Below are 72,089 nucleotides of genomic sequence, written 5' to 3'. Positions count from 1 at the left end.
TTGTTGCTAAAAGATAATTTTTGTGACTAAAAGGTTAAATGTTCATTTTTTCCTTCCATGTTGCTTCTGCTGCTGTGAAGCACCTGAAGGGTTAATAAACTTCTTGAATGTGGTTTTGAGTACCTTGAGGGGTGCAGTTTTTAGAATGGTGTCACGTTTGGGTATTTTCAGCCATATAGACCCCTCAAACTGACTTCAAATGTGAGGTGGTCCCTAAAAAAAATGGTTTTGTAAATTTCGTTGTAAAAATGACAAATCGCTGGTCAAATTTTAACCCTTATAACTTCCTAACAAAAAAAATTTTGTTTCCAAAATTGTGCTGATGTAAAGTAAACATGTGGGAAATGTTATTTATTAACTATTTTGTGTCACATATCTATCTGGTTTAACAGAATAAAAATTCAAAATGTGAAAATTGCGAACTTTTCAAAATTTTCGCCAAATGTCCGTTTTTATCACAAATAAACGCAGAATTTATTGACCTAAATTTACCACTAACATGAAGCCCAATATGTCACGAAAAAACAATCTCAGAACCGCTAGGATCCGTTGAAGCGTTCCTGAGTTATTACCTCATAAAGGGACACTGGTCAGAATTGCAAAAAACGGCAAGGTCTTTAAGGTCAAAATAGGCTGGGTCATGAAGGGGTTAAAAACTTAACCAAAGTAACTTTATTTGTTGCTGTCAAACAACTTACACGGTGAGCTATAACTTCAGTATGATTTCGATATCCCTTTACAGGTTGGTGAGACCGCAAGGAAAATCAGGCACAATGTTACACACTCTGTTTTCTGTGGCACCAAATCAGAGAGATGCCACACACGCAGGACTGTCACTCAAGCACAAATGTCAATATTAATCTCCCTTTTTTTTTTTTTCAGGGAGAATTTAGAAACAAAATAAAATAAAATGATTTTTTCAGGAAGAATTTAGAAACCAAATAAAATAAAATGATTTCTTCAGGGAGAATTTAGAAACCAAATAAAAAATAGCCTTTCTATGGCCCAGTGCCCACTATTTGAGAGAGAGAGATGGCACACCCAGGAGTCAAGACTGACACACAAGCAGAAAGGGCAATAATAATCTCCCACTGATTTTTTTTTTTCAGGGAGACTTTAGAAACAAAATAAAATAAAATGATTTTTTCAGGAAGAATTTAGAAACCAAATAAAATACAATGATTTTTTCAGGGAGAATATAGAAACCAAATTAAAAAAAATAGGCTTTCTATGGCCCACTGAGTGAGAGATGGCACACACAGGAGTCAGGAGTGGCACACAAGCCCAGAGGAAAATATTTATCTCCCACTGATTGATTTATTGATTTTTTCAGGTAGAATTTAGAAACCAAATCAACCCAAAAAAAAATAGGCTTTCTATGGCCCACTATTTGAGAGAGAGAGATGGCACACCCAGGAGTCAAGACTGGCACACAAGCAGAAAGGGCAATATTAATCTCCCACTGTTTTTTTTTTTCAGGGAGACTTTAGAAACAAAATAAAATAAAATGATTTTTTCAGGAAGAATTTAGAAACCAAATAAAATAAAATGATTTTTTCAGGGAGAATTTAGAAACCAAATTAAAAAAATAGCCTTTCTATGGCCCAGTGCCCACTATTTGAGAGAGAGAGATGGCACACCCAGGAGTCAAAACTGGCACACAAGCAGAAAGGGCAATATTAATCTCCCACTGATTTTTTTTTTTTCAGGGAGACTTTAGAAACAAAATAAAATAAAATGATTTTTTCAGGAAGAATTTAGAAACCAAATAAAATAAAAAGTTTTTTTCAGGGAGATTTTAGAAACAAAAAAAAAAAAAATAGGCTTTCTATGGCCCACTGAGTGAGAGATGGCACACACAGGAGTCAGGAGTGGCACACAAGCCCAGAGGCCAATATTTATCTCCCACTGATTGATTTATTGATTTTTTCAGGTAGAATTTAGAACCCAAATCAACCAAAAAAATAAATAGGCTTTCTATGGCCCACTGAGTGAGAGATGGCACACACAGGAGTCAGGAGTGGCACACAAGCCCAGAGGCCAATATTTATTTCCCACTGATTGATTTATTGATTTTTTCAGGTAGAATTTAGAACCCAAATCAACCAAAAAAATAAATAGGCTTTCTATGGCCCACTGAGTGAGAGATGGCACACACAGGAGTCAGGAGTGGCACACAAGCCCAGAGGCCAATATTTATCTCCCACTGATTGATTTATTGATTTTTTCAGGTAGAATTTAGAATCCAAATCAACCAAAAAAATAAATAGGCTTTCTATGGCCCACTGAGTGAGAGATGGCACACCCAGGAGTCAGGAGTGGCACACAAGCCCAGAGGCCAATATTTATCTCCCACTGATTGATTTATTGATTTTTTCAGGTAGAATTTAGAACCCAAATCAACCAAAAAAATAAATAGGGTTTCTATGGCCCACTGAGTGAGAGATGGCACACACAGGAGTCAGGAGTGGCACACAAGCCCAGAGGCCAATATTTAACTCCCACTGATTGATTTATTGATTTTTTCAGGTAGAAGTTAGAACCCAAATCAACCAAAAAAATAAATAGGCTTTCTATGGCCCACTGAGTGAGAGATGGCACACACAGGAGTCAGGAGTGGCACACAAGCCCAGAGGCCAATATTTATCTCCCACTGATTGATTTATTGATTTTTTCAGGTAGAATTTAGAACCCAAATCAAGCAAAAAAATAAATAGGCTTTCTATGGCCCACTGAGTGAGTGATGATGCACACAGGAGTCAGGAGTGGCACACAAGCCCAGAGGCCAATATTTATCTCCCACTGATTGATTTATTGATTTTTTCAGGTAGAATTTAGAACTCAAATCAACCAAAAAAATAAATAGGCTTTCTATGGCCCACTGAGTGAGAGATGGCACACACAGGGATGGCACTCTAGCAGAAATGCCAATCTTAATCTCCCACAAAAAAAAAAAAACAGGGACTGTCCTACAATTACTATCTCCCTGCAGTAATCTCAGCCAGGTATGGCAGGCAGCAATAAGGAGTGGACTGATGCACAAATTAAATAAAAAGTGTGGACAAACAAACAAGATAGCTGTGCAGAAAGGAAGGAACAAGAGGATTTGTGCTTTGAAAAAAGCAGTTGGTTTGCACAGCGGCGTACACACAGCAATGCAGCTATCAGGGAGCCTTCTAGGGCAGCCCAATGAGCTACAGCGCTGAGAAAAAAAAAAAAGAATGGTAGCCTCCACTGTCCCTGCAAACCGAAGGTTGTGTTGGACAGTGGAAATCGCTACAGCACAAGCGGTTTGGTGGATAATGGACCCTGCCTAACGCTATCCCTGCTTCTGACGAAGCGGCAGCAACCTCTCCCTAAGCTCAGATCAGCAGCAGTAAGATGGCGGTCGGTGGGAACGCCCCTTTATAGCCCCTGTGACGCCGCAGACAGCAAGCCAATCACTGCAATGCCCTTCTCTAAGATGGTGGGGACCAGGACCTATGTCATCACGCTGCCCACACTCTGCGTTCACCTTTATTGGCTGAGAAATGGCGCTTTTAGCGTCATTGAAACGCGACTTTGGCACGAAAGTCGCGTACCGCATGGCCGACCCCACACAGGGGTCGGATCGGGTTTCATGAAACCCGACTTTGTCAAAAGTCGGCGACTTTTGAAAATGAACGACCCGTTTCGCTCAACCCTAGTGCAGAGCATTCTATATGGCACAGCATTATAAGGAGCATCCATGGGGCAATAATCAACGGTGCAGAACATTATATGTGGCACAGCATTATAAGGAGCATCCATGGGGCAATAATGAACGGTGCAGAACATTATATATGGCACAGCATTATAAGGAGCATCCATGCGGCAATAATCAACGGTGCAGAACATTATATGTGGCACAGCATTATAAGGAGCATCCATGGGGCAATAATGAACGGTGCAGAACATTATATGTGGCACAGCATTATAAGGAGCATCTATGGGGCCATAATCAACGGTGCAGAGCATATATGGCACAGCTTTATAAGGAGCATCCATGGGGCAATAATGAACGGTGCAGAGCATTCTATATGGCACAGCTTTATAAGGAGCATCTATGGGGCCATAATCAATGGTGCAGAGCGTTTTATATGGGACACAGCTTTCTATGGAGCATCTATGGGGCCATAATCAACGGTGCAGAGCATTTTATATGGGGCAGCTTTATGTGGAGCATCTATGGGGCCCTAATGAATGGTGCAGAGCATTCTATATGGCACAGCTATATATGGAGCATCTATGGGGCCATAATGAACGGTGCAGAGCATTCTATATGGCACAGCTTTATAAGGAGCATCTATGGGGCCATAATCAACGGTGCAGAGCACTCTATATGGGGCACAGCTTTATATGGAGCATCTATGGGGCAACAATGAACAATATGCAGCATTATATGTGGCACAGCTTTCTATGGAGCATCTATGGGGCAACAATGAACGATATGGAGAATTATATGTGGCACAGCTTTATATGGAGCATCTTAAGGGGCAATAATGAACGGTATGGAGCATCTATTTTTATTTTTGAAATTCACTGGTAGCTGCTGCATTTCCTACCCTAGGCTTATACTCGAGTCAATAGGTTTTCCCAGTTTTTTGTGGCAAAATTAGGGGGGTCGGCTTATACTCGGTCCACTTATACTCGAGTATATACGGTATGTGGTTATCTCAAATGCCTTTAAATAATTATTTTTAGCAAATATGGATATTATATTATTATGTCACTCTATTTCTATTGTTATTAGTTATGGACCATTTAAATCTGAGAATTATTTCCCTATGAATATACAGCAGCTTGATGAGTTATATTCCCGCATATATGGCTTCAGTTATTTGGGATCCGCATGCTTTCTACTCGTATATACGTGATTATGTATTATATATTAATCCTTTGATGTAACATATGGCTATACTATACTATCATGCATACCTCGACTGAGATACGTTTGTTTGTATGCTGTATTACTGCCTGGGCACTTTATACAACTAATACTATGATTGCTGGGTACAGTTATGTCATTTATGATGTCATTTGTTTAATATGGGACCCATGTCGGTCTCCCTTATATGCGTTTGGGATCTCTTCGGATAATTTTTTTTAATTTTTTTTTTGCCTCTCTTTATCCTCTCGATATATGCAGCTCCCCTTGTCTTGAGGGCGCATGCGCCTTGCCCTCTATTTTTTGTGCGGCCGCACAAAGCGCTCATCCTGAGCGCTCTCTTTTATCCCGGATCTTCTGCGCAGGCGCCGTTCTCCCTACTTAGTAGATGCTACTGCACCTGTGTCTCTAACTTCCCTCCCTCACTTCCAGTCTGAGGGTGGTTTCACACTTGCGTTTTTGTCTGCAGCGTTTTTTGTACCAAAAAACACATGCATTTTTTTCCCTATATTTAACATTAAAAACGCATGCGTTTTTTTTGTACGCGTTTGGTCGCGTTTTGCAACGCATGCGTTTTTTTTGCTGCATGCGTTTATTTGCAGAAATGCAACATGCAGTATTTTTGAGAGGCTTTTTTTGACGCATAAAAATGCATGCGTTTTCATGCGTTTTTTTGCGTCAAAAATGCATTGGAGTCAATGGAAACGCATGCTTTTTTGTGCATGCGTTTGCATGCGTTTTTTGTTATGATCTGGTGGTTTAGGAACAACATGAGACAAGCTCTGAAGGAGGTGGTATCTGTACTGACCGCAGACCCTGAACCTAGCAGCGCAACTAGAAATAGCCGTGGGGGGTACCTGACGCTCCCTAGACCCCTCGGCACAGCCTAAGATCTAACTACCCCTAAAGATGGAAACAGGAAACCTATCTTGCCTCAGAGAAAATCCCCAAAGGAAAGATAGCCCCCCACAAATATTGACGGTGAGAGGAGGGGAAAAAACCATACACAGAAATGAAATCAGATTTTAGCATAGGAGGCCAGTCTAGCTTGATAGATAGGACAGGAAAGGATACTGTGCGGTCAGTATAAAAACTACAAAACAATCCACACAGAGTTTACAAAATCTCCACACCTGACTAAAGGTGTGGAGGGTAAATCTGCTTCCCAGAGCTTCCAGCTAACAGAAAAAATCCATAATGACAAGCAGGACAAAAATAGAATGCACAGAACAATAAGTCCACAACATGTGGACTGGAATGAGCAAAGCCAGAACTTATCTTAGCAGAACTGGTCAGGAAACCAGGAGAATCCAAGCAGAGATGTGAATCCAGCCAGAGAACATTGACAAGTGGCATAGGCTGAAGACTAGAGCCAGGTGAAATAGCAGAGCCAGGAGAGACGATTAGTGAAAGCAGCTGCTAAAGCTAAACCCAAGGAGCAGCAGTTCCACTCAAAACCACCAGAGGGAGCCCAAGGGCAAAATTCACAAAAGTGCCATTTACAACCACCGGAGGGAGCCCAAGAACGGAATTCACAACAGTTTTTAAACGCATGCGTTTCAATTTAGATAAGGTGGTCTAGACACTGATAAGCCACCCCCTAGCAGCAGGGTGATAAAAGGGACCTTGGGGGAAGTTTCAGGACACTTTTCATCAGACTCCCAAGAAGACAAGACACTGCCGGGACGCATTTTGGTGGACAAGACCCAGAGCAATGTGAGTATATCCTAGCCAATGCCTTTATTTTCAATTTTTTGGATCTACATGTCCTAATTTCTTCAATTTTTTTCTTTCAACATGCATCAGAATGTCTTCTGCGGAGTCTTCATCTGATGAGGAGTTTGAGCCACGTCAGTCGGAAGTGGAGCACGTCAGTGAGGTGAGTGTATTCACTGTCACATCGACACGCGTGACAATTTGATTTTTCTTTTTTTTTAGAGCACTTCTACTGAGGGACAGACAGGGACAGAGCAGCGGAGTCAAGATCCGGTGGGAAGACGGCAGCGGGTATGTATACAAGGCAGACTGTCCTCATTGTAATATTCTTGAATCTTCCTTTCTTTACCCTTGTATTTCTTTTAATTTTTCTTCTCGAATCCTTTTCTAAGTTGACTTTCATATTCATGCCATTTCTCATCATCTGTTAATTTTTTTTTCCAAATGTGATTGAGCAAACTTAAATGATTTTCTTTTATTTTTAGGTTTCACGACGGGACGATGACCGTATAGATAACGACCTCCTGATAACCCTTGTCCAGGAGCGAGTTCCGTTGTGGGACAGCCGGGATCCACAGCATTCAATAAACAGCACACTACACTGCTTATGGAGTGAGGTGGCACAAGTGTTGTGGGATGGCTGGGAGAATGCCCCGCCACGGGTCCGTAATGCATTTGGTAAGTATTGCACTGCAGTGTGAAACAGCAGACCTTGGCTGTGCTCTCTTGACTGTGTGTGATGAAAGAAACTTTTCGGAGTTTCTTTCATCACACACAGTTGTCTTTGCACAGCCAAAAGTCAATTTTCTGACCATTATATTTTATTTTTATTTCACAGTGGAGAAAATAAGAACACGTTGGCATTCCATGAAGGACCGCTTCAACAAGGACGTGCGCGAAGAGAATCGTGCTGCAAGTGGTTCCGGAGCAAGGCACCGACTGTACAAGTACCATCGTGTGCTGTCCTTTTTAAGACCGGTCCTTCTCATGAGAACGTAAGTATTTCTCACATGCTTTCAGCTGTATTGCATTGACATAATATGTCATTTCAAATTCCACAGGATGTACCGTCTTGTTATATTTTGGTATTAATTTTCTGTTTCCTTTTTTCACAGCACACACAGCACGACTGTTGCCCCAGGTTCTGGAGTGGTCCTTCAGCCGGCAGCCACGGACCTGTCCCAGCCATCCAGCAGCGCAGCAGCAGATGGGCCTTCCACACTCACTGGAGACCAGGGAGCTGGCACATCAGGTATTCCTGATTCGCAGGCCTCTTTCACTGCACCCTTTTTTGCGGGCTCATTCCGGCAGCGACAGAGGGCTTCAGATAGGTCACTCATGCCCGAGTTTTTGCACTTGAGCTCGGTTTTACACGAAGCAATCAAGGCTTTAGGTGACAGAATGGATGTGTCTCATAACCTCTTAAATTGCCAGATCTAGGATGTCACCAAATGCCTTGATCAAGTTAAAGCCGACCTCCAGAGGCCAGCTCATCATTTTTTTAACCAAATAGAGCAGGGCATGTTTGAACACCTTAGCCCTGATCTGCAGCTCAGTGTGATGCAGGCCTGCAATGTTGCTTTTGTGCAGGCTATGCAGCAGAGTCGCAATGTACAGCAGACAGTGGCGGCATATCCAACTGTGCCGTCACTGTCACGATTAACCTCCATTCCTACCTCTGCTGCATACCACTGCACGGCCACCTCTATTCCATCCACAGGTGTACTCCACTACAGCGCCAACACGATGACGAGTGCTGTTGGACATCCCACCGCCACCACCGTGACAACCGCTGCTATGGGTTGGACCTCCTCCACTGATACCACGATGCTGCAGGACCCTGGCTTGGCTTTTCGGCCCAGCCCCCTCCCGATGCAGCAGGACCCAGGCATGGCGTATCGGACCGACCCCCCCGATGCAGCAGGACCTAGGCATGGCTTTCTGGGCAGGACACCCCCCGATGCAGCAGGACCCAGGCATGGCGTATCGGACCGGCCCCCCTGATGCAGCAGGACCCAGGCATGGCTTTCCGGGCAGGACCCACCCCGATGCAGCAGGACCCAGGCATGGCTTTCTGGGCAGGACCCACCCCGATGCAGCAGGACCCAGGCATGGCTTTCCGGGCAGGACCCACCCCGATGCAGCAGGACCCAGGCATGGCTTTCTGGGCAGGACCCACCCCGATGCAGCAGGACCCTGGCAGGGCTTATGTTCCCCCCCCCCCACCAGCAATGCAGCAGGACTCTGGCAGGGCTTTATGTTCCCCCCTCCAGCAATGCAGCAAGACCCTGGGAGGGGTTTATGTTCCCCCCCCCAACGATGCACCAGGACCCTGGCAGCGCTTTATGTTTCCCCCCACTACGATGCAGTTAGACTCTGTCGTGGCCGAGCGATCCACAATCGAAATGGACTGTGAGATAGTAGAGCCTTACCCTGACGTGTCTCCCGCCACCACGCAACAACTTATGAGCCCACCAAGACGTCCCCTACCAGGAAAACACAAAAGAAAACTCAGAAACCCCCCCCCAAATAAAAAAACTCTTAGTATTCCTCCCCATCACCTACCGATGTGTCTGTATTGTCAGTTTTGTCTCACCCTTCCAGTGCGTCTCAAGCCTCTCATGTGTTAAGCCCCATCCCCGAACTTCCAGACCCTTCCAGTTTCATTGCCCCTTCTCCTGCCACCTCTGCCTCCTCCACGGTGAGCCAGGCTTCAGTTCTTAACATCCCCCGTTTACATCACTCTACCCCAATCCGTCGCGGTACAACCCGTCGCGGTACAAAAAAATAAGTTTTTAAATTTGTTTGTTAACTAAATAAAAAAACGTTAATTTGCCACAATTATGTTTGGTTTATTGTGTCTATCGCCGCCGTCAATACACACTAATAAACTTCGCCACACACTAATTCTTTGGGCCAAAACATATCTCCAGTAGTTTAAAATACAAGACTACTTCTATATGTGTGTCTTTAGTATACAGATATGAGGTGGCTTAAAAAATATAACAGTTATTTCCATACTCTGTTTTTGTACCTAGTGTGACAGTACAAAGAGAAAATGGTGGAAATCAAGTTCAGTACTCTACTGAACAGGTCAGGTGTCCAAAAACTCATAAGTTAAGACACTTGACCTATTGAGTTGATAACTGCTTTGTATATTCACCGTATTCTCTTCTTTATACCTAATCTATTACACAACAAATGAGGTGACAATGGTTGTCACACGCTACATATCTATGCTCACCTGGCCAGGTGTAAGAAATTGTGAATTAATGAGCATGTATATGTTTATCATGAATTCATTATTTCTGACACTTGACTTGATGGGTATAGATAGCGTGACAGTGATTGTCTAAGTCTTGACGCAATGACATCAACAAGATTACCAATAAATCAACATGGTTACCAATAAATCAACATGGTTGCCATTATTAGAAGTATGCGGCCAGTGTTTTATGTCATCATTTGTAAACCAAAATAGGGAGTGCTACAATATAAGAGGTCAATTATGATATTAAAATAATAACTATTACCTCATCATCTATCACCCACTCCTGGTTTTGGATTACAAAATAAGATATAGATACATATATCTACTGCCCGTCATTGGTCAACCTTTGTTTAGAGAGGAAAAAGATAGGAGACACGGTCAACACAACCAACACTCAAGTTTATTAATTTGAAATATTTTTATCAGTATAAAATAATTGGTAAAGATAAAGATACAACAGGACATTTACACAACATTGTCCTGCCATGACACCCGTCCAATATCGGAAACAAAATAGGCCGCAAATTGGTCCCGCATAAGACCAACGGCTGCAGTTGACCGCATCGGGTGATGCTGAAAATCAGGCAGTGGGTGTGCAACTGGTTCATCCAGTTCAATGTGGGGTCGCTCCTTAGCAATTAGGTGAACCACACAGGCTTTGACCACCTCGTCCACTGTTTCCACTTTTAGATTTATGGCTGTTGCAAGAATGCGCCATTTAGCAACCAGGATGCCAAAGGTGCACTCTACTGTTCTTCGGGCCCTCGTCAGTCTGTAGTTGAAGATCCTTCTAGTGTGGTCCAAGTCCCGACGAGAATATGGCTTCAGTAGATTTTCACACATCTGGAAGGCCTCATCCCCAACCATAACAAATGGCAGCGGTGGGCCTTGAGTGTTGGGGAGAGGCTGTGGAGGGGGAAAATTAAAATTGTTGCCATACACCCAACAGCCCATATCTGAGCTCTTGAAAGTCTGGGAATCATTGCCACGGCCAAAAGCTCCAATGTCCACGGCGATGAAGCGACATTCCGCATCCGCTATTGCCATGAGCACTACAGAAAAATATTTTTTGTAGTTGAAAAACTCCGATCCGGTTCTGGCAGGTTTGATAATGCGGATGTGCTTTCCATCCACCGCCCCTAAACAGTTGGGGAAATCACACACATTCAAAAATTTATCGGAAATTTCACACCACATGTCCACGGTGGGTACTGGTATAAACGCCTCACGGAGTACATTCCATAATGCACGACAGGTGTCCACAACGATTCCGGACAGGGTTGATATTCCAAGGCGGTATTGGAAGTGGAGGGAAGATAAACTCTCCCCTGTGGCAAGAAATCTAAAAGAAAAACACACAAAAAAAACATTAAAATCTACTCTTTTTATGGTGTGTTTAAAAATAACAAAAAGAAAAAAACACATAAAATACATGTCATAATAACCAAAATTTGGACTGTCATTTGTTTAGATTTTGAACGTTGTTGTGAATTCCGCTCTTGGGCTCCCTCCGGTGGTTGTAAGTAGCATTTTTGTGAGTTCTGCTCTTGGGCTCCCTCCTGTGGTTTTGAGTGGTATGGCTGCTTCTTGGATTTAGCTTCAGCAGCTGTTTTCACTGATCGTCTTTCTGACTCGGCTATATTAGTCTGGCCTTATCCCTCATTCAATGCCAGTTGTCAATTGTTCCTGCCTGGAGTCATTGCTCTTAGGATTTTCCTGACACTCTGACCAGTTCAGCAAAAGCTAAGTCCTTGCTTTTCTTTTTGCAGTTCACTTGTTGTGGACTTGTTGTTCAGCACTTTCTATGTTTTGTTCATTTGTCCAGCTTATCAATATGGATCTATTCAGCTAGGCTGGAAGCTCTGGGCAGCAGAGTTTGCCCTCCACACCTTTAGTTAGGTGTGGAGATTTTTGCATTCCTCTGCGGTGGACTTTTTCTAGTTTTTATTACTGACAGCACAGCGTTCTGTCCTGTACTTTTTCTATCTAGCTAGAAGTGGCCTCCTGTGCTTAATCTTGTTTCATACTACGTATGTCTTTTCCTTCTCCTCTCACAGTCATTACTTGTGGGGGGCTAATCTATCCTTTGGGGATTTTCTCTGAGGCAAGATAGTTTTCCTGCTTCTATCTTTAGGGGTAGTTAGCTCTTAGGCTGTGACGAGATGCCTAGGCAGAGTTAGGAGCATTCCACGGCTACTTCTAGCGTTGTGTCGAGCTTAGGGACTGCGGTCAGTATAGTTACCACCTGCTCAGAGCTAGTCGCATGTCGCTCCTTAATCACCAGACCATAACAGTACAACTGGCCAAAAATGAGCTGAATGCATCTCAAAAGAAGGAAAAGAAAAAGAGTTCTGAGCCATTTTTTTTTCTTTAGTTTGTTTTGTCTTTTTCCTTCCTCTTAATTTCTGGGTGATTCAGGATTTGGATGCAGGCATGGATGTTCAGGGGTTGTTTTCTGGTGTGGATCAGCTTGCTGCAAGAGTACAGAGCATTCAAGATTATGTTGTTCAGACTCCGGCCTTAGAGCCTAGAATTCCTTCTCGGGATTTGTTTTATGGGGATAGATCTAAGTTTTTGAACTTTAAAAATAACTGCAAATTGTTTTTTGCTCTGAAACCCCGTTCCTCTGGTGACCCCATTCAGCAAGTAAAAATAGTTATTTCTCTGCTGCGTGGCGACCCTCAGGACGGGGCATTCTCTCTTGAGTCAGGGGATCCGGCATTGCTCAATATAGATGCATTCTTTCAATCGCTCGGATTATTGTATGACGAACCTAACTCTGTAGAGCATGCTGACAAAACACTATTGGACCTGTGTCAGGGTCAGGAAGCGGCAGAATTATACTGCCAGAAATTTAGAAAATGGTCTGTGCTCACTAAATGGAATGAGGACGCTCTGGCAGCAATTTTCAGAAAGGGTCTTTCTGAAGCCCTTAAAGATGTTATGGTGGGGTTTCCCACGCCTGTTGGTTTGAGCGAATCTATGTCTCTGGCCATTCAGATTGATCGGCGCCTGCGCGAATGCAAAGTGGTGCACCATATGGCAGTGCCCTCTGAGCAGAGTCCTGAGGCCATGCAATGTGATAGGATTTTGACTAGAGCGGAACAGAGGGGATACAGACGTGAGAATGGGCTGTGTTTTTACTGTGGTGATTCTACTCATGCTATTTCTGATTGCCCTAAGCGTATTAAGAGGGTCGCTAGATCTGTTACCATTAGTACTGTGCAGCCTAAGTTTCTCCTGTCTGTGACCCTGATTTGCTCATTGTCATCTTTTTCTGTCATGGCATTTGTGGATTCGGGCGCTGCTCTGAACTTAATGGACTTAGAATTCGCTAGGCGCTGTGGTTTTTCTTTGCAGCCTTTGCAGAGTCCCATACCCTTGAGGGGTATTGATGCTACACCATTGGCCAAGAATAAACCTCAGTATTGGACTCAGCTGACTATGTGCATGGCTCCTGCACATCAGGAAGATTGCCGTTTTCTGGTGTTGCATAATTTACATGATGTTGTTGTACTGGGTTTTTCATGGTTACAAGTACACAATCCAGTGCTGGATTGGAGATCATTGTCTGTGACTAGTTGGGGTTGTCAAGGGGTACATAGTGATGTTCCTTTAATGTCAATTTCCTCTTTCCCCTCTTCTGATGTTCCTGAATTTTTGTCGGATTTCCAGGATGTATTTGATGAGCCCAAGTCCAGTTCCCTTCCTCCACATAGGGACTGTGATTGTGCTATTGACTTGATTCCTGGCGGTAAGTTCCCTAAGGGCCGACTTTTCAATCTGTCTGTGCCAGAGCATGCCGCCATGCGGAGCTATGTTAAGGAGTCTTTAGAGAAGGGGCATATTCGGCCGTCTTCGTCACCATTGGGAGCAGGATTCTTTTTTGTTGCCAAGAAGGACGGCTCCTTAAGACCCTGTATTGATTATCGCCTTCTTAATAAGATCACGGTCAAGTTCCAATACCCTTTACCTTTGCTCTCTGATTTGTTTGCTAGGATTAAGGGGGCTAGTTGGTTTACCAAGATTGACCTTCGAGGGGCATGCAATCTTGTTCATATAAAACAAGGTGACGAATGGAAAACTGCATTTAATACGCCTGAAGGCCATTTTGAATACCTGGTGATGTCTTTCGGGCTTTCTAATGCTCCTTCTGTATTTCAGTCCTTTATGCATGATATTGTCCGCAATTATCTTGACAAATTCTTGATTGTGTATTTGGATGATATTTTGATTTTTTCCAATGATTGGGAGTCTCATGTGAAGCAGGTCAGGATGGTATTCCAGATCCTTTGTGATAATGCTCTATTTGTGAAGGGGTCTAAGTGCCCATTTGGAGTTCAGAAGGTCTCTTTTTTGGGGTTTATTTTTTCCCCTTCGTCTATAGAAATGGATCCTGTTAAGGTCCAAGCCATTCATGACTGGATTCAACCCACATCTGTGAAGAAATTTTTGGGCTTTGCTAATTTTTATCGCCGTTTCATTGCCAACTTCTCTAGTGTGGTTAAACCCCTGACCGATTTGACGAAGAAAGGCGCTGATGTGACTAATTGGTCCTCTGAGGCTGTTGAGGCCTTTCAGGAGCTTAAACGCCGATTTACTTCTGCCCCTGTCTTGCGTCAGCCGGATGTTTCTCTTCCCTTTCAGGTTGAGGTTGACGCTTCTAAGATTGGGGCAGGGGCCGTTTTGTCACAGAGGAATTCTGATGGTTCCTTGATGAAGCCATGTGCCTTCTTTTCCCGAAAGTTTTCGCCTGCGGAACGCAATTATGATGTTGGCAATCGGGAGTTGTTGGCTATGAAGTGGGCATTTGAGGAGTGGCGACATTGGCTTGAGGGAGCCAAGCACCGCATTGTGGTCTTGACCGATCATAAGAATCTGATTTACCTTGAGTCGGCCAAGCGGCTGAACCCTAGACAGGCTCGGTGGTCCCTGTTTTTCTCCCGTTTTGATTTTGTGGTCTCATATCTTCCAGGATCTAAGAATGTTAAAGCGGATGCCCTCTCTAGGAGTTTTTTGCCGGATTCTCCTGGAGTCCTTGAGCCGGTTGGCATTCTTAGGGAAGGGGTGATTCTGTCTGCCATCTCCCCTGATTTGCGGCGGGCGCTTCGGGAGTTTCAGGCTGATAAACCTGACCGCTGTTCCTGATAGATGGACAAGTAAGGTAATTTCTGAGGTCCATTGTTCTGTGTTGGCCGGTCATCCTGGGATTTTTGGTACCAGAGATTTGGTTGCTAGGTCCTTTTGGTGGCCTTCCTTGTCGCGGGATGTGCGTTCTTTTGTGCATTCCTGTGGGACTTGTGCCCGGGCTAAGCCTTGTTGTTCCCGCACTAGTGGGTTGCTTTTGCCTTTGCCCGTCCCGGAGAGGCCTTGGACGCATATTTCCATGGATTTTATTTCGGATCTTCCTGTGTCCCAGAGGATGTCTGTTATCTGGGTGGTTTGTGACCGGTTCTCTAAAATGGTCCATTTGGTACCTTTGCCTAAATTGCCTTCCTCCTCTGATTTGGTTCCATTGTTTTTTCAACATGTGGTTCGTTTGCATGGCATTCCGGAGAATATTGTGTCTGACAGAGGCTCCCAGTTTGTTTCCAGGTTTTGGCTGGCCTTTTGTGCTAGGATGGGTATTGATTTGTCTTTTTCTTCGGCGTTCCATCCTCAGACAAATGGTCAAACTGAGCGAACTAATCAAACCTTGGAGACCTATTTCAGATGCTTTGTGTCTGCTGATCAGGATGATTGGGTGACTTTCTTGCCGTTGGCCGAGTTTGCCCTTAATTATTGGGCCAGTTCGGCTACTTTGGTTTTGCCTTTCTTTTGTAATTTTGGTTTCCATCCTCGTTTTTCTTCAGGGCAGGTTGAGCCTTCTGATTGTCCTGGTGTAGATTCTGTGATGGACAGGTTACAGCAGATTTGGACTCATGTGGTGGACAATTTGACGTTGTCCCAGGAAAAGGCTCAGCGTTTTGCTAACCGCCGTCGGTGTGTTAGTCCTCGGCTTAGTGTGGGGGATTTGGTCTGGTTGTCCTCTCGTCATGTTCCTATGAAGGTTTCTTCCCCTAAGTTCAAGCCTCGGTTTATTGGTCCTTATAAGATTTCTGAGATTATCAATCCTGTGTCTTTTCGTTTGGCCCTTCCAGCCTCTTTTGCCATCCACAATGTTTTCCATAGATCTTTGTTGCGGAGATATGTGGTGCCCGTTGTTCCATCTGTTGATCCTCCTGCCCCGGTGTTGGTTGAGGGGGAGTTGGAATATGTGGTTGAGAAAATTTTGGATTCTCGTTTTTCGAGGCGGAAGCTTCAGTATCTTGTCAAGTGGAAGGGTTATGGCCAGGAGGATAATTCTTGGGTTGTTGCCTCCGATGTTCATGCCGCCGATTTGGTTCGTGCTTTTCATTTGGCTCATCCTGATCGGCCTGGGGGCTCAGGTGAGGGTTCGGTGACCCGTCCTCAAGGGGGGGGTACTGTTGTGAATTCCGCTCTTGGGCTCCCTCCCTCCGGTGGTTGTAAGTAGCATTTTTGTGAGTTCTGCTCTTGGGCTCCCTCCTGTGGTTTTGAGTGGTATGGCTGCTTCTTGGATTTAGCTTCAGCAGCTGTTTTCACTGATCGTCTTTCTGGCTCGGCTATAGGGTTGAGCGAAACGGGTCGTTCATTTTCAAAAGTCGCCGACTTTTGGCAAAGTCGGGTTTCATGAAACCCGATCCGACCCCTGTGCGGGGTCGGCCATGCGGTACGCGACTTTCGCGCCAAAGTCGCGTTTCAATGACGCGAAAAGCGCCATTTCTCAGCCAATGAAGGTAAACGCAGAGTGTGGGCAGCGTGATGACATAGGTCCTGGTCCCCACCATCTTAGAGAAGGGCATTGCACTGATTGGCTTGCTGTCCGCGGCGTCACAGGGGCTATAAAGGGGCGTTCCCGCCGACCGCCATGTTACTGCTGCTGATCTGAGCTTAGGGAGAGGTTGCTGCCGCTTCGTCAGAAGCAGGGATAGCGTTAGGCAGGGTCCATTAACCACCAAACCGCTTGTGCTGTAGCGATTTCCACAGCCCAACACCACCTTCGGTGTGCAGGGACAGTGGAAGCTACATTTTTTTTTTTTTTCCCCTCAGCGTTGTAGCTCATTGGGCTGCCCTAGAAGGCTCCCTGATAGCTGCATTGCTGTGTGTATGCCGCTGTGCAAACCAACTGCTTTTTTCAAAGCACAAATCCTCTTGTTCCTTCCTTTCTGCACAGCTTTTTTTTTTTTTTTTTTTTTGTGGGAGATTAAGATTGGCATTTCTGCTAGAGTGCCATCCCTGTCTGTGTCATCTCTCACTCAGTGGGCCATAGAAAGCCTATTTATTTTTTTGCTTGATTTGGGTTCTAAAATCTACCTGAAAAAATCACTACATCAATCAGTGGGAGAAAAATATTGGCCTCAGGGCTTGTGTGCCACTCCTTACTCCTGTGTGTGCCATCTCTCACTCAGTGGGCCATAGAAAGCCTATTTATTTTTTTGCTTGATTTGGGTTCCAAAATCTACCTGAAAAAATCACAACATCAATCAGTGGGAGAAAAATATTGGCCTCAGGGTTTGTGTGCCACTCCTGACTCCTGTGTGTGCCATCTCTCACTCAGTGGGCCATAGAAAGCCTATTAATTTTTTTGCTTGATTTGGGTTCTAAATTCTACCTGAAAAAATCAATAAATCAATCAGTGGGAGATTAATATTGGCCTTTGGGCTTGTGTGCCAGTCCTAAGCGTGCCATCTCTCTCTCTCAGATAGTGGGCCATAGAAAGCCTATTTATTATTTTTTTTATTGGGTTTATAATTTTTCCCTGGAAAAAAAAAAAAAAAGTGGGAGATTAAAATTGGCCTCTGGGCTTGTGTGCCAGTCCTGAGCGTGCCATCTCTCTCACAAATAGTGGGCCATAGAAAGCCTATTTATTTTTTTGGTTGATTTGGGTTCTAAATTCTACCTGAAAAAATCAATAAATCAATCAGTGGGAGATTAATATTGGCCTTTGGGCTTGTGTGCCAGTCCTAAGCGTGCCATCTCTCTCTCTCAGATAGTGGGCCATAGAAAGCCTATTTATTATTTTTTTTATTGGGTTTATAAATTTTCCCTGGAAAAAAAAAAAAAGTGGGAGATTAATATTGGCCTCTGGGCTTGTGTGCCAGTCCTGAGCGTGCCATCTCTCTCACAAATAGTGGGCCATAGAAAGCCTATTTATTTTTTTGGTTGATTTGGGTTCTAAATTCTACCTGAAAAAATCAATAAATCAATCAGTGGGAGATAAATATTGGCCTCTGGGCTTGTGTGCCACTCCTGACTCCTGTGTGCGTCCTCTCTCACTCAGTGGGCCCTTCAAAGCCTATTTTTTTTAATTTGTTTTCTAAATTCTCCCTGAAAAAATCATTTTATTTTATTTGGTTTCTAAATTATTCCTGAAAAAACCTTTTTTTTTTGTATTTTTTTTTCTAAAGTCTCCCTGAAAAAAAAAAAAAATCAAATCAGTGGGAGATTAATATTGCCCTTTCTGCTTGTGTGCCAGTCTTGACTCCTGGGTGTGCCATCTCTCTCTCTCCAATTGTGGGCCATAGAAAGCCTATTAATTTTTTTGCTTGATTTGGGTTCCAAAATCTACCTGAAAAAATCACTAAATCAATCAGTGGGAGACAAATAATAATAATAATCTTGATATTTATATAGCGCTAACATATTACGCAGCGCTTTACAGTTTGCACACATTATCGTCGCTGTCCCCGTTGGGGCTCACAATCTAAATTCCCTATCAGTATGTCTTTGCAATGTGGGAGGAAACCCACGCAAACACGGAGAGAACATACAAACTCTTTGCAGATGTTGTCCTGGGTGGGATTAGAACCCAGGACTCCAGCGCTGCAAGGCTGCTGTGCTAACCACTGCGCCACCGTGCTGCCCTAAACATTGGCCTCTGGGCTTGTGTGCCACTCCTGACTCCTGTGTGCGTCCTCTCTCACTCAGTGGGCCATAGAAAGCCTATTTTTTTTTTTATTTGTTTTCTAAATTCTCCCTGAAACAATCATTTCATTTTATTTGGTTTATAAATTCTTCCTTAAAAAATCATTTTTTTTTATTATTTTTTTTTTTCTAAAGTCTCCATTTTAAAAAAAAAAAAAACAAATCAGTGGGAGATTAATATTTACATTTGCGCTTCAGTGACAGTCCTGCGTGTGTGGCATCTCTCTCATTTGTTGCCACCAACAACAGAGTGTGTAACATTGTGCCTGATTTTCGTTGTGGTCTCACCCACCTGTAAAGGGGTAGCTAAATCATACTGAAGTTATAGCTCACCGTGTAAGTTGTGTGACAGCAACAAATACCGTTAGTTTGGTAATGTTTTTAAAACAATGAGGAAGTCTGGTGGAAGAGGTCGTGGCCGGGGGCGTTCATTGTCAGCTGGTAATGAGGGTAGTGGTAGTGGTGGAGCATCAGGTGGTCGTGGGAAAAAAAATATTGCACCTAAGTCTGGAGCTGTGGAGCCAGGTTCGTCGTCTGGCTACACAAGGCCTCGAATGCTCCCTTTTCTGGGAGTAGGAAAACCGCTTTTAAAGCCGGAGCAGCAAGAGCAAGTTTTGGCTTATCTTGCTGACTCAGCCTCTAGCTCTTTTGCCTCATCTCGTGAAACTGGTAAAAGTAAAAGCAGCGCGTCGTTAGTGGATGTTCACGGTCAGGGACAAGTCGCTTCCTTGTCCTCTTCAGCAAAAACAACAACAGAGAAGAATGCAGCAGGCGACACAACGGGTTACTCCATGGAGCTCTTTACACATACCGTCCCTGGCTTAGAAAGTGAAGCAGTTAACAGTCCATGCCCATTACAAGTTGAATCTGACATGGAGTGCACTGATGCACAGCCACAGCCAGACTACTATGCTGGTCCTTTGACTCAGACCACAACATTGCCCTCGCAGGGTGCTGATCAAGAATCAGACCCTGATGAGACTATGTTGCCCCATCACGAACGCTATACCACCGACCGACACGGTGACACAGATGAAGTTGAACACGAGCTACGAGAAGAGGTAATAGATGACCCAGTTCTTGACCCCGATTGGCAGCCATTGGGGGAACAGGGTGCAGGCGGCAGCAGTTCTGAAGCGGAGGAGGAGGGGCCGCAGCAGGCATCAACATCGCAACAGGTTCCATCTGCCGGGCCCGTATCTTGCCCAAAACGCGTGTCAAAGTCAAAACCTGTTGGAGGACAGCGTGGCCATCCGGTTAAAGCTCAGTCTGCAATGCCTGAAAAGGTATCCGATGCTAGAAAGAGTGCAGTCTGGCATTTCTTTAAACAACATCCAATTGATCAGCGCAAAGTCATCTGTCAAAAATGTTCAACTACCTTAAGCAGAGGGCAGAATCTGAAAAGTCTCAATACAAGTTGCATGCGTAAACATTTAACCACCATGCATTTGCAAGCTTGGACTAACTACCAAACGTCCCTTAAGGTTGTAGCACCCTCGGCCAATGAAGCTAGTCATCAACGCAACATCCCTTCCGGCAGTGTAGGGCCACCATTTTCTGCACCACCTGCAGTATCTGTGCAGGTTTCTTTGCCAGGCCAAAGCAGTCAGGGTCAGGGAATCACCAGTTTCGTAGTAGGAAACACTGCATCTAGGGCACCGGCGGCAACAATACCATCTCCCACCGTCTCTCAGTCTGCCATGTCCACCGGCACCCCCGCTAGTTCCACGATCTCCAGCTCTCCAGTCCAGCTCACCCTACATGAGACTATGGTTAGAAAAAGGAAGTACTTAGCCTCGCATCCGCGTACACAGGGTTTGAACGCCCACATAGCTAGACTAATCTCGTTAGAGATGATGCCCTACCGGTTAGTTGAAAGCGAAGCTTTCAAAGCCCTGATGGACTACGCTGTACCACGCTACGAGCTACCCAGTCGACACTTTTTTTCCAGAAAAGCCATCCCAGCCCTCCACCAGCATGTTAAAGAGCGCATCGTCCATGCACTCAGGCAATCTGTGAGCACAAAGGTGCACCTGACAACAGATGCATGGACCAGTAGGCATGGCCAGGGACGTTACGTGTCCATCACGGCACACTGGGTAAATGTGGTGGATGCAGGGTCCACAGGGGACAGCAAGTTTGGGACAGTTCTGCCTAGCCCACGGTCTAGGAAACAGTTGGCTGTAGCCGTTCGCACCCCCTCCTCCTCCTCCTCGTCCTCCTGCAGAAGCGAGACCTCGTCCACAGACCGCAGTCACACAACCACTCCATCCGCAGCTGCCACTGTTGCACACCAGGTCTCCCATTATGGGGCAGCTACTGGCAAACGTCAGCAGGCTGTATTGGCTATGAAGTGTTTGGGCGACAACAGACACACCGCTGAAGTTCTGTCCGAGTTCTTGCAGAAAGAAACGCAGTCGTGGCTGGGCACTGTAGATCTTGAGGCAGGCAAGGTAGTGAGTGATAACGGAAGGAATTACATGGCTGCCATCTCCCTTTCCCAACTGAAACACATTCCTTGCCTGGCTCACACCTTAAACCTGGTGGTGCAGTGCTTCCTGAAAAGTTATCCGGGGTTATCCGACCTGCTCCTCAAAGTGCGTGGACTTTGCTCACATATCCGCCGTTCGCCCGTACACTCCAGCCGTATGCAGACCTATCAGCGTTCTTTGAACCTTCCCCAGCATCGCCTAATCATAGACGTTGCAACAAGGTGGAACTCAACACTGCACATGCTTCAGAGACTGTGTGAACAGAGGCGGGCTGTTATGTTTTTGTGGGAGGATACACATACACGGGCAGGCAGTAGGATGGCAGACATGGAGTTGTCAGGTGTGCAGTGGTCGAAGATTCAAGACATGTGTCAAGTCCTTCAGTGTTTTGAGGAATGCACACGGCTGGTTAGTGCAGACAACGCCATAATAAGCATGAGCATCCCCCTAATGCGTCTGCTGATGCAAAGTTTGACGCACATAAATGATCAGGCGTCTGCAGCTGAGCAAGAGGAAAGCCTTGATGACAGTCAGCCATTGTCTGGCCATGGCAGTGTACAGGACGAGGTAGCGGGCGAACAGGAGGAGGAGGACGAGGGGGATTATGGGGATGATTATATATTTAATGAGGAAGCTTTTCCGGGGCCAGTGGAAATTGTTGGCGCGGCAAGGCCGGGTTCTGGTTTTTGGAGGGACACAAGTGACGTGGATTTGCCTGAAACTGCCCCTCAACCAAGCACAACCACAGATTTGAGAACTGGAACTTTGGGCCACATGGCGGATTATGCCTTACATATCCTCAAAAGGGACACACGCATAACAAAAATGATGAACGATGACGATTACTGGTTGGCCTGCCTCCTTGATCCTCGCTATAAAGGCAAATTGCAAAATATAATGCCACATGAGAACTTGGAACTAATATTAGCAACCAAACAATCAACTCTTGTTGACCGTTTGCTTCTGGCATTCCCTGCACACAGCGCCCGTGATCGTTCTAACACGAGCTGCAGGGGCCAGCAGACCAGAGGTGTTAGAGGGGCAGAAATCAGAAGTGGCGTTGGCCAGAGGGGTTTTCTGACCAGGTTGTGGAGTGATTTTGCTATGACCGCAGACAGGACAGGTACTGCAGCATCAATTCAAAGTGACAGGAGACAACATTTGTCCAGTATGGTTACTAACTATTTTTCATCCCTTATCGACGTTCTCCCTCAACCGTCATTCCCATTTGATTACTGGGCATCAAAATTAGACACCTGGCCAGAATTGGCAGAATATGCATTGCAGGAGCTTGCTTGCCCGGCAGCTAGTGTCCTATCAGAAAGAGTATTCAGTGCTGCAGGTTCAATACTAACGGAAAAAAGGACTCGTCTGGCTACCCAAAATGTAGATGATCTAACCTTCATTAAAATGAACCACAACTGGATTTCGAAATCTTTTGCCCCACCTTGCCCGGCTGACACCTAGCTTTCCTATGTAAAGGTCTTGCCTGTGGACTATTCTGAACGAATTTTCCAATCTCGTAATTTGCAGCACCTGATTGTCCAGCATCCGACATGTTAACACCTCCCTAAATGGCCAAAGTCCCCACACGGGGCCGTGGTATCGCCACTTGGCGCCAGCACCCGTGAGAGTACTGTTTGTCTGAGGAGGTGGGTGTGCCCGCTTTTGGTCGACGACACTGCCACTAGGTCCCTCATAGTACAATAAAGTGTCTGGCGGTGGTGGTGCGCACCCAACGTCAGACACACCGTTGTAATATGAGGGGCCCTGGGCCTGTACCGCCGGCCACAAGACAGTCCCCCCCCCCAGCTCAAACAGTGCTCTACCACTTGCAAAATTTTCTCTCAGCTCCACCAATGTTTAGTCTATGCGCTGACATCCTTCAATGCCTGGCACTGTCAATACCATTGTATTGACATTTTTCTTATGTTACGCCTTCGAAGCCTGTCTGCGGTCACTCCTTCCACTAGGCCTCCACTGACCTGTCTACTGCTGCCCGTGTTCCCCTGGAACCAATTTTAAATTGCCTACAGCCCAATTTTTGTTATGTTAGGCCTTCGAAGCCTGTCTGTGGCCCGTTCTTTCCACTACTACTACACTGACCAGGCCACTGCTGCCCGTGTTCCCCTGGAACCAATTTTAAATTGCCTACAGCCAGCCCAATTTATTATGTTAGGCCTTCGAAGCCTGTCTGCGGTCCCTCCTTCCACTAGGCCTCCACTGACCTGTCTACTGCTGTCCGTGTTCCCCTGGAACCAATTTTAAATTGCCTACAGCCAGCCCAATTTATTATGTTAGAGCTTCGAAGCCTGTCTGCGGTCCCTCCTTCCACTAGGCCTCCACTGACCTGTCTACTGCTGCCCGTGTTCCCCTGGAACCAATTTTAAATTGCCTACAGCCCAATTTTTGTTATGTTAGGCCTTCGAAGCCTGTCTGCGGCCCGTTCTTTCCACTACTACTACACTGACCTGGCTACTGCCGCCCGTGTTCCCCTGGAACCAATTTAAAATTGCCGACAGCAAGCCCAATTTATTATGTTAGGGCTTCGAAGCCTGTCTGCAGTCCCTCCTTCCACTAGGCCTCCACTGACCTGTCTACTGCTGCCCGTGTTCCCCTGGAACCAATTTTAAATTGCCTACAGCCCAATTTTTGTTATGTTAGGCCTTCGAAGCCTGTCTGCGGCCCGTTCTTTCCACTACTACTACACTGACCAGGCCACTGCTGCCCGTGTTCCCCTGGAACCAATTTTAAATTGCCTACAGCCAGCCCAATTTATTATGTTAGGCCTTCGAAGCCTGTCTGCGGTCCCTCCTTCCACTAGGCCTCCACTGACCTGTCTACTGCTGCCCGTGTACCCCTTGAACCAACATCAGAAAATATAAAAATAAGTATTTTGCTTATAAAAAAGAAAATACTGGAGAGATATCAAATGCAGACATTTTAACATTAAAAACAAACACATACAACAAAAATCTGGTACAGTACTAAAAATGGCCACCAGCTACAATAACTTTCTCCTGCAAGTAGTTAACTGAAAGTTTTTTTCAATTTAAAACACAGATATGGCATCCACCGAGTGTTGTCCTGTCGCATCTTCTTTATATTATTGCCAAGAAGATGCAAAACAATGAAAATAATAAAATCATTATTTACCAAAAAAATAGAGTAAGTCAAAACCACATTGCAAATAAACATTCATTACAAATAAAGAAGCAGGGCGCGTCCGAGGGTGAGTATATACCTAATAAGAATATAATCACCCTCGGACGCGCCCTGCTTCTTTCCGACAGCCTTCCTTCCTAAGAATCAGCTCTTCCGTGGTGTAGAGAGAGGGTGTGTTACACTCCAAGGTGTTCCCCAGGTTGCCTTTCCTGAGCTTCGATCTTCATGCTCTCGTTTAGTAGTTGTCGGAAAGTAGGCTGCATTAGGCCTACAAATTGGGTATGGGGTGGAGAGAGATGGTGTGTTACACTCCAAGGTGTTCCCCAGGTTTCCTTGCCATTGCTTCGGTCTTCCGACTCTCGTTTAGTAGTTGTAGAAAACTACACTGCATTAGGCCTACAAAATGGGTATCGGGTGGAGAGAGATGGTTTGTTACACTCCAAGGTGTTCCCCAGGTTTCCTTGCCATTGCTTCGGTCTTCCGACTCTCGTTTAGTAGTTGTAGAAAACTACACTGCATTAGGCCTACAAAATGGGTATCGGGTGGAGAGAGATGGTGTGTTACACTCCAAGGTGTTCCCCAGGTTTCCTTGCCATTGCTTCGGTCTTCAGACTCTCGTTTAGTAGTTGTAGAAAACTACACTGCATTAGGCCTACAAAATGGGTATCGGGTGGAGAGAGATGGTGTGTTACACTCCAAGGTGTTCCCCAGGTTTCCTTGCCATTGCTTCGGTCTTCCGACTCTCGTTTAGTAGTTGTAGAAAACTACACTGCATTAGGCCTACAAAATGGGTATGGGGTGGAGAGAGATGGTGTGTTCCACTCCAAGGTGTTCTCCAGGTTGCCTTTCCTGAGCTTCTATCTTCAGGCTCTCGTTAAATTGTGGTTAAATGGAACAACTGCATTTGGCGTACTAGTTGGTTTGGGGCCTACTAACAGTGTCTGCCGCTCCTTGCTGTTCTCCTGGTTTCCTGTCCTGAAATTCCGTTTTCAGGCGCTCGTTAAGTAGTTGTTAATGTTAGACTGCATTTGGCCTACTAGTTGGGTTGGGGCCTACTATCGGTGTCTGCCACTCCTTGCTGTTCTCCTCCACTGAACAAAGCTGTGCCGCCTGTTTACTACGGTTGCCAATTTTGAACTGCATTTCGACTACTTACTGATTTGGGCCTACTCTCTGTGTCAGCCTCTCATTCCAGTTGTCCTCCACTGCAATGACCCCTGGTTATTCCTGTGTTACCAATTTTGAACTGCATTTAGCCAACTTTATTCTTTGGGCCTATATCTGTGTTTCCTCCTCATCCTGCCCATTGCCCAGCCAGTGATAGATGAGTCTGCTGGTACATTGACCCATAACGCAACATTCCCCGTGCACGCTACACAACAACATTGTGACCCTGCTGAATGTCAGGTTGCTCTTCCCGCATACCATACCACCTTACACGGGGACAAAGAGGAAGGTGCAGATGAAAGTGCAGGTTCCTTCATCAGGTCGGGGGAGGAATACTAGTTGGCGACGTCACTGGCACAGGGCCTCTCATAGTACGCAAAAGTGTTGCTGCCGGTGGGAGGCGCCGCCGCCGTGCAAACACACCGCTGTACTTTGAGGGGCCCTGTGCCAGTGCCAATGCCAACGAGTGGGCCCCCCCCTGCTTGCTCAGTTTCACAGCACTTGCAAAGTTGAAATACTTACCTCTCCCTGCTCCACTGCCGTGACGTGGTCCAGATTTCCTGGGCCCACTAATTACTTGAACCAGCTCTACCCACCACAACTTTAGCCAAATGACCCCCAATTTCAAATGCCTTCCAATTATTATAAGGTAAATTACGCTTGACAAGCTTCATTAAGAAGAATGGATGGTTTTGACATTAAAATGGGCACTCTAGGTGTTTTCCTGGCCCCCACTCACTGCCGACTATGCTGCCCCATTGACTTGCATTGGGTTTCGTGTTTCGGTCGATCCCGACTTTACGTCATAATCGGCCGATTTCACTCGACCCGACTTTTGAGATAGTCGGGTTTCGCGAAACCCAGCTCGACTCTAAAAAGGTCAAGGTCGCTCAACTCTACTCGGCTATATTAGTCTGGCCTTATCCCTCATTCAATCCCAGTTGTCAATTGTTCCTGCCTGGAGTCATTGCTCTGCGGTGGACTTTTTCTAGTTTTTATTACTGACAGCACAGCGTTCTGTCCTGTACTTTTTCTATCTAGCTAGAAGTGGCCTCCTGTGCTTAATCTTGTTTCATACTACGTATGTCTTTTCCTTCTCCTCTCACAGTCATTACTTGTGGGGGCTAATCTATCCTTTGGGGATTTTCTCTGAGGCAAGATAGTGTTCCTGCTTCTATCTTTAGGGGTAGTTAGGTCTTAGGCTGTGACGAGATGCCTAGGGAGAGTTAGGAGCATTCCACGGCTACTTCTAGTGTTGTGTCGAGCTTAGGGACTGCGGTCAGTATAGTTACCACCTGCTCAGAGCTAGTCGCATGTCGCTCCTTAATCACCAGATCATAACAGAACGTACCTTAATGTCACTAGCAGACGTTCCTCGGGTGGAATCGCTCTACGGAGCCGTGTGTCCTGTCGCCGTATGGCTCCTTGGACACGAGACAGCAAATCCCGGAACGATTCTTGCGACATTTTCGTGTAATCCTGGAATTTCTCCGGGTTGGCATTCAGCTCGGCATAGAGCGTGTGATAGGCTCCACGGCTCTCACGCACTTCAATGATGGGGTGCCTCCAAAAACGCCTACGTTGTCTCCTTCTCCATCTTTGGCGGCTTCGGTCTTGCTCCCAAGCAAAAGCACAGGCCAGAAAAATCTTGAAGCTGAAATCCAGGTTGAAATAAAAGCTCTCCATGGAAAGATCCATCATGACACAGGAAACAGTAGCAAGCTGTTAAAATTTCTGTATCCCTAGGGTCAATATATAGAGAGCCCATGATATACGCCCTCTCTATTCCCATTGGTGGTGTCAGGTTATCTTTTTTTGGCTCCTTGAATTTTTTTGTGAAATGTGCAAAAAAAACGCGAACGCATGCAAAAACGCATGTAAACGCGTGTAAACGCTGCGTTTTTTGGACGCATGCATTTAACGCATGCGTCCAAAAAACGCAGCATTGACATGCGTTTACATGCGTTTTTGCGTGCGTTTTAAACGCATTAAAAACGCTGCAGACAAAAACGCAAGTGTGAAACCAGCCTGACGTCATCAATTGCAGACACCAGGTGAGCTTTCATTTTCATTATTATCTTGCTATATAAGACAGACACCATTTGCAGGTACTCACCTTCCCTGACGAAGCCGCCCAGGAGCGGCGATACGCATGGGATTCACCCACACCCTCCTTTTCTTTCATCTCTCCCTTTCAGTCCTCATACTGGGGTCGGATTATCCAGAGCCTCTCTCTGCACAGCAGCAGATCTTATCTTACTGCGGGCTCTGGGCTTTGCACTCAGGACAGGCTGGTTAGTATTGTATGCCTAGTCCAGTTGTATTATGCAGATACCATTGAATTTCAACACTGGTGTATTCCACAGGTCTTGTATTTGCTAGACACAACTCTGCATTGTGCTTTTTCTACAACTCCAGTAGGGACTTTATTTATATCTACCTCCCCCCACACATACATGTGCTGTGACCACTGTCCTTTAGCAAATTTGGGGACGCCCTTATTTTGCTTTCTCATACAAATATTAGGGATTTGGTCATTTATATATTTTGGTATAATTGTTTTGGTATATTTTTCTGGGGGAATTTTGTGTACATGATTGTTATTACAGTACAATTTGGATTATTTCCCTGCATATTGCAACTCTAACATGCATGTACTTAGAGAGCATTATATTGTACATCTTTATATGGGGATGGGTGTATTGTTGTGGTTTTAATTGGTTTTATATTCTTGTGTCTTTTTGGTGTTCATGTAAATAAATTTATATATTTTCAGTATTCTTGGAACAGGTGTGCACATTTTTATGCATGGGCTTTCTCTTTCTTTGGTCCTATATTGCATATTCCATGCATTTAGTAGCACCCTGTTTTAATGTTTATTAGAATATATTATATATTACTACATTATAGTGGTTGTGAAGAGCAGAACAAAAATGATTACCTCAATGAACAAAAATAAAAAAAAAAGAATTTGTGATAAATATTGACCTGTCCATTCAAGGACATTTTAGCTATAGTATGAAATCCTGTTTTTCTTGTCTGTGGAATTGCCTTTGTACTGTTTGTTGTGAAACTGCCGCCCACGAAACTGTTTTCTTATCTTTTCTTTCTTTCCTGTTTTGTCTCTTTGTTTAAACATGCAAAACTTGTATAACCACTAAGCCTGCTGAAACAGCTATATAAAGAAGGGATAGCACTCTGAAGGCAGGCGTGCATCAGAGACTTCCCAGTGATACACTATACAAGACGTGTCTTGTGTATTATTTCTGGTGATTCACCACTTCCAAAGGCTGCTCCGACTGAGTGTGATCCCGACATTTCCTGGCGCCCGAACAGGGACCCGAGGTCTGTGTATTCCTTCAAGAACACCGGCAGAATACGAACGAAAAGAGAATCTGGGATAATGGACGGCAGATGAACAAAAACCTGGCCAGGTAAGAGACACTGTTAGATCTCTTATATCTGCCCTGCATTGTCCGTAAGATTTTCTGTGTCGTGTTCTTTAGCGGGTAGTTCTAGTAGAGGAAGATACCTATAGCTCGGGTTCTTGAACTATTTAGGAATTGATCACCTCACGGAGTACGGCATTGAATGAGAGTGAATGTGAATAGAAGGTGTGTGGAAGTTGGGAATAGCCCTATAAGCCGCCCAGGGGGTTGAAACAGAAGAAGTGACTGTCCCACTGGGCAACGTGGTTGCGTCCTTTCGGGGAGACCTCCGCGCCTATGTTCAATCTCTGATCCTGTCTTTGACAAAAACCTGGTGACGGATAAGTGTATGATAGTATGAGCCCAGGACAGATAAATTAGCCTGGGACAAGAATACGTTGTGTATGATAGTATGAGCCCAGGACAGATAAATTAGCCTGGGACAAGATGCGTTGTATGTTCTTTTTCTGTCTGGTTGCATTTGTGTTGTTTGCTATAGGTGTAGGAATCAGGATTTTCTTACATCAACACAGTTTAAACATTCCAGCTCCTTAGGAAGAAGGTAACGAGGTATTCTCATACCCAAACGCCACCTAGGGCAAGAAAAAGACATCCTAGCTCCTTAGGAAGAAGGTAACGAGGTATTCTCATACCCAAACGCCACCTAGGGCAAGAAAGCTCAGGATAAGAAAATGGGGAATAAGCAAACAAAGTCGGAACCAGAAGAATTAGATATCTATACTATCATAAAGGAGAGAAGTGGTGAAGATGCCACTAAGGGGCTGAAAAAGATTTTTAGTAAGTTTGGAGTTACTTGGGCAGAAGCTTTTAGTAGAAAACTATGGGAAGGAATTCAGGAAAGGAAAAAAGGCATAATCAGAGACAAGAAATGGATAGATCAGATCCAAGCATTGATTGATGTCTCTAGGGTAGCAGAAAATGAGGGATGGACATATAATCAACAGAGTAAAAAGTGGTGTATTAGACCCACAGGCTGTGGAGAAAAACAAAATGTGGAATCTAAAAATACCCCACCCCCATACCTTAACCCACATGCCCCATCTTTTCTCCAAACACCACCTCAAAGTTTAGCCGGACCAGGAGGATGGGTATGTCCACACTGTGGACAACAAAATCCAGACTGGAGAAATGATTGCCTAGCCTGTGGTACACCTAGACATGGCACTGTACTTGCCCCTGTTAGGGTAGTACCAAGACCCTTTAGGGAACCTGGTGCTGACGGAGTAATGGGAACTAGATATCACCAAACTCGACAATATTTCCCTTGGTCCCCCGCTGAAGGCATGTCTCTCTTGCACAACGCACCAGATCCCACCCAGTGTCCAGTTAGATTTGCACAATATATACAGCAAATTATGCAGACTCACGCTGGAGTTTGGGCAGATGGAGAAGAATTATGTAGAATGAAAATGACTCCTGGACTCTTCCAGGAGCTATTAGCGAATCTACAGGTACATAGGCCCCAAGCAGGAGATGGTGCCTTACAAACGATAGAATCAGGTACACAATTTGTAGATCACTTAATGGTTTTCACGAGGGAGAGACAGAGGCAGAGAGGAACAACGGGAGTGGTCGCTCAGAAATCTGGACAATCAGTAGACGAATATTATCTAAGTGTAGAAAATAATTTCAGAGATGAAGGCATGGATCTAACCGCTCCAGGAATGATGAGGTTAGTTACAAAAACCTTTATAGATGGATTGTCTCCAAAAGTGAAGGAAAAGCTTAAGGCCGCAACCCCTGATTGGAGAACCTTGGAAGACCCACACCTGGCTAGACAGAAAGCTGTAGGGATAGAAATGGACTTAAGAGAAAATTCTAAGCCAGTAAGAATTGCACAGGCTAATACTGGCTCTGCTAATCAAAAGTTTACTTGTCATTACTGTAAGAAGCCAGGACATTTCCAAAGGGAATGTAGGAAGAGAAAAACAGATATAGATTCAGGAACCTTTGTACCAAAAAATAGGATAAATAACCCAGTGCCTGATCAAACAGACAGCTCAGAATGACTGAAAGTTATGCAGGTCTCTCTTCCTTCTAGAAGACCAATAATACAAGTTGAAGTTGAGGGTAAAAATGTACCTTTTCTGATAGATACGGGAGCAACATCCTCCATTTTAAATCAGGACTTTTTACCATATCCTGACAATATATCCTCAAAGGTTACATATGCAGAAGGGTATGATGGTAAAATTCAGGCGTTGCCCTTTACAAAACCTTTAAATGTGAGCTTTGGCCCTAAAACTTTTGTATCCAAATTTTTATTTGCTAAAGGTGCACCTACCTGCTTGTTGGGTACTGATGTCTTAAGTAAAATGCATGCAAACATCCATTTTAGAGAAGATGGCACAGTTATGCTGACCATCCCTGAAGATGCAGAAACTCTGGAACCATATGTTAGAATACAGGCAATGGAGGATTTTCCCGAAATTTACACTCAACAAGCAAAAATTGACTTGTCTCGGGTTCCTGACAGCCTATGGGCAAAAGGAGACACTGATGTAGGATTTTTATCAGTAGCTCCTATACTGTTAGAAACTGCCCCGGGAACCATATTACCTCAGCTTAGGCAATACCCCATCAGCGCCCAGCAAGAACAGGCGATTTCTCAACAAATTCAGGATTATGTGTTACAAGGTGTTTTGGTAGAAATCAGGTCACCCGCCAATACACCCTTATATCCTGTTAAAAAGAAAGTGTCCTCCAAAGAAACTATGGTGAAATATCGCATGGTGCACGACTTACGGGAAATCAATAAGGTTTTGGCACCGGTCACCCCTGTGGTACCGAATCCTCATACCTTACTGTCTCAAATTCCCAGCACTGCTGCATATTTTACGGTAATTGACTTATCAAACGCATTTTTTTCTGTGCCACTACATAAGAACTGTTGGCATTTGTTTGCCTTTACATTCAAGGGTAAACAATTAGCATGGACAAGATTGCCACAAGGTATGGTACACTCACCAACTTTGTACTCTGAAGCAATGCAGACCGTGCTAAAAAATTTCATCCCAGAACCAGGAGTAGTCATTCTACAGTATGTAGATGACTTACTTATTTGTTGCCCTGATGAACAGACGGCAGTTACCTCAACTGTTAATTTCTTAATTTTCCTAGCGCAAGAAGGCTGTAAAGTAAATAGACAGAAACTCCAGGCTTGTCAACAAACAGTCGTGTTTTTAGGTCACTGCATATCACAGGGCATCAGACACCTCACACCTCAACGTACGGAAGCCATACGTAACATGCTTGAACCCAGGAATCACAAACAGCTGCGTGCTTTCCTAGGTATTGTTTCACACTGTAGACAGTGAATCATACATGCAAGTCAACTCATGCAGCCTTTATATGACTGTATTGCCAACACACCATATTCACTCAGTGAAGAGGCTAAACAGTCATTTTCCTCTTTGAAAACAGCACTGGTATCAGCTCCGGCTTTGGGACTCCCAGACTACACTAAACCTTTTCAATTGATGGCAGCTGAGATATTCTCACATGCTACAGGGGTGCTCACACAAAAACATGGAAACAAACAGAGACCTGTGGCATAGATATCAGCTCATCTGGACCTTGTAGCTAGAGCCGCACCTTCTTGTGTAAGAGTAGTAGCCGCAATTTCACTGTTATTAGATAAAGCTTCTGAGATTGTTCTTGATCACCCACTTCTAGTTCAGACCACTCATGATGTACATGGCATTCTTAACCAGGTCCAACCTAAACATATTTCAATGGCCAGACACCTCCGTCTCCAATGTTCCCTACTACTGCCGCCCAACATTTCCTTTGTCAGGATTCAGACTCTTAATCTCGCGTCTTTGCTCCCTTTAGAGTCTGAGGGGGGTACCATACCTGAGGAAACTGCACTCTCCAACTCCTTTGAAACTGCACTCTCCAACTCCTTTGACCCATCAAAGTCAATGCATGATTGTGTACAATTAATGGAACAAGAGACTCAGGGCTTATGTAATGTACGTGACAAGCCACTCTGTAATGCTACATTTGAACTTTTCATAGATGGCAGTAGATATGCAGATATGAATGGACAATTTCATACAGGTTATGCGGTAGTAACTCAGCATGAAGTGCTGAAAGCAGAACCTCTCCCTGCTAATCAGTCTGCACAAGAAGCAGAACTTACGGCATTAGTTGAAGCTCTAAAAATAGCCAAAGATCAGACAGCAAACATATACACTGATTCTAGATATGCACATGGCATTATTTTCGATTTTGGCGTAATATGGAGAGCCAGAGGTTATATGACTGCTTCAGGCCAACCTGTTAAACATGCCTCCCTCATTAGACAGATTCTGGAGGCAGCACAAGAAACTAAAGAAATAGCGGTGATAAAGGTAGCTGCACATGTGAGACTCGACACCGAGGAAGCCAGGGGTAACGATAAAGCCGATAAGGCAGCAAAACAGGCAGCACGTAAACCCTTACATCATGCCCACACACTAGATAGCTCTGAAGATGATGAGGAAAGATTGAAGGAAGCTCAGAAACAGGTAGACGACGAAGAACGAGGGCAGTGGCATAAAAAAGGGGCAGAAGATCAGCAAGGATTATGGAAAAAAGGAACTTTGTTGTGTTTACCCAGAGCCTGGTACCCCGCAGTGGCAAGTGACCTCCACCTACCCACGCATGTGTCGGCAAATGGTATGACGCTCAAGGTAAAAGAAAGGTGTTTGGCTCCAGGCTTTGGTAATTTTGCTCGGAACATGTGTGCTGCATGCGCTATATGCCTGGCACACAATCCAGGTCAGGCCATTAAAACCCCAACCAAGCATCATGTAAGACCACTGTATCCCATTCAAAGACTCCAGATCGACTACATCCAACTTCCTAGGTACAATGGATACGAATATGTGCTTGTGTGTGTGGACATGTTCTCAGGGTGGCCAGAGGCTTATCCAGTTCGTAAAGCCTCAGCAAAAACTACTGCCATTAAAATAGCACATGAACTGATACCCCGTTACGGCATGCCTGAGGTGATCGAGTCAGATAGAGGTACCCATTTTACTGGGGAAATATTCCAGAATGTTATGAAAATGTTGGGAGTAGAAAACCAGTTTCACACTCCATATCATCCACAGAGTTCAGGTAAAGTGGAAAGATTAAATGGGACAATAAAATTAAAAATCCAGAAGGCCATGGCAGAAACAGGAAAGCCTTGGACCGAGTGTCTACCACTTGCCCTGTATTCCATCCGAAACACCCCAAGGGGGAAGGCTAAGCTGTCACCACATGAGATTCTTTTTGGTAGAGCAGCAAATTTGGGTTGTTATTTTCCACAACAACTGATGTTGAATACTGAGACTTTAACTGCTTATGTACAAGAATTACAAAAACGTTTAACTAAAGTGCATTCGCAAGTTTTTGCTTCCCTTCCAGATCCAGAAAATCTCGAAGGAGGCCACAAGTTGGAACCTGGTGATCAAGTCTACGTGAAAAGACACACCAGAAAGACTCTGGAACCGAGATTTGACGGACCTTTCCAAGTCCTGTTAACAACTCCAACAGCAGTCAAGCTTGAAGGAAAGGCATCATGGATACATGCAAGCCATTGCAAAAAAGCAGTATAAGACTCATGATATTGATGTTAATAATGTTAACACAGATGTGGGATAAATTAGTTAGAGCCACGGATTATCTAGATGATCAGATTTGGGATATATTGGACATATTAAATACTAGTATAGCTGTACAGAATCAGCTTATAATAGTCACTAACCAACATACCCTGGTATTGGATTACCTAACTGCCTCACAAGGGGGTATGTGTCAAATCATCGGACCTACCTGCTGTCATTATATAGACCCGAATAGTACTATGAGTATGAGATTTAAATTAAAAAGACGTACAACGCCTCAGGGATCAGTATGACAAAGACAATGACCAAAATAAGGATAGCTGGTGGTCAGATACCTTTTCTTTTCTTAAACCCGGCCAATTGGTTCAGAGGGATCGGTGGGTGGGTTACCGGGATTATGCAAAGCCTAATACATACAGTTATGGTTATTGTAATTATATATGTATTGTTCAAGGTTGTACTCAAGGGTATCTCGGTATGCACAAATAAATTTTGTGTAATGGATGCGAGAATATAAAGTTTTTTTTTGTAATATCACAAAAAGAATGACTAAAATGATCGACAAGGTTTTGAATGGAATATGTCAAAGGGGGGATTGTGAAGAGCAGAACAAAAATGATTACCTCAATGAACAAAAATAAAAAAAAAAGAATTTGTGATAAATATTGACCTGTCCATTCAAGGACATTTTAGCTATAGTATGAAATCCTGTTTTTCTTGTCTGTGGAATTGCCTTTGTACTGTTTGTTGTGAAACTGCCGCCCACGAAACTGTTTTCTTATCTTTTCTTTCTTTCCTGTTTTGTCTCTTTGTTTAAACATGCAAAACTTGTATAACCACTAAGCCTGCTGAAACAGCTATATAAAGAAGGGATAGCACTCTGAAGGCAGGCGTGCATCAGAGACTTCCCAGTGATACACTATACAAGACGTGTCTTGTGTATTATTTCTGGTGATTCACCACTTCCAAAGGCTGCTCCGACTGAGTGTGATCCCGACATGGTGCACCTGATCTCTTTACGATTGATGGTAAGTATACGGGGAGCGCAGCGCTGCGCGATATTTACCTGCTCCTCGCTCCGGTGCGGCTCCGTCTGCAGCGTCCTCTAGCTGTGACACTCAGGTTACAGGGCGCGGTGATGTAGTCAGTGCGTGCCCTCTGCTGAGCGTCAGTGCTGGAGACGGAGCCACACTAGGAGCTGGTAAGTATTGAAAGTGCCGGCGTCCTGAGCGAAAAGAGGTGAGTATGTGATTTTTTTCTTTTTATTGCAGCAGCAGCATTATATATGGCACAGCTTTCTATGGAGCATCTATGGGGCAATAATGAACGGTGCAGAGCATTCTATATGGGGCACAGCTTTATGTGGAGCATCTATGGGGCCATAATCAATGGTGCAGAGCATTCTATATGGCACAGCTTTATAAGGAGCATCTATGGGGCCATAATGAACGGTGCAGAGCATTCAATATGGGTCACAGCTTTCTATGGAGCATCTATGGGGCCATAATGAACGCTGCAGAGCATTCTATATGGGGCACAGCTTTCTATGGAGCAATAATGAACGGTGCAGCGCATTCTATATGGGGCACAGCTTTCTATGGAGCATCTATGGGGCCATAATCAACGGTGCAGAGCATTCTATATGGGGCACAGCTTTCTATGGAGCATCTATGGGGCCATAATCAATGGTGCAGAGCATTATATATGGCACAGCTTTCTATGGAGCATCTATGGGGCCATAATGAACGGTGCAGAGCATTCTATATGGGGCACGGCTTTCTATGGAGCATCTATGGGGCCATAATGAATGGTGCAGAGCATTAAATGTGGCACAGCTTTATATGGAGCATCTATGGGGCCATAATGAACGGTGCAGAGCATTAAATGTGGCACAGCTTTATATGGAGCATCTATGGGGCAATAATGAACAGTATGGAGCATCTATTTTTATTTTTGAAATTCACCGGTAGCTGCTGCATTTCCTACCCTAGGCTTATACTTGAGTCAATAAGTTTTCCCAGTTTTTTGTGGCAAAATTAGGGGGGTCGGCTTATACTTGAGTATATACGGTAACTGCAACCAACCGCTTCTGGTAGCCATCAATGAGTTTCTTACAATGCTCTACTGGAATTTTAGACCATTCTTCTTTGGCAAACTGCTCCAGGTCCCTGATATTTGAAGGGTGCCTTCTCCAAACTGCCATTTTTAGATCTCTCCACAGGTTTTCTATGGAATTCAGGTCTGGACTCATTGCTGGCCACCTTAGAAGTCTCCAGTGCTTTCTCTCAAACCATTTTCTAGTGCTTTTTGAAGTGTGTTTTCGGTCATTGTTCTGCTGGAAGACCCATGACTTCTGAGGGAGACCCAGCTTTCTCACACTGGGCCCTACATTATGCTGCAAAATTTGTTGGTAGTCTTCAGACTTCATAATTCTATGCACTCGGTCAAGCAGTCCAGTGCCAGAGGCAGCCAAGCAACTCCAAAACATCAGGGAACCTCCACCATGTTTGTCTGTAGGGACCGTGTTCTTTTCTTTGAATGCCTTTTTTTTCTCCTGTAAACTCTATGTTGATGTCTTTGCCCAAAAAGCTCTACTTTTGTCTCATCTGACCAGAGAACATTCTTCCAAAACGTTTTAGGCTTTTTCAGGTAAGTTTTGGCAAACTCCAGCCTGGCTTTTTTATGTCTCAGGGTAAGAAGTGGAGTCTTCCTGGGTCTCCTACCATACAGTCTCTTTTCATTCAGACGCCGACGGATAGTACGGGTTGACACTGTTGTACCCTTGGACTGCAGGGCAGCTTGAACTTGTTTGGATGTTAGTCTAGGTTCTTTATCCAACATCCGCACAATCTTGCGTTGAAATCTCTTGTCAATTTTTCTTTTCCATCCACATCTAGGGAGGTTATCCATAGTGTCATGGGCTTGAAACTTCTTGATGACACTGCACACAGTAGACACAGGAACATTCAGGTCTTTTGAGATGGACTTGTAGCCTTGAGATTGCTCATGCTTCCTCACAATTTGGTTTCTCAAGTCCTCAGACAGTTCTTTGGTCTTCTTTCTTTTCTCCATGCTCAATGTGGTACACACAAGGACACAAGACAGAGGTTGAGTCAACTTTAATCCATGTCAACTGGCTGCAAGTGTGATTTAGTTATTGCCAACACCTGTTAGGTGCCACAGGTAAGTTACAGGTGCTGTTAATTACACAAATTAGAGAAGTATCACATGATTTTTCGAACAATGCCAATACTTTTGTCCACCCTTTTTTATGTTTGGTGTGGAATTATATCCAATTTGGCTTTAGGACAATTCTTTTTGTGTTTTTTTTCATTTAAGACAAATTAAATGAAGATAATAATAACAAAGAATTTGTGTTTGCAATCATTTTCAGGAAGAAACTGAGTATTATCTGACAGAATTGCAGGGGTGTCAATACTTTTGGCCACAACTGTATATATACACTGCACAACTTCTCCTGTCCTATTGTCGGAGAGACAGAATTGTCCTTTTGGAACATCATTATTGGTTTATTATTTTCTACATTCTATGGGCAAATAAAAATAAATCATGAAAAACTTGTTTAAATGGGTTATCCCAACTTTGGAAATTATCCCCTATCTTTTGGGTAGGAGATGACTTTCTGTTCGCTGCAGTCCTGACCTCTTGGACCCCCACATTCCCAAAAAAAGGTAGTTTTGAAGAGCACCATGCAAATGGAGCTGTAGTTGATCATATGTGCTGCCAAACCATTTAAATGTGGCACTTCAAAAACTCATTTTAAAAAATGGTGAGGGCATGACAACATAAAAGCAAAATTCATTGATTGGGGCTTATGGGGTGTGTGTGCCAGGGTTGCTCTTTGGTCCCATTACAGCCTTGGTAGAGCACAATGCGCTTCCTCCTCTGGACCCAGTGATCACGTGAGCACAGGGTTTGGGGAGAGAGCAAGAGATACTGGGTCCTAAGAGACCCAGTCACCTCTTCTATGTAACCAAGAAGTTGAATTTGCCATGGAATTGAGACTATACTGCCAGCCATATCTACATAGAAAGTCAGATGATAAGTTTCTAAATTTTGACATGCTTCCCAAAGGTCTTTTATGACCTTATTGGGGGCACAATGTGTAAAATAAATTAAACATAAAAAAAGCAGGAAAAGAATAAGATCTGCTGCCAATTTAAATTTACTAGCCTTACTCTGGTCAGAAAAACCCTCATCATATATAAAAATAATGTGAAAAACAAAGATATATTTCCTTTATGTACCCATTAATATTGCAAAAAATAGAGAGTATGAAAAAAACATAAACATGATGCCTTTCATATAACAAAAAAATGCAAAAATTATTTGAATATTCTTATTATACATTTATATAGTGCCAGTTATTCCATGGAGCTTTACATGTGAAAAGGGGCAAGTATAGACAAGCACAATAGACATGAGCAATACAAGGCATACACAAGTACAGGAGGAGAGAGGATCCTGCCCGCGAGGGCTCACAGTATACAGGGGATGGGTGAGGATACACTAGGAGAGGGTAGAGCTGGTCGTTCGGTGTTTCAGAAGACTAAGGGTCACTGCAGGCTGTAGGCTTGTTGGAAGAGGTGGGTCTTCAGGTTTTTTTTAAAGGTTTCCGTAGTAGGCGAGAATCTGATGTGTTGGGGAAGAGAGTTCCAGAGTATGGGGGAAGCACGGGAGAAGTGTTGTATGTGGTTGTGGGACGAAAATATAAGAGGGGAGTAGAGAAGGAGATCTTGTGAAGATCGAAGGTTACGTGTAGGTAGGTACCACGAGACTATGACACAGATGTATGGAGGAGAGAGATTGTGGAATATCCAAGTAATACATTTTCATTGCTCTTTAAAACATAGGTGTGAAAAAAATGGATGATTGGGGAGAGAAAAGGCTTGGTCTTCAAGTACTGAAATAGCTTTGTCGACATATTCTATTCAATATAGAGCCATTCTGTGCAAGAAAAAATTTATTTTTTTATTTTTAACAGAGTAAAAGAGAAAAGTATGCCACTGTATCTGAATACTGCATCTACAGTACGGTCAGTGTGAGTCACTGAAAGAGACTTCTATATTCATGCCATCACCATATGACAAGAACCTTAAAGTGGTTGTTTCAGACCTACACATTGATGACCTGCAAATAGGTCATTAATGTGAGATCAACCGGGGCTGAAACCCACCTTCCCCTCCAGACATCAATCATTTACTTAAATGCAATATAAACTGCATTAATTGGCAATGACCTCTAAATAATGTATGGAGCTGTGGTCTTGCACATAGTTTATAGCTTAAACCTGGCAACTGCTGGAGCAGATATGAGTAATCGGAGGGGATGCTTGGATGACCTATATAATCATGCTAATTAGAAATCCTGGGGCACTTTTACAAAGGGTAGCCTTAGATCAGATAGTATTAAAATGCACAAATTTTATCATAGTGGCTCAAGTTATTTGATAACTCTGGTGATCTTTTAGACTTTTTACTCTAACTTTAAAGATAGTTAACTTATAGAAAAAGTAAACAAGAAGTTTGCACCAAACGTTTGGTGAAATGCTGAATTTTTTCATTAAACTAATGTATGTCCATTTTTCAATTAGCAAATTTGCAAGTATTCATGGCGATCAATGCACTAGAATTCTGACATATTTAGTAAATATACTTCTATATCTTTTGTCAGCTGTGGGAGTTCGTGTGTAAAGGAGTCATGTAGGTGTACATACTTAACCCACATATCTTAACTGATGCAACCTCCAAAATGATTCAGCTCAGTTAAACTTTCCAAGCATTTTAAAAAGTGGTTTTCTGCAGTAAACTTAGCTGTTTGATCTTATTGTTAGATGTGCTTCTTGCTTTGAAGAACTAGAAGCTATGATTTGTATTCACTGATCTGTATGCACACAGGCATTGTTGTGCTGCATAGAATACAAATCATAATTTTGCTGCAGCTTAAAAAATGGGTTTTGATAACTTTTCATTGTAATACTGAAGTGCTATTGTCCCAATGTCCACCAGTTCATATAGGTCATTTAAGTTCACTCATTATTTATTGTATTTACAAAAATGTACAATGAACAAAAAATATAGAAGAAAACAAGAAAAAAACTTAGTTTTTTTCAAAAGTAAGTGTAAAGATGGATAGATTGATAGTCATTCAGAGTAGAGATGAGCAAACTTGTTTGGAAAATGTTCGCCAATCTCAAATTTGGCATGAACATAGCTCATTCAGATTCATGTTCGGATTCCTGAGCATTTTTCCTAAAAATCGGCAAAAATTTGGTAAATGACCGAGTTCACTAAGGGCTCTTTCAGACTTCAGTGTTTCCAGTAGCAGCACGGGCCACAAAATGTCCCACACATGTGCTCACTGAGGACACATGGATAACATGTGTGTATCATCAAGCGTCTGAAAATCATTAGTATTGTACCCCGGTGCCGGATGCTGAAGTGAAAACAGCTCACATCACTGCTTGGGCTGCTCTCAGTGCTAGCAGGGGACAATGTTGAGAGTTGTATTCAAGTGTTAAAAGCAAAAGCAGGTGGCATCTGATGGGAGTTTTCATCAGCCGCTGTGTGCACTAAAAATACATTTAAAAAAAATGACATGGAATTCCTTTGTATTTTTGATAACCAGCTATGCAAAACTAACAGCTGCGGGCTGAAATCCTCAGCTGACTGCTTCAGCAAGGATGACTGTCAAGAATAGACAAGTTCCCATGCCATATTTTTTTAATTATTTAAATAAATAGCTAAAAAAACAGTGTAAGGTCCCCCGTATTTTTGACAACCAGTCAAGCAAATGCAGACAGTTGGAGGCTGGTATTCCCAGGCTGGTATGGGGCCATGCATATTGGCCCATCCAACCTAAAAATAGCAGACCGCAGCCACCCCCAGAAAATGAGCATTGCCCAGCTCTTCCCACTTGCTATGTGGCAAGTGGGTTCATATTTGTGGGGCTGATGTCACCTTTATATTTTCTGTTTACATCAATTCCACAGGTTAGTAATGGAGAGGCATCTATAAGACTCACTGATGTCAGCGCTAGTGTCGTGGGAAAAGTTGTAGCAGAGCTCGCTGTGACATCAGTGAGTTGAACTGAGTGCATTGACTGAACTGCCAGGGTTTTCTGATGGTACTGCAAGTGTGAGAACTTTTTCCCGCTCACGTGACTTTAGTTAGGTCATAGGAGTACACTGCGAGACACAAAACATCAGTACTAGTGATGAGCGAGTGTACTCGTAGCTCGGATTTTCCCGAGCATGCTCGGGTGACCTCCGAGTATTTATGACTGCTCGGAGATTTAGTTTTCATCATGGCAGCTGAATGATTTACAGCTACTAGCCTGCTTGATTACATGTGGGGATTCCCTAGCAACCAGGCAACCCCCACATGTATTCTGCCTGGCTAGTAGCTGTAAATTATTCAGCTATGGTGATGAAAACTAAATCTCCCAGCAGTCATAAATACTCGGAGGTCACCCGAGCATGCTCGGGAAAACCCAAGCAACGAGTACGCTCGCTCATCACTAATCAGTCTCATCTTGCAAAAAAATGCAGCCTGCCCTCTAGATTATCTTCTCTGCTGACAGGTGAGGAATATTGTTGTTTATTATGTTAATTCTGTTACAGAAGACATTGGCTTCTGCGGACAGGATGATAAACTTAAGTATGGTTTAATTTAGATTGAAAGAATGACACAGACTCCTTTAAAGGACTTTATTTTGGGGTGTGTTTTTATATAATATGACAATGGGGTTAGTAATGAGGGCATCTTATAAACGCCTCTCCATTACTAACCTCTGGGCTTGAGGTAACCGGACAATAAAAAGGTGATATCAATCCCCCCAACCATCACCTCACCTGCCATCGAATGTGGGAAGAGCAAGTCTAAGTGGCAGATTTGGCGCATCTTATTGATGCACAATTTCTGAGGCAGCTGAGAGCTGATGTTTTTAGAGTCTGGGAGGGGCCAATATCCATGGCCCCTTCCTAGGCTTGTCATTTGAGCCTGCAACTGTTTACCTAGCCTGTGCTGGTTATTTAATATAGTGGGCCCCTACATCATTTTTAGGGGGAGGTGTTGTGAATTCTGTTGTCGAACTCCCTCCTGTGGTCGTGAATGGTACTTCGGCGAGTTCTGTCCATGGACTCCCTCTGGTGGCTGTGAGTGGAGCTGCTGCTTCTGAGGTTCCTTATACAGGTGACGTGGTTTATCCTTTGGTTGGCTGCTCTATTTAACTCCACTCAGATCGTTACTCCATGCCAGCTGTCAATGTTCCTGCATTGGTTCAGTTCGCTCTTGGATCTTTCTGGTGGCCTGTCTACTCCAGCAGAAGCTAAGTTCCTGCTTGTTATTATTAGTTCATTGTTTCCTTGTCCAGCTGGTTATCATGATTTTGCTTTGCTAGCTGGAAGCTCTGGGATGCAGAGTGGCATCTCCGCACCGTTAGTCGGTGCGGAGGTCTTTTTGCACACTCTGTGTGGTCTTTTGTAGTTTTTTGTGCTGACCGCAAAGATACCTTTCCTATCCTCTGTCTGTTTAGTAAGTCTGGCCTCCCTTTGCTGAAACCTGTTTCATTTCTGCGTTTGTGACTTTCATCTTTACTCACAGTCAATATATGTGGGAGGCTGCCTTTTCCTTTGGGGAATTTCTCTGAGGCTAGGTAGGCTTTATTTTCTTTCTCTAGGGCTAGCTAGCTCTTAGGCTGTGAAGAGGCGTCTAGGGAGAGTCAGGAACGCTCCACGGCTATTTCTAGTTGTTGTGATAGGATTACAGGTTGCGGTCAGCAGAGCTCCCACATCCCAGAGCTTGTCCTGTGTGAGTTTAACTATCAGGTCGTGCCGGGTGCTCCTAACCACCAGGTCCATAACAGAAGAGAAGTTCTGAGACCATTTTTTTTTCTTTGCACTGTGTTTTGTCTTTCTTTTCCCCTAAACCTTTGGGTGGTTCAGGACACAGGTGTAGATATGGACATTCAAGGTCTGTCCTCTTGTGTGGATCATCTCACTGCAAGGGTACAAAACATTCAAGATTTTGTGGTTCAGAATCCGATGTTAGAGCCTAGAATTCCTATTCCTGATTTATTTTCTGGGGATAGATCTAAGTTCTTGAATTTCAAAAATAATTGTAAACTGTTTCTAGCTTTGAAACCCCGCTCCTCTGGTGACCCCGTTCAACAAGTAAAAATCATTATTTATTTGTTGCGTGGTGACCCTCAAGACTGGGCATTTTCCCTTGCGCCAGGAGATCCTGCATTGCGTGATGTTGATGCGTTTTTTCTGGCGCTTGGATTGCTTTATGATGAACCAAATTCAGTGGATCAGGCAGAGAAAATCTTGCTGGCTTTGTGTCAGGGTCAGGATGAAGCGGAGGTGTACTGTCAGAAGTTTAGAAAGTGGTCTGTGCTTACTCAGTGGAATGAGTGTGCCCTGGCGGCAATTTTCAGAAAGGGTCTTTCTGAAGCCCTTAAGGATGTCATGGTGGGATTTCCCACGCCTGCTGGTCTGAATGAGTCTATGTCCTTGGCCATTCAGATCGATCGGCGCTTGCGTGAGCACAAAGCTGTGCACCATTTGGCGGTATTCTCTGAGCATAGGCCTGAGCCTATGCAGTGTGATAGGACTTTGACCAGAGCTGAACGGCAAGAGCACAGACGTCGGAATGGGCTGTGTTTTTACTGTGGTGAATCCACTCATGCTATCTCTGATTGTCCTAAGCGCACTAAGCGGTTCGCTAGGTCTGCGACCATTGGTACGGTACAGTCTAAATTTCTTTTGTCCGTTACTCTGATTTGCTCTCTGTCGTCCTATTCTGTTATGGCATTTGTGGATTCAGGCGCTGCCCTGAATTTGATGGACTTGGAGTTTGCCAGGCGCTGTGGTTTTTTCTTGGAGCCCTTGCAGTATCCTATTCCATTGAGAGGAATTGATGCTACGCCTTTGGCCAAGAATAAGCCTCAGTACTGGACTCAATTGACCATGTGCATGGCTCCTGCACATCAGGAGGATATTCGCTTTTTGGTGTTGCATAATCTGCATGATATGGTCGTTTTGGGGTTGCCATGGCTACAGGTCCATAATCCAGTGTTGGATTGGAAATCTATGTCTGTGTCCGGCTGGGGTTGTCAGGGGGTACATGGTGATGTTCCATTGTTGTCAATTTCGCCTTCCACTCCTTCTGAAGTCCCTGAGTTTTTATCAGATTACCGGGATGTATTTGAAGAGCCCAAATCCGGTGCCCTACCTCCTCATAGGGATTGCGATTGTGCTAATAATTTGATTCCTGGTAGTAAGTTTCCTAAGGGCCGACTGTTTAATTTATCTGTGCCAGAGCACGCTGCTATGCGGAGTTATATAAAGGAATCCTTGGAGAAGGGTCATATTCGCCCGTCGTCGTCACCATTGGGAGCAGGGTTCTTTTTTGTGGCCAAGAAGGATGGCTCTTTGAGACCGTGTATTGATTACCGCCTTCTTAATAAGATCACAGTCAAATTTCAGTATCCTTTGCCGCTGCTGTCTGATTTGTTTGCTCGGATTAAGGGGGCTAGTTGGTTCACCAAGATAGATCTTCGAGGGGCGTATAATCTTGTGCGAATTAAACAGGGCGATGAATGGAAAACAGCATTTAATACGCCCGAGGGCCATTTTGAGTACCTGGTTATGCCATTCAGGCTTTCTAATGCTCCATCTGTGTTTCAGTCCTTTATGCATGACATCTTCCGAGAGTACCTGGATAGATTCATGATTGTATATTTGGATGACATTTTGGTCTTTTCGGATGATTGGGAGTCTCATGTGAAGCAGGTCAGAATGGTGTTCCAGGTCCTTCGTGCGAATTCCTTGTTTGTGGAGGGGTCAAAGTGTCTCTTTGGAGTTCAGAAGGTTTCATTTTTGGGTTTCATTTTTTCCCCTTCTACTATCGAGATGGACCCTGTTAAAGTTCAGGCCATTTATGATTGGACTCAGCCGACATCTGTGAAGAGCCTGCAGAAGTTCCTGGGCTTTGCTAATTTTTACCATCGCTTCATCGCTAATTTTTCTAGTATTGCTAAACCGTTGACTGATTTGACCAAGAAAGGTGCTGATGTGGTCAATTAGTCCTCTGCGGCTGTAGAGGCTTTTCAGGAGTTGAAGCGTCGTTTTTCTTCTGCCCCTGTGTTGTGCCAGCCAGATGTTTCGCTCCCGTTTCAGGTCGAGGTTGATGCTTCTGAGATTGGAGTAGGGGCTGTTTTGCCGCAAAGAAGTTCTGATGGCTCGGTGATGAAACCATGTGCCTTCTTTTCTAGAAAATTCTCGCCTGCTGAGCGCAATTATGATGTTGGCAATCGAGAGTTGTTGGCCATGAAATGAGCATTCGAGGAGTGGCGACATTGGCTTGAAGGAGCTAAACATCGCGTGGTGGTCTTGACGGATCACAAGAATTTGACTTATCTCGAGTCTGCCAAACGGTTGAATCCTAGACAGGCTCGATGGTCGCTCTTTTTCTCCCGTTTTGATTTTGTGGTTTCATACCTTCCGGGATCTAAGAATGTGAAGGCTGATGCCCTGTCAAGGAGTTTTGTGCCTGACTCTCCGGGTGTTCCGGAGCCGGCGGGTATTCTTAAAGAGGGGGTAATTTTGTCTGCCATCTCCCCTGATTTGCGGCGCGTGCTGCAGAAGTTTCAGGCTGATAGACCTGACCGTTGTCCAACGGAGAAACTGTTTGTCCCTGATAGATGGACTAGTAGAGTTATCTCTGAGGTTCATTGTTCGGTGTTGGCTGGTCATCCTGGAATCTTTGGTACCAGAGATTTGGTGGCTAGATCCTTTTGGTGGCCTTCTTTGTCACGGGATGTGCGTTCTTTTGTGCAGTCCTGTGGGACTTGTGCTCGGGCTAAGCCCTGCTGTTCTCGTGCCAGTGGGTTGCTTTTGCCCTTGCCGGTCCCGAAGAGGCTCTGGACGCATATTTCCATGGATTTTATTTCTGATCTCCCTGTTTCTCAAAGGATGTCGGTCATTTGGGTGGTTTGTGATCGCTTCTCTAAGATGGTCCATTTGGTACCCTTGTCTAAATTGCCTTCCTCCTCTGATTTGGTGCCATTGTTTTTCCAGCATGTGGTTCGTTTGCATGGCATTCCGGAGAACATCGTCTCGGACAGAGGTTCCCAGTTGGTTTCGAGGTTTTGGTGGTCCTTTTGTGCTAAGATGGGCATTGATTTGTCTTTTTCTTCGGCTTTCCATCCTCAGACTAATGGCCAAACCGAACGAACTAATCAGACTTTGGAAACATATCTGAGATGCTTTGTTTCTGCTGATCAGGATGATTGGGTGTCCTTCTTGCCTTTGGCTGAGTTCGCCCTTAATAACCGGGCCAGCTCGGCTACTTTGGTTTCTCCTTTTTTCTGTAATTCTAATTTCCATCCTCGTTTCTCTTCAGGGCAGGTTGAGCCTTCGGACTGTCCTGGTGTGGATACTGTGGTGGACAGGTTGCAGCAGATTTGGACTCATGTGGTGGACAATTTGACATTGTCCCAGGAGAAGGCTCAACGTTTCGCTAACTGCCGGCGCTGTGTTGGTCTCCGACTTCGTGTTGGGGATTTGGTTTGGTTGTCATCTCGTCATGTTCCTATGAAGGTTTCCTCTCCTAAGTTTAAGCCTCGTTTCATTGGGCCATATTAGATTTCTGAAGTTCTTAATCCTGTGTCATTTCGTTTGGACCTTCCAGCTTCTTTTGCCATCCATAATGTGTTCCATAGGTTGTTGTTGCGGAGATACGTGGCGCCTATGGTTCCCTCCGTTGATCCTCCTGCCCCGGTGTTGGTCAAGGGGGAGTTGGAGTATGTGGTGGAGAAGATTTTGGATTCTCGTGTTTCGAGACGGAAACTCCAGTACCTGGTCAAGTGGAAGGGTTATGGTCAGGAGGATAATTCCTGGGTTTTTGCCTCTGATGTTCATGCTGCCGATCTGGTTCGTGCCTTTCATTTGGCTCATCCTGATCGGCCTGGGGGCTCTGGCGAGGGTTCGGTGACCCCTCCTCAAGGGGGGGGGTACTGTTGTGAATTCTGTTGTCGAACTCCCTCCTGTGGTCGTGAATGGTACTTCGGCGAGTTCTGTCCATGGACTCCCTCTGGTGGCTGTTAGTGGAGCTGCTGCTTCTGAGGTTCCTTACACAGGTGACGTGGTTTATCCTTTGGTTGGCTGCTCTATTTAACTCCACTCAGATCGTTACTCCATGCCAGCTGTCAATGTTCCTGCATTGGTTCAGTTCGCTCTTGGATCTTTCTGGTGACCTGTCTACTCCAGCAGAAGCTAAGTTCCTGCTTGTTATTATTAGTTCATTGTTTCCTTGTCCAGCTGGTTATCATGATTTGCTTTGCTAGCTGGAAGTTCTGGGATGCAGAGTGGCATCTCCGCACCGTTAGTTGGTGCGGAGGTCTTTTTGCACACTCTGCGTGGTCTTTTGTAGTTTTTTGTGCTGACCGCAAAGATACCTTTCCTATCCTCTGTCTGTTTAGTAAGTCTGGCCTCCCTTTGCTGAAACCTGTTTCATTTCTGCGTTTGTGACTTTCATCTTTACTCACAGTCAATATATGTGGGAGGCTGCCTTTTCCTTTGGGGAATTTCTCTGAGGCTAGGTAGGCTTTATTTTCTTTCTCTAGGGCTAGCTAGCTCTTAGGCTGTGAAGAGGCGTCTAGGGAGAGTCAGGAACGCTCCACGGCTATTTCTAGTTGTTGTGATAGGATTACAGGTTGCGGTCAGCAGAGCTCCCACATCCCAGAGCTTGTCCTGTGTGAGTTTAACTATCAGGTCGTGCCGGGTGCTCCTAACCACCAGGTCCATAACAGAAGAGAAGTTCTGAGACCATTTTTTTTTCTTTGCACTGTGTTTTGTCTTTCTTTTCCCCTAAACCTTTGGGTGGTTCAGGACACAGGTGTAGATATGGACATTCAAGGTCTGTCCTCTTGTGTGGATCATCTCACTGCAAGGGTACAAAACATTCAAGATTTTGTGGTTCAGAATCCGATGTTAGAGCCTAGAATTCCTATTCCTGATTTATTTTCTGGGGATAGATCTAAGTTCTTGAATTTCAAAAATAATTGTAAACTGTTTCTAGCTTTGAAACCCCGCTCCTCTGGTGACCCCGTTCAACAAGTAAAAATCATTATTTATTTGTTGCATGGTGACCCTCAAGACTGGGCATTTTCCCTTGCGCCAGGAGATCCTGCATTGCGTGATGTTGATGCGTTTTTTCTGGCGCTTGGATTGCTTTATGATGAACCAAATTCAGTGGATCAGGCAGAGAAAATCTTGCTGGCTTTGTGTCAGGGTCAGGATGAAGCGGAGGTGTACTGTCAGAAGTTTAGAAAGTGGTCTGTGCTTACTCAGTGGAATGAGTGTGCCCTGGCGGCAATTTTCAGAAAGGGTCTTTCTGAAGCCCTTAAGGATGTCATGGTGGGATTTCCCACGCCTGCTGGTCTGAATGAGTCTATGTCCTTGGCCATTCAGATCGATCGGCGCTTGCGTGAGCACAAAGCTGTGCACCATTTGGCGGTATTCTCTGAGCATAGGCCTGAGCCTATGCAGTGTGATAGGACTTTGACCAGAGCTGAACGGCAAGAGCACAGACGTCGGAATGGGCTGTGTTTTTACTGTGGTGAATCCACTCATGCTATCTCTGATTGTCCTAAGCGCACTAAGCGGTTCGCTAGGTCTGCCACCATTGGTACGGTACAGTCTAAATTTCTTTTGTCCGTTACTCTGATTTGCTCTCTGTCGTCCTATTCTGTTATGGCATTTGTGGATTCAGGCGCTGCCCTGAATTTGATGGACTTGGAGTTTGCCAGGCGCTGTGGTTTTTTCTTGGAGCCCTTGCAGTATCCTATTCCATTGAGAGGAATTGATGCTACGCCTTTGGCCAAGAATAAGCCTCAGTACTGGACTCAATTGACCATGTGCATGGCTCCTGCACATCAGGAGGATATTCGCTTTTTGGTGTTGCATAATCTGCATGATATGGTCGTTTTGGGGTTGCCATGGCTACAGGTCCATAATCCAGTGTTGGATTGGAAATCTATGTCTGTGTCCGGCTGGGGTTGTCAGGGGGTACATGGTGATGTTCCATTGTTGTCAATTTCGCCTTCCACTCCTTCTGAAGTCCCTGAGTTTTTATCAGATTACCGGGATGTATTTGAAGAGCCCAAATCCGGTGCCCTACCTCCTCATAGGGATTGCGATTGTGCTAATAATTTGATTCCTGGTAGTAAGTTTCCTAAGGGCCGACTGTTTAATTTATCTGTGCCAGAGCACGCTGCTATGCGGAGTTATATAAAGGAATCCTTGGAGAAGGGTCATATTCGCCCGTCGTCGTCACCATTGGGAGCAGGGTTCTTTTTTGTGGCCAAGAAGGATGGCTCTTTGAGACCGTGTATTGATTACCGCCTTCTTAATAAGATCACAGTCAAATTTCAGTATCCTTTGCCGCTGCTGTCTGATTTGTTTGCTCGGATTAAGGGGGCTAGTTGGTTCACCAAGATAGATCTTCGAGGGGCGTATAATCTTGTGCGAATTAAACAGGGCGATGAATGGAAAACAGCATTTAATACGCCCGAGGGCCATTTTGAGTACCTGGTTATGCCATTCAGGCTTTCTAATGCTCCATCTGTGTTTCAGTCCTTTATGCATGACATCTTCCGAGAGTACCTGGATAGATTCATGATTGTATATTTGGATGACATTTTGGTCTTTTCGGATGATTGGGAGTCTCATGTGAAGCAGGTCAGAATGGTGTTCCAGGTCCTTCGTGCGAATTCCTTGTTTGTGGAGGGGTCAAAGTGTCTCTTTGGAGTTCAGAAGGTTTCATTTTTGGGTTTCATTTTTTCCCCTTCTACTATCGAGATGGACCCTGTTAAAGTTCAGGCCATTTATGATTGGACTCAGCCGACATCTGTGAAGAGCCTGCAGAAGTTCCTGGGCTTTGCTAATTTTTACCATCGCTTCATCGCTAATTTTTCTAGTATTGCTAAACCGTTGACTGATTTGACCAAGAAAGGTGCTGATGTGGTCAATTAGTCCTCTGCGGCTGTAGAGGCTTTTCAGGAGTTGAAGCGTCGTTTTTCTTCTGCCCCTGTGTTGTGCCAGCCAGATGTTTCGCTCCCGTTTCAGGTCGAGGTTGATGCTTCTGAGATTGGAGTAGGGGCTGTTTTGCCACAAAGAAGTTCTGATGGCTCGGTGATGAAACCATGTGCCTTCTTTTCTAGAAAATTCTCGCCTGCTGAGCGCAATTATGATGTTGGCAATCGAGAGTTGTTGGCCATGAAATGAGCATTCGAGGAGTGGCGACATTGGCTTGAAGGAGCTAAACATCGCGTGGTGGTCTTGACGGATCACAAGAATTTGACTTATCTCGAGTCTGCCAAACGGTTGAATCCTAGACAGGCTCGATGGTCGCTCTTTTTCTCCCGTTTTGATTTTGTGGTTTCATACCTTCCGGGATCTAAGAATGTGAAGGCTGATGCCCTGTCAAGGAGTTTTGTGCCTGACTCTCCGGGTGTTCCGGAGCCGGCGGGTATTCTTAAAGAGGGGGTAATTTTGTCTGCCATCTCCCCTGATTTGCGGCGCGTGCTGCAGAAGTTTCAGGCTGATAGACCTGACCGTTGTCCAACGGAGAAACTGTTTGTCCCTGATAGATGGACTAGTAGAGTTATCTCTGAGGTTCATTGTTCGGTGTTGGCTGGTCATCCTGGAATCTTTGGTACCAGAGATTTGGTGGCTAGATCCTTTTGGTGGCCTTCTTTGTCACGGGATGTGCGTTCTTTTGTGCAGTCCTGTGGGACTTGTGCTCGGGCTAAGCCCTGCTGTTCTCGTGCCAGTGGGTTGCTTTTGCCCTTGCCGGTCCCGAAGAGGCCCTGGACGCATATTTCCATGGATTTTATTTCTGATCTCCCTGTTTCTCAAAGGATGTCGGTCATTTGGGTGGTTTGTGATCGCTTCTCTAAGATGGTCCATTTGGTACCCTTGTCTAAATTGCCTTCCTCCTCTGATTTGGTGCCATTGTTTTTCCAGCATGTGGTTTGTTTGCATGGCATTCCGGAGAACATCGTCTCGGACAGAGGTTCCCAGTTTGTTTCGAGGTTTTGGTGGTCCTTTTGTGCTAAGATGGGCATTGATTTGTCTTTTTCTTCGGCTTTCCATCCTCAGACTAATGGCCAAACCGAACGAACTAATCAGACTTTGGAAACATATCTGAGATGCTTTGTTTCTGCTGATCAGGATGATTGGGTGTCCTTCTTGCCTTTGGCTGAGTTCGCCCTTAATAATCGGGCCAGCTCGGCTACTTTGGTTTCTCCTTTTTCCTGTAATTCTAATTTCCATCCTCGTTTCTCTTCAGGGCAGGTTGAGCCTTCGGACTGTCCTGGTGTGGATACTGTGGTGGACAGGTTGCAGCAGATTTGGACTCATGTGGTGGACAATTTGACATTGTCCCAGGAGAAGGCTCAACGTTTCGCTAACTGCCGGCGCTGTGTTGGTCCCCGACTTCGTGTTGGGGATTTGGTTTGGTTGTCATCTCGTCATGTTCCTATGAAGGTTTCCTCTCCTAAGTTTAAGCCTCGTTTCATTGGGCCATATTAGATTTCTGAAGTTCTTAATCCTGTGTCATTTCGTTTGGACCTTCCAGCTTCTTTTGCCATCCATAATGTGTTCCATAGGTTGTTGTTGTTGCGGAGATACGTGGCGCCTATGGTTCCCTCCGTTGATCCTCCTGCCCCGGTGTTGGTCAAGGGGGAGTTGGAGTATGTGGTGGAGAAGATTTTGGATTCTCGTGTTTCGAGACGGAAACTCCAGTACCTGGTCAAGTGGAAGGGTTATGGTCAGGAGGATAATTCCTGGGTTTTTGCCTCTGATGTTCATGCTGCCGATCTGGTTCGTGCCTTTCATTTGGCTCATCCTGATCGGCCTGGGGGCTCTGGCGAGGGTTCGGTGACCCCTCCTCAAGGGGGGATACTGTTGTGAATTCTGTTGTCGAACTCCCTCCTGTGGTCGTGAATGGTACTTCGGCGAGTTCTGTCCATGGACTCCCTCTGGTGGCTGTTAGTGGAGCTGCTGCTTCTGAGGTTCCTTACACAGGTGACGTGGTTTATCCTTTGGTTGGCTGCTCTATTTAACTCCACTCAGATCGTTACTCCATGCCAGCTGTCAATGTTCCTGCATTGGTTCAGTTCGCTCTTGGATCTTTCTGGTGACCTGTCTACTCCAGCAGAAGCTAAGTTCCTGCTTGTTATTATTAGTTCATTGTTTCCTTGTCCAGCTGGTTATCATGATTTGCTTTGCTAGCTGGAAGCTCTGGGATGCAGAGTGGCATCTCCGCACCATTAGTTGGTGCGGAGGTCTTTTTGCACACTCTGCGTGGTCTTTTGTAGTTTTTTGTGCTGACCGCAAAGATACCTTTCCTATCCTCTGTCTGTTTAGTAAGTCTGGCCTCCCTTTGCTGAAACCTGTTTCATTTCTGCGTTTGTGACTTTCATCTTTACTCACAGTCAATATATGTGGGGGGCTGCCTTTTCCTTTGGGGAATTTCTCTGAGGCTAGGTAGGCTTTATTTTCTTTCTCTAGGGCTAGCTAGCTCTTAGGCTGTGAAGAGGCGTCTAGGGAGAGTCAGGAACGCTCCACGGCAATTTCTAGTTGTTGTGATAGGATTAGGGGTTGCGGTCAGCAGAGCTCCCACATCCCAGAGCTTGTCCTGTGTGAGTTTAACTATCAGGTCGTGCCGGGTGCTCCTAACCACCAGGTCCATAACAGGGAGGGTACCCAATTTTAATAGCTAGGAAAGGCTAAGAATGCAGCTGTGAGCTGATATTAATCAACTGAGAACCTTTATGGAAATCTTCTCTTTCCCAGAATATTAACATCCACCTCCAGCCATCGGCTTTCCCTCTGCTGGTTATGAAAATTACCCCACACATTTTTTAAATTACTTTTTTAATTGTTAACAAGGAAATTAAGGTCACCTTAGCTCACAGCAGCTGTTTCTCTGATGAACGCCCGCGAGTCTGACACTCGGCACTGGAGCTACTGTGAGAGCCAGTTTCTTGAATTCAGATAACTTTTTACCAGAGTTCAGAGCCACCAGGTCTCCTGGCAGCTGTGAGGCCCAGAAATCTCATATGAAACTTTGGAGGACATTTTAAGGTTACTGAAGTTTCCAGCTGATGGAACACCTGAGGATGTTAAATAAGGATACTTTGGGTGTGTATTTTACTATACTAGTAAATAAATAAAAAAATGAAAAAAACAGAGTGGGTCCCTTGTAATTTTCATAAACAGTTGAGGGGAAAGTCGACAGTTGGGGTCTGATGTAGTGTTGAGCATTCCGATACCGCAAGTATCAGGTAGCGGCCGATATTTGCGGTATCGGAATTCCGATACCGAATTCCGATACTTCCCGCATATCGGATACCGGAATCGGAAGTTCCCAGAATTCAAACTGAACGCAGCAGCCAATGAGGAATGATTGGAAGTGTGGGCACATCCTGTTTAGCATGGTGGGCATGTAAGTACTGGCAAGGCTGTGATTGGCTGCTGAAATGATGTCACTCTGCACTATAAAAAACGCTGCCGCCATTTTGCGCTCACTCTGCTGTGATTTCAGTTAGGGACAGGACGCTGTGTTCTAACTGAGGGCCAGTTGAGCTAGCTAATTGCTTTATTTTCCTTTCCAAAGGCTAATTTACCAAAACGCTGTGTGTTCACCTTGCTCTTGCCTTGCAGCGCTGTTTTAACAGCGTTCTGCAAGGTCTCTGTGTGTGTGTGTGTGTGTGTGCAGCTCACTCTGTAGTCTGTGTGCAGCCATATACCCGGTTGTATTCAGCTCAGGGGGGGTTCACACTGCCTCACACAGTTGTCCTTTTTTGCTCATAGTGCAGCCTGCTGCACATTTTTTCTCAAATTTCCTATTAGTGTTTTTCCACCCGTCTCCAGCTAAATTGTGGAAAAACACTACATAGGATAACCTAGAGGGGGGTTTTTGGGCCTTGCAGCGCCGTTTACGGCTGTCTGCACGGTCTCCGTGTGAGCCCAGCTCGCCCTGTAGTCTGTGTGCAGCCATAGCCGGTTGGATTCAGCTCAGGGTTCGTTACTGGCTCATACCTTGAGAAAAATTTTCCTTTTTTTCAAATAGTGCAGCCTGTTTAAAAATTTTAAAAAAAATTCCCTATTAGTGTTTTTCCACCCGTCTCCAGCTAAATTGTGGAAAAACACTACATAGGATAACCTAGAGGGGGGTTTTTGGGCCTTGCAGCGCCGTTTACGGCTGTCTGCACGGTCTCCGTGTGAGCCCAGCTCACCCTGTAGTCTGTGTGCAGCCATAGCAGGTTGGATTCAGCTCAGGGTTCGTTACTGGCTCATACCTTGAGAAAAATTTTCCTTTTTTTCAAATAATGCAGCCTGTTTAAAATTTAAAAAAAAAAATTCCTATTAGTGTTTTTCCACCCGTCTCCAGCTAAATAGTGGAAAAACACTACATAGGATAACCTAGAGGGGTTTTTTTGGGCCTTGCAGCGCCGTTTACGGCTGTCTGCACGGTCTCCGTGTGAGCCCAGCTCGCCCTGTAGTCTGTGTGCAGCCATAGCCGGTTGGATTCAGCTCAGGGTTCGTTACTGGCTCATACCTTGAGAAAAATTTTCCTTTTTTTCAAATAGTGCAGCCTGTTTAAAATTTAAAAAAAAAAATTCCTATTAGTGTTTTTCCACCCGTCTCCAGCTAAATAGTGGAAAAACACTACATAGGATAACCTAGAGGGGGTTTATTGGGCCTTGCAGCGCCGTTTACGGCTGTCTGCACGGTCTCTGTGTGAGCACAGCTCGCCCTGTAGTCTGTGTGCAGCTATAGCCGGTTGGATTCAGCTCAGGGTGCGTTACTGCCTCATACCTTGAAAAACAATTTCCTTTTTTTCAAATAGTGCAGCCTGTTTAAAACTTAAAAAAAAAAATTCCTATTAGTGTCTTTCCACCCGTCTCCAGCTAAATAGTGGAAAAACACTACATAGGATAACCTAGAGGAGGGTTTTTGGGTCTTGCAGCGCCGTTTACGGCTGTCTGCACGGTCTCCGTGTGATTTAAACTAGCTCTGTAGCCCGATCTGCACAAAAAAAAAAGTAAAGTTCACCAAACACAACTTAACACTTGTGTAGGCCACATTTGAAAAATAATAAAGTTTAGTCCACACTTTACAACATTAGTGTTTCTTACACCTGTTAGGAGGAGCATTTCAGGAATAAGCACACTAAGGCCTTAGTACTTTTCTGCTTATCTTTATCTGTCAACCAAGATGAAGAGGGCAGGGAGTAAGGCACGTGGGCGCGGAGCAGGGAGAGGAGCAGGGAGAGGACGTGGTGATTCTGTGCCTGCTGCGGGCGCCGGTGACTCGTCGTCACTCAGTTTCAGCAGGGAACAGTCCTTCATGCGCAGCTTTGTCGGAGAGCGCCGTGCACCGCTGCTGCGTGAAGACCAAATTGAAGCCGTTGTCGGGTGGATGGCAGCTAACGCCTCGGCATCGACTTCAGTTAGTGCCACATCCTCTCAGGCACAGAGCACTGGAGAGCAGCCATCTGTCTCTTCACCACCTGCCAAATTGGCCGGGCAGTCAGAGAGCCCAGGACAGGAGCCGTCTTTACTTCTGTTCTCTGAATCTTTTGGCTTGGAAACAGGGGGCCAGCCAAGCAGCATTGGAGAAATGGAAGAAGAGGCAGTGTGCAGTGATGCCCAACAGCTTTTTCTCTCTGACTCTGAAGAGGCAGGTGGGCCAGTGCCTTCGGTGACCACAGCGCAGTACGCATCTGATGATGAAACTCAGGCGCCGCTTTCTGGTGCGTACTGTGCTGCCGAGACTACCCAGGAGGAGCAGTTGGTGGCAGAGGGTAGTGGAGATGATGAGGTCCTTGACCCATCGTGGCGTGAGGAACAGGAAGGTGGTGGGAGCAGCTCTGAGGAAGAGCTTCCCCTTACGGGCCAAAGAGGGAGAGGGAGGGGGAAGACTGCGGAGCCTGTAGCCTCCACTTTGGCACCCGTTAGGAGCCTGTCTCTTTCCAAAGCCAAAAAGGGCGCTCCCAAGACTTGCAGTGCCTGGTCCTTTTTTGACACAGTTGCAGATGACATTTGTTTTGTCAAATGCAAGCTGTGTCATCAGAAAGTAAAAAGAGGGAAAAATGTCAGCAACCTCAATACCACAAATATGTGGAAACATGTGCGGACCAGGGACGCGGTGGAGTTACAGAAACAGACTGAAGATGTAGGCCAACCAACAGCGGCAGCTACCACCTCTTCAGCTCGTGATGCCTCTTCCTCCAGCTCACGCACAGCTGGTTTGGCTTCCTCCCAGGATCGCCATGGAAGAACCTCTGGCACTAATGTCCAGAGACCTTGTGTAATTCCACCCACAGCACCACCTTCCCAGTCATCCTCACACTCCCAGCCTAGTCTACAGCCATCGGTAGTACAGGCATGGGAGAAAAGGCGGGCATTCTCGGCCAACCACCCCCGAGCACAGGCTCTGAATGCAGGCATTGCCAAACTGTTGTCCCTGGAAATGCTCTCGTTCAGGCTGGTGGAGACTGACAGCTTCCATGACTTGATGGCATTGGCAGTCCCACAGTACAAGGTGCCCAGCCGCTTTTATTTCAGCAGGCAGGCTGTCCCTGCCCTGCACAGGCATGTTGAGGCAAACATAAAACATGCGCTACTGAACACCGTCAGTAGCAAGGTCCACCTCACCACCGATGCGTGGACCAGTCAGCATGGACAGGGGCGATACGTTTCCCTCACTGCCCATTGGGTTAATGTTGTTGAGCCAGGTACAGATCGTGCGAGTGGCGCAGGACGTGTCCTGCCCACTCCAAGGATTGCAGGAATCCAGTCTGTACGCATCGACTCCTCCTCTTACACCAGTTCCTCAGATTCCTCTCTGCAGGATCCGTCACAGTCCACCTCCACATGGACCCATGAACATTTACCTATGACCGACATGAGCACAGCCGTGGCCAAACGTCAGCAGGCCGTCTTGAAACTAGTTTCATTGGGGCATCGAAGCCACACAGCGCAGGAGCTCTGGAATGCCATCAAGCAGGAGAGCGATGTGTGGTTACTGCCAGCGAATCTCCAGCCAGGCATGGTAGTGTGTGACAATGGCCGAAATCTGGTGGCAGCTTTGGCCCTTGGCAACCTCACTCACATCCCATGTCTGGCACATGTGCTCAATTTGGTTGTGCAGAGTTTTCTGAGGGACTATCCGGATCTTGATGCCCTGCTGCACAAGGTCCACCTAGAGTGTGCTCACTTGCGGCGTTCCAGCTTGGCCAGATCCCGCATTGCTGCTCTGCAGCGCCGATTCCGCCTTCCGGAACACCGCATCATATGTGACCTACCTACCCGGTGGAATTCCACGTTACATATGTTGGAGCGGTTGTGTGAGCAGCAGCAAGCAGTTATGGAGTACCAGCTGCATCAGGCGCAAAGAAGTCGCAGTCAGCGCCGATCAGACTTCACAACCACAGAGTGGGCCACTATGAAGGACGTCTGCCAGGTTTTGCGTCCTTTTGATTATTCCACGCGGATGGCAAGTGCAGATGATGCACTAGTCAGCATGACTGTCCCCCTTATCTGCCTGCTTCAGCAAACTTTGCAAGGGTTAAGGGATGATGTTGTGGAAGAGGTGGAGGATGAGGAGTCACCTTTTCCATCAGCTTCTGGAGAGTCAGCGCCACGTGGTTCCTCACAAAGGGGTACGCAGGGGCCAATTTGTGAGGAGGATGAGGAGGAGTCAATGGAGGAGGAAGAGCTCCTTCCAGAGGAGGGAGCGACACAATTGTCCAGTGGTCAGTGTGTACAGCGAGGTTGGGGTGATGACGAGCGGGCAGAGATCATGTCTCCAGCAGGGGACAGCGTTTCTGGGCCAGTTGGCACTCTGCAGCACATGGTGGATTTCATGCTGCAGTGCCTGAGAAACGACCGCCGCATCGACCACATTCTCAACATGCCTGATTATTGGGTGTTCACCCTCCTCGATCCTCGCTACCGGGACAACGTCCAAAACCTCATCCCAGCGTTGACCCGGGAGCGTAAATTGCGGGAGTACCACGACACACTGGTGAATTCCATCATCTTCTCCTGTCCAACTGAGAGGAGTGCTGCTAGTGCTTTACAAAGCAGCTCAGTGCGTCGAGGCAGTGGGGGAGGCTCTGCCCAAAGAGGGAGCAGAAGCAGTGCCTCTGCCCAAGGCAAGCCCAGTATGGCACAACTCTGGCACACTTTTGTGTGCCCGCCCCAAATGTCTACACCATCACCGGCGGCTCCAGTCAGCAGGAGGCAATGGTTCCGTCAGATGGTGACAGACTACATGGCTTGCCCTCTTACTGTACTCCCAGACGGCTCTTCCCCGTTCAAGTTTTGGGTCTCTAAGCTGGATACATGGCCAGAGCTAAGCCAGTATGCATTGGAGGTGCTGGCTTGCCCTGCGGCTAGTGTCTTATCGGAACGTGTCTTTAGTGCCGCAGGTGGTGTACTAACAGACCGTCGCATGCGACTGTCCTCCGATAACGTTGACCGGCTTACTTTCCTGAAAATGAACCAGGCCTGGATCTCGCAGGAATTTGCCACTCCTCTGCCTGATTAAGTAATTGGGTGTCATCCAGGTCTCCTGCTGTGTTCATCTTTCTACCACCTGAACTGCTATTCCTGGGCTCCAACACCGCCAGTTGCGGCTCAGAAGTGCAGGCTGCACAATAAAAACATACAACCCAGTGTTATTGGGTTTCAGTAACGTCAGCTGATCCCCAGCTGTGTAGCCGGCAATGTGTCCTGCGACCGCCACGCTGGCACAACAACCTAAATGTAAGGGAACCTGTCCCCCCCCCCCCGTCGTTTGTTACTGAAAGAGCCATCTTGTGCAGCAGTAATGCTGCACAAGGAAAAGGTAGCTCTTTTGGTTTAGCTCCTTGCACACGCAGAACTTAACACTTATAAAATGTGTTCACTGATACCGTTATACCGTCCCGGAGCTGGGACTTTCCTTCGTAATGTGACACAGCACAGCCGTCATTCCTACCCCCTTGGTGCCATGCGCTGCCTCCTCAGCGTTGTTTTAAGCTGTCACGGAGCCTGCGCTGTTCTGTTATCCCTTGGGCATGCCCTATTTGCGCTGCCTGTCTTCTGACTTAATTTGGTGTCAGGCTGGCTGCGCCTGTGCGGCCGCGCTGCCCGAGATCCCGCCTCGCAGTGTCTTCTGATTGAGTCACACTGCGGGCCTGGGATCCATGGGCATGCGCAGTGCATATACTAGCCTCTCACTCCCCTTCTTCACGCTTCTTCAGACTAGGCGGCGTCAGCTGATCCCTAATAGCATGCCACGGCCGTGACGCTGCACAGTCTGAAGAAGCAGGAAGGAGGTGAGTGAGAGGCGATGATATGCACTGCGCATGCCCATGGATCCAAGGCCCGCAGTGTGATTACGTTAGACGAGACTGCGAGGTGGGATCTGGAGCAGCGTGGACGCACAGGCACTGACAGCCTGACACCAAATTATGTCAGAAGACAGGCAGCGCTAATTGGGCATGGCCAAGGGCTAACAGAACAGCGCAGGCTCCGTGACAGCTTAAAACAACGCTGAGGAGGCAGCGCACGGCACCAAGGGGATAGGAATGACAGCTGTGCTGTGTCCCATTACGAAGGAAATTTGCACCTCCGGGACGGTTGAACGGTATAAGGGGACACATTTTTAGTGTTTACTTCAGTGTTTGCAAGGAGCATAATTAAAAGAGCAACCTTTTCCTTTTGCATCCTTAGTGCTGCACAAGATGGCTCTTTCAGCTACAAACGTCTTGGGGGGGGGGTTAAAGGTTCCCTTTCAACTTGCTCCAATCAGGCTTCGGCCTACACTCTGTTCCTCTGCTCCTCCTGCTGACCCTGGGCTCTAACACCGCCAGTTGGTGCCTGGAAGTGCTGTGTGCACAGTTAGCAGTCGCTCCTCTGTTATTGGGGTTCAGTAACGTCAGCTGATCCCCAGCTGTGTGTGCGGCAATACCTCCAATCTGCTCCTCCTGCTGTCCCTGGGCTCCAACACCGCCAGTTGGTGCCTGGAAGTGCTGTGTGCACAGTTAACAGTCGCTCCTCTGTTATTGGGGTTCAGTAACGTCAGCTGATCCCCAGCTGTGTGTGCGGCAATACCTCCAATCTGCTCCTCCTGCTGTCCCTGGGCTCTAACACCGCCAGTTGGTGCCTGGAAGTGCTGTCTGCACAGTCAACAGTCGCTCCTCTGTTATTGGGGTTCAGTAACGTCAGCTGATCCCCAGCTGTGTATCCGGCAATGTGTCATGCGACCGCCACGCTGGCACACCTAAAATGTAAGGGGACCTGTCCCCCCCCCCCTAGGCGTTTGTTACTGAAAGAGCCACCATGTGCAGCACTAATACTGCACAAGGGAAAGGTCGCTCTTGAAATTATGCTCCTTGCAAATGCTGAACTACACACTCATGTAATGTGTCCCCTCACACCGTCCAACCGTCCCGGAGGTTGGACTTTCCTTTGTAATGTGACGCAGCACAGCCATCATTGCTACCCCCTTGCCACCGTGCGCTGGCTTCTTAGCATTGTTTGATTCCGTCATGGACCCTGCGCTGTTATGTTATTCCTTGGCCATGCACAGTTTGCGCTGCCCGTCCTCTGACATCATTTGTTGTCGTCCTGGCTGCGCCTGTGCGTCCACGCTGCCCGAAATCCCACCTCGCAGTGTCGTCTAATGTGATCCCACAGTGGGCCTGGTATCCATGGCCATGCGCAGTGCATATACTAGCCTCTCACTCCCCTTCTTCACGCTTCTTCAGACTAGGCGGCATCAGCTGATCCCTAATAGCATGCCACGGCCGTGACGCCGCACAGTCTGAAGAAGCAGGAAGGAGGTGAGTGAGAGGCGATGATATGCACTGCGCATGCCCATGGATCCCTGGCCCGCAGTGGGACTACATTAGATGACACTGCAAGGTTGGATCTCGGGCAGCTTGGACGCACAGGCACTGCCAGCCTGACACCTACATGATGTCAGAAGACGGGCACCGCTAACTGTGCATGGCCAAGGGATAACATTACAGCGCGGGCTCCGTGACAGAACCAAACAACGTTGAGGAGGTGGCGCACGGCACCAAGGGGGTTGGAATGACGGCTTTGCTGTGTCACATTACAAAGGAAAGTCCCACTTCCGGGACGGTTTGACAGTGTGAGGGGACACATTATATGAGTGTGTACTTCAGCGTTTGCAAGGAGCATAATTTTCGGAGCCACCATTTTCCATGTGCAGTATTACTGCTGTACAAGATGGCTCTTTCAGCAACAAATGCCTGGGGGGGTAGTTAAAGGTTCCCTTTCAACTTGCTCCACTGCAGGCTTCGGCCTACACTCTGCTCCTCTTTGATTCCCTGGGTTTCAACACTGTCAGTTGCCACCTGGAAGTGTTGTCTACACAGAAAAAACACTAGGTGATGTGTCAGTGGGGTTCAGCACCGCCAGCTGTTCCCCTGCTGTGTAGTCGGCAACGTGTCCAGCACAAGCCACGCTGGCACAACAGAACAAAAGCTGCCACCAGTGCAGGCTTCGGCCTACACTCTGCTCCTCTCCTCCTCCTGCTGACCCTGGGCTTAAACACCGCTAGTTTTTGCCCGGAAGTGCTAGCTGCACAGAGAAAAACACCAGCCAATGTGTTAGTGGGGTTCAGCAACGCCAGCTGTTCCCCTGCTGTGTAGCCGGCAACGTGACCTGCAAACGCCACGCAGGCACATGAACTGAAATTAAAGGGAACCTGGCCCCACCCCCCCAGGTGTTTCTATGTATAACAGCCAACTAGTACAGCAGTACTGCTGCATTTGTACAAGGTGGCTGTTTTTTTATCCTTGCCCACGTAGAATTAAACACGTAAAACATGTGTCTCATTACAGACCATTACAATGTCCCTGAGGTGTGACTTTCCTTTTTAATGACACACACCACCCCCCTTGGTAGCACTGCCCGTCTTCTGACATCATTGGTTGGCTGCCTGTGCCTGTGCGTCCGCCCTGCCCGACACAACCCCCCTCGTTTCATATATTTTGGCTGCGAGGGTGTGATTGATGGGCATGTGCAGTGCATATGTTCGCCTTTCTTAACTCATCTCCTTCCGCCTTCTTCAGACTGTGCGGCCTTCTGGCCGTGGTAGGCGATAAGGGATCAGCTGAGGCCGCCCAGTCTGAAGCAGGTGTAAGGACATGTGTGAGCGGCAAACATATTTACTGCACAAGGCCACGAATCCCAGCCACGCAGTGTGATTTTTTGAAAACACACTGTGGGCCTGGGATTCATATCCATTGCTAACCGCAACGGCCAACATGAAATGAGGTGAGAAGACAGGCAGCGCTCACAGCGCATGGCCAAGGGATCACAATAGCGCAGACTCCTGTACAGCTAATACAACGCTCAGGAATTTGCGCCCACCACCTAGGTGTAAATTTTGACACCTGTGCTGCGTCTCCTTAAAAAGACAAGTCACGCCTCCACTACTGTTTGACAGTATAATGGGCTAAATAGTGTACGTGTTTTATTCAGCGTGTGCAAGGAGCAAACTAAATAGAGCAACCTTTTACTTGTGCAGCATTAATGCTGCACAAGGTGTGGCTCTTGTACCTTGCAACACCTGAGGGGGGGTTAAAGGTTACCTTTGAAATTGGTTCAACTAGGCTTCGGCCTACACTCTGCTCCTCTCCTCCTCCTGCTGACCCTGGGCTCTAACACCGCTAGTTTTTGCCCGGAAATGCGAGCTTCACAGAGAAAAACAACAGCCAATGTGTTAGTGGGGTTCAGCAACGCCAGCTGTTCCCCTGCTGTGTAGCCGGCATCGTGTCCAGCACAAGCCACGCTGGCACAACCGACCAAAAGCTGCCACCAGTGCAGGCTTCGGCCTACACTTTGCTCCTCTCCTCCTCCTGCTGACCCTGGGCTCTAACACCGCCAGTTTTTGCCCGGACATGCGAGCTGCACAGAGAAAAACACCAGTCAATGTGTCAGTGGGGTTCAGCAACGCCAGCTGTTCCCCTGCTGTGTAGCTGGCAACGTGTCCTGCAAACGCCACGCAGGCACATGAACTGAAATTGAAGGAAGCCTGCCCCCCACTCCCAGGTGTTTCTATGTATAACAGCCGCCTTGTACAGCAGTACTGCTGCATTTGTACAAGGTGGCAGACTTTTTCTCCTTGCCCACGTTTAATTAAACACGTACTAAATGTGTCTCATTGAGACCATTCCACTGTCCCTGAGGTGTGACTTTCCTTTCTAATGATACGCAGCACCACCCTTGTTAGCGCTGCCCGTCTTTTGACATCATTGGTTAGCTGGCTGCGCCTGTGCGTCTGCCCTGCTCGAAACAACGCCCCTCGGTGTCTTATTTTTTTGGACAACGAGGATGTGATTGATGGGCATGTGCAGTGCATATGTTTGCCTGTGTTCACTCATCTCCTTCCGCCTTCTTCAGACTGGGTGGCCTCATGACCGCGGCATGCGATAAGGGATCAGATGAGGCCGCCCAGTCTGAAGCAGGTGTAAGGACATGTGTGAGCGGCAAACATATTTACTGCACAAGGCCACGAATCCCAGCCACGCAGTGTGATTTTTAGAAAACACACTGTGGGTCTGGGATTCATGTCCATCGCTAACCGCAACGGCCGACATGAAATGAGGTCAGAAGACAGGAAGCGCTCACAGCGCATGGCCAAGGGATAACAAGAGCGCAGACTCCTGTACTGCAAATAACAACGCTCAGGAAGCTGCGCCCATGCACCAAGGTGTTATTTTCGACACCTGTGCTGCTTTTCTTTAAAAAGACAAGTCACGCCTCCACTACTGTTCTACAGTAGAATGGTCTAAATAGTGTACGTGTTTTATTCAGCGTGTGCAAGGAGCAAAATTAAGAGAGCAACCTTTTACTTGTGCAGCATTAATGATGCACAAGGTGTGGCTCTTGTACCTTGCAACACCTGAGGGGGGGTTAAAGGTTACCTTTGAAATTGGTTCAACTAGGCTTCGGCCTACACTCTGCTCCTCTCCTCCTCCTGCTGACCCTGGGCTATAACACCGCCAGTTGTAGCCTGGAAGTGCTAGCTGCACAGAGAAAAACACCCGCCAATGTGATAGTGGGGTTCAGCACCGCCTGCTGTTCCCCTGCTGTGTAGCCGGCATCGTGTCCAGCACAAGCCACGCTGGCACAACCGACCAAAAGCTGCCACCAGTGCAGGCTTCGGCCTACACTTTGCTCCTCTCCTCCTCCTGCTGACCCTGGGCTCTAACACCGCTAGTTTTTGCCCGGAAATGCGAGCTTCACAGAGAAAAACAACAGCCAATGTGTTAGTGGGGTTCAGCAACGCCAGCTGTTCCCCTGCTGTGTAGCCGGCATCGTGTCCAGCACAAGCCACGCTGGCACAACTGACCAAAAGCTGCCACCAGTGCTGGCTTCGGCCTACACTCTGCTCCTCTCCTCCTCCTGCTGACCCTGGGCTCTAACAACGCTAGTTTTTGCCCGGAATTGCTAGCTGCACAGAGAAAAACACCAGCCAATGTGTTAGTGGGGTTCAGCACCGCCAGCTGTTCCCCTGCTGTGTAGCCAGCAACGTGACCTGCAAACGCCACGCAGGCACATGAACTGAAATTGAAGTGAGCCTGCCCCCCACTCCCAGGTGTTTCTATGTATAACAGCCACCTTGTACAGCAGTACTGCTGCATTTGTACAAGGTGGCTGACTTTTTCTCCTTGCCCACGTGGAACTCAACACGTACAAAATGTGTCTCATTAGAGACCATTACAATGTCCCTGAGGTGTGACTTTCCTTTTTAATGACACGCAGCACCCCCATTGTTAGCGCTGCCCGTCTTCAGACATCATTGGTTGGCTGGCTGTGCCTGTGCGTCCGCCCTGCCCGACACAACGCCCCTCGTTGTCTCATATATTTTGACTGCGAGGGTGTGATTGATGGGCATGAGCAGTGCATATGTTCGCCTGTCTTCACTCCCCTCCTTCCGCCTTCTTCAGACTGTGCAGCCTCATGGCCGTGGCAGGCAATAAGGGATCAGCTGAGGCCGCCCAGTCTGAAGCAGGTGTAAGGACATGTGTGAGCGGCGAACATATTTACTGCACAAGGCCACGAATCCCAGCACCGCAGTGTGACTTTATGGAAAGGCACTGTGGGTCTGGGATTTATGGCCATCGTTAACCGCACCGGCCAACATGAAATGAGGTCATAAGACGGCCTGCACTAACAGGGTATTGTCAAGGGATAACACAAGAGCGCACTCTCCTGTACTGCAAATAACAACGGTAAGGAGTCTGCGCCCAGCACCTAGGTGTAAATTTTGACACCTGTGCTGCGTCTTCTTCAAAAGAAAAGTCACGCCTCCACTACTGTTTGACATTATAATGGGCTAAATAGTGTACATGTTTTATTCAGCGTGTGCAAGGAGCAAAATGAAGAGAGCAACCTTAGACTTGTGCAGCATTAATGCTGTTCAAGGTGTTGCTCTTGTACCTTGCAAAACCTGAGGGGGGGTTAAAGGTTTCCTTTGAAATTGGTTCAACTAGGCTTCGGCCTACACTCTGCTCCTCTCCTCCTCCTGCTGACCCTGGGCTCTAACACCGCCAGTTTTTGCCCGGACGTGCTAGCTGCACAGAGAAAAACACCAGCCAATGTGTTAGTGGGGTTCAGCACCGCCAGCTGTTCCCCAGCTGTGTAGCCGGCAACGTGACCTGCAAACGCCACGCAGGCACAACAGAACAAAAGCTGCCACCAGTGCAGGCTTCGGCCTACACTCTGCTCCTCTCCTCCTCCTGCTGACCCTGGGCTCTAACACCGCTAGTTTTTGCCCGGAAATGCGAGCTTCACAGAGAAAAACACCAGCCAATGTGTTAGTGGGGTTCAGCACCGCCAGCTGTTCCCCTGCTGTGTAGCCGGCATCGTGTCCAGCACAAGCCACGCTGGCACAACCGACCAAAAGCTGCCACCAGTGCAGGCTTCGGCCTACACTTTGCTCCTCTCCTCCTCCTGCTGACCCTGGGCTCTAACACCGCTAGTTTTTGCCCGGAAATGCGAGCTTCACAGAGAAAAACAACAGCCAATGTGTTAGTGGGGTTCAGCACCGCCAGCTGTTCCCCTGCTGTGTAGCTGGCAACGTGTCCTGCAAACGCCACGCAGGCACATGAACTGAAATTGAAGGAAGCCTGCCCCCCACCCCCAGGTGTTTCTATGTATAACAGCCACCTTGTACAGCAGTACTGCTGCATTTGTACAAGGTGGCTGACTTTTTCTCCTTGCCCACGTGGAACTCAACACGTACAAAATGTGTCTCATTGAGACCATTCAACTGTCCCTGAGGTGTGACTTTCCTTTCTAATGATACGCAGCACCACCCTTGGTAGCGCTGCCCGTCTTCTGACATCATTGGTTGGCTGCCTGTGCCTGTGCGTCCGCCCTGCGTGAAACAACGCCCCTCGTTGTCTTATTTATTTTGTCAGCGAGGGTGTGGTTTATGGGCACGAGCAGTGCATATGTTCGCCTGTCGTCACTCATCTCCTTCCGCCTTCTTCAGACTGTGCGGCCTCCTGGCCGCGGCATGCGAAAAGGGATCAGCAGAGGCCGCCCAGTCTGAAGCAGGTGTAAGGACGTGTGTGAGCGTCGAAAATATTTACTGCTCAAGGCCACGAATCCCAGCACTGCAGTGTGACTTTATGAAAAGGCAGTGTGGGTCTGGGATTTATGGCCATCGTTAACCGCAGCGGCCAACATGAAATGAGGTCATAAGACGGGCAGCGCTAACAGGGCATTGCCAAGGGATAACACAAGAGCGCAGACTCCTGTACAGCAAAAAACAACGCTCAGGAAGCTGCGCCGAGCACAAAGGCGTTATTTGGGACACCTATGCTGCGTCTCCTTAAAAATGCAAGTCACGCCTCAACTACAGTTTGACTGTAGAATGGGCTAAATTGTGTACGTGTTGCATTCAGCGTGTGCAAGTAGACAAATTAATAGAGCAACCTTTTCTTGTGCAGCATTAATGCTGCACAAGGTGTGGCTCTTGTACTTTGTAACACCTGAGGGGGGGTTAAAGGTTACCTTTGAAATTGGTTCAACTAGGCTTCGGCCTACACTCTGCTCCTCTCCTCCTCCTGCTGACCCTGGGCTGTAACAACGCTAGTTTTTGCCCGGAAGTGCTAGCTGCACAGAGAAAAACACCAGCCAATGTGTTAGTGGGGTTCAGCACCGCCTGCTGTTCCCCCACTGTGTAGCCGGCAAAGTGTCCTGCAAACGCAACGCAGACACAAAGCTGACTCCAGTGCAGGCTTCGGCCTACACTCTGCTCCCCCTGCTTACCCTTTGCTCCAACACCGCTAGTTGGGGCTGTAGGAAGACAATGTTTGATAGGCAAAGCATCCGGGTTCCAGCACCGCAAGCTGGTTTTCGGCAGTGTTTTTGTCACAGGAACTCCCTCGTGCCAAACCTGGTTTCAGCACCGTCAGCTGTTTCCGGGTTGTGTCAAACTCGCTGAGACGCCTATGCTTGCCCCGTCGTGTTGCAGTCGGGTTAGCCAACTCCAGGGTGCCTCCAGTTTAGGAGCTTCCTATGTGGGCTGCGTGAACTGGTAGTCAAGGCTGGTTCTGTAGTGCCAGTAGGCCCAGCTCCCCCTGTAGGACTGTTGGGGTTCGGTAACTGCGGCTGCCTCGCGGCCTAGCTGTTCTCTCCTCTCCTGTGGGCCTTGGGGTCCACCACCTGGTTCCAGCACCGTCAGCTGGTTCCGGGCCGAGCCTTTGGCTTAGGTGCCTCCTCCTGGGTATCCGAGTTCCGCCAACGTCAGGCGGTTCTTGCTAGTGCTTTTAAGCGCGGGCACCTACAGCTTAGTAACCGGGTTCCAGCACCGTCAGCTGGTCCTCGGTGCCATTGGCTCTTGCACACTGGGGCAACGCATCCGGGTTCCAGCACCGCCAGCTGGTTCTCGGCAGTGTTCATGTCACAGGTACTCCCTCGTGCCAAGCCTGGTTTCAGCACCGTCAGCTGTTTCCGGGTTGTGTCAAGCTCACTGAGACGCCTATGCTTGCCCCGTCGTGGTGCGGTCGGGTTAGCCAACTCCAGGGTGCCTCCAGTTTAGGAGCTTCCTATGTGGGCTGCGTGAACTGGTAGTCAAGGCTGGTTCTGTAGTGCCAGTAGGCCCAGCTCCCCCTGTAGGACTGTTGGGGTTCGGTAACTGCGGCTGCCTCGCGGCCTAGCTGTTCTCTCCTCTCCTGTGGGCCTTGGGGTCCACCACCTGGTTCCAGCACCGTCAGCTGGATCCGGGCCGAGCCTTTGGCTTAGGTGCCTCCTCCTGGGTATCCGAGTTCCGCCAACGCCAGGCGGTCCTTGGTAGTGCTTTTAAGCGCGGGCACCTACAGCTTAGTAACCGGGTTCCAGCACCGTCAGCTGGTCCTCGGTCGTGCCATTGGCTCTTGCACACTGGGGCAACGCATCTGGGTTCCAGCACCGCCAGCTGGTTCTCGGCAGTGTTTTTGTCACAGGTACTCCCTCGTGCCAAACCTGGTTTCAGCACCGTCAGCTGTTTCCGGGTTGTGTCAAGCTCACTGAGACGCCTATGCTTGCCCCGTCGTGGTGCGGTCGGGTTAGCCAACTCCAGGGTGCCTCCAGTTTAGGAGCTTCCTATGTGGGCTGCGTGAACTGGTAGTCAAGGCTGGTTCTGTAGTGCCAGTAGGCCCAGCTCCCCCTGTAGGACTGTTGGGGTTCGGTAACTGCGGCTGCCTCGCGGCCTAGCTGTTCTCTCCTCTCCTGTGGGCCTTGGGGTCCACCACCTGGTTCCAGCACCGTCAGCTGGTTCCGGGCCGAGCCTTTGGCTTAGGTGCCTCCTCCTGGGTATCCGAGTTCCGCCAACGCCAGGCGGTCCTTGGTAGTGCTTTTAAGCGCGGGCACCTACAGCTTAGTAACCGGGTTCCAGCACCGTCAGCTGGTCCTCGGTCGTGCCATTGGCTCTTGCACACTGGGGCAACGCATCTGGGTTCCAGCACCGCCAGCTGGTTCTTGGCAGTGTTTTTGTCACAGGAACTCCCTCGTGCCAAACCTGGTTTCAGCACCGTCAGCTGTTTCCGGGTTGTGTCAAGCTCACTGAGACGCCTATGCTTGCCCCGTCGTGGTGTGGTCGGGTTAGCCAACTCCAGGGTGCCTCCAGTTTAGGAGCTTCCTATGTGGGCTGCGTGAACTGGTAGTCAAGGCTGGTTCTGTAGTGCCAGTAGGCCCAGCTCCCCCTGTAGGACTGTTGGGGTTCGGTAACTGCGGCTGCCTCGCGGCCTAGCTGTTCTCTCCTCTCCTGTGGGCCTTGGGGTCCACCACCTGGTTCCAGCACCGTCAGCTGGATCCGGGCCGAGCCTTTGGCTTAGGTGCCTCCTCCTGGGTATCCGAGTTCCGCCAACGCCAGGCGGTCCTTGGTAGTGCTTTTAAGCGCGGGCACCTACAGCTTAGTAACCGGGTTCCAGCACCGTCAGCTGGTCCTCGGTCGTGCCATTGGCTCTTGCACACTGGGGCAACGCATCTGGGTTCCAGCACCGCCAGCTGGTTCTCGGCAGTGTTTTTGTCACAGGTACTCCCTCGTGCCAAACCTGGTTTCAGCACCGTCAGCTGTTTCCGGGTTGTGTCAAGCTCACTGAGACGCCTATGCTTGCCCCGTCGTGGTGCGGTCGGGTTAGCCAACTCCAGGGTGCCTCCAGTTTAGGAGCTTCCTATGTGGGCTGCGTGAACTGGTAGTCAAGGCTGGTTCTGTAGTGCCAGTAGGCCCAGCTCCCCCTGTAGGACTGTTGGGGTTCGGTAACTGCGGCTGCCTCGCGGCCTAGCTGTTCTCTCCTCTCCTGTGGGCCTTGGGGTCCACCACCTGGTTCCAGCACCGTCAGCTGGATCCGGGCCGAGCCTTTGGCTTAGGTGCCTCCTCCTGGGTATCCGAGTTCCGCCAACGCCAGGCGGTCCTTGGTAGTGCTTTTAAGCGCGGGCACCTACAGCTTAGTAACCGGGTTCCAGCACCGTCAGCTGGTCCTCGGTCGTGCCATTGGCTCTTGCACACTGGGGCAACGCATCTGGGTTCCAGCACCGCCAGCTGGTTCTTGGCAGTGTTTTTGTCACAGGAACTCCCTCGTGCCAAACCTGGTTTCAGCACCGTCAGCTGTTTCCGGGTTGTGTCAAGCTCACTGAGACGCCTATGCTTGCCCCGTCGTGGTGTGGTCGGGTTAGCCAACTCCAGGGTGCCTCCAGTTTAGGAGCTTCCTATGTGGGCTGCGTGAACTGGTAGTCAAGGCTGGTTCTGTAGTGCCAGTAGGCCCAGCTCCCCCTGTAGGAATTTTGGGGTTCGGTAACTGCGGCTGCCTCGCGGCCTAGCTGTTCTCTCCTCTCCTGTGGGCCTTGGGGTCCACCACCTGGTTCCAGCACCGTCAGCTGGATCCGGGCCGAGCCTTTGGCTTAGGTGCCTCCTCCTGGGTATCCGAGTTCCGCCAACGTCAGGCGGTCCTTGGTAGTGCTTTTAAGCGCGGGCACCTACAGCTTAGTAACCGGGTTCCAGCACCGTCAGCTGGTCCTCGGTGCCATTGGCTCTTGCACACTGGGGCAACGCATCTGGGTTCCAGCACCGCCAGCTGGTTCTCGGCAGTGTTCTTGTCACAGGTACTCCCTCGTGCCAAGCCTGGTTTCAGCACCGTCAGCTGTTTCCGGGTTGTGTCAAGTTCACCGAGACGCCTATGCTTGCCCCGTCGTGGTGCGGTCGGGTTAGCCAACTCCAGGGTGCCTCCAGTTTAGGAGCTTCCTATGTGGGCTGCGTGAACTGGTAGTCAAGGCTGGTTCTCTAGTGCCAGTAGGCCCAGCTCCCCCTGTAGGACTGTTGGGGTTCGGTAACTGCGGCTGCCTCGCGGCCTAGCTGTTCTCTCCTCTCCTGTGGGCCTTCGGGTCCACCACCTGGTTCCAGCACCGTCAGCTGGTTCTCGGCAGTGTCTTTTGCTCTTGTACCTTCTGCTCCCCATCCTGGTTCCAGTACCGTCAGCTGGTTCCGGGCAGAGCCTTTGGCTTAGGTGCCTCCTTCTGGGTATCCAAGTTCCACCAACGTCAGGTGGTCCTTGGTAGTGCTTTCAGGCACGGGTACCTCCTGCTTAGTAACCGGGTTCCAGTAACGTCAGCTGGTCCTCGGTAGTTCCATTGGCTCTTGGACCTTCGGCTACCCATCCGGGTTCCAGTACCGTCAGCTGGTTCTCGGCAGTGTCTTTTGCTCTTGTACCTTCTGCTCCCCATCCT

The sequence above is a fragment of the Ranitomeya imitator genome, chromosome 1 (genome assembly GCF_032444005.1).
Source record: "Ranitomeya imitator isolate aRanImi1 chromosome 1, aRanImi1.pri, whole genome shotgun sequence".
NCBI classification, from domain to species: domain Eukaryota; kingdom Metazoa; phylum Chordata; class Amphibia; order Anura; family Dendrobatidae; genus Ranitomeya; species Ranitomeya imitator.
This window is presented reverse-complemented; position numbering follows the sequence as displayed.